Source organism: Gymnogyps californianus, chromosome 7 (assembly GCF_018139145.2).
Source record: "Gymnogyps californianus isolate 813 chromosome 7, ASM1813914v2, whole genome shotgun sequence".
NCBI classification, from domain to species: Eukaryota; Metazoa; Chordata; class Aves; order Accipitriformes; family Cathartidae; genus Gymnogyps; species Gymnogyps californianus.
This window is the reverse complement of record NC_059477.1, coordinates 27,311,448-27,382,301: the sequence shown is the minus strand read 5'-3', so window position 1 is coordinate 27,382,301 and position 70,854 is coordinate 27,311,448. Positions and strand designations below refer to the sequence as shown.

The 70,854-nt window shown below is 49.5% G+C and overlaps 1 protein-coding gene across 1 annotated transcript; it reads right to left on the bottom strand.

Annotated features, from left to right (window-relative positions):
* Positions 1 to 11,219: 11,219 nt before the first annotated feature.
* IGFBP5 (insulin like growth factor binding protein 5) lies at positions 11,220 to 31,800 on the bottom strand. Its single transcript, XM_050899658.1, has 4 exons — positions 30,871 to 31,800; positions 12,417 to 12,643; positions 12,120 to 12,239; positions 11,220 to 11,711 (listed from the first exon to the last, which is right to left on the bottom strand). Exons 1-4 carry the CDS (start codon positions 31,199 to 31,201, stop codon positions 11,580 to 11,582), a joined length of 810 nt encoding a protein of 269 aa, XP_050755615.1. The 5' UTR covers positions 31,202 to 31,800; the 3' UTR covers positions 11,220 to 11,579.
* Between the last annotated feature and the right edge of the window lie 39,054 nt (positions 31,801 to 70,854).

The following is a 70,854-nucleotide window of genomic DNA, read 5'->3' as shown; positions in this document are numbered from 1 at the left end:
AAGGAAGGGGGGGAAAAGAAAAAAACCAAACCAGTGATGCACAATGCAATTGCTCACCACCCGCTGACCAATGTCCAGTTAGTTCCCGAGCCACGATCCACGCCTCCTGGCCAACCCCCCCCTGTTTATATACTGGGCATGACGCTCCATGGTATGGAATAGCCCTTTGGCTAGTTCAGGTCAGCTGCCCCGGCTCTGCTCTCCTCCCAGCTTCTTGCACACCTGCTTGCTGGCAGAGCATGGGAAACTGAAAAGTCCTTGGCTTAAGATAAGCGCTACTTAACAACAACTAAAATATCAGAGTGTTATCAACATTATTCTCACACTAAATCCAAAACCCAGCACTGTACCAGCTACTAAGAAGAGAGTTAACTCTGTCCCAGCTGAAACCAGGACACCAACAAAAGTATTCCCAGTTGCTCCCACCTCCTGTGGGCCAGTGCTTGGGTGGAGGGTGCCTGGAGGCACTCTCCTGCTGGGGAGGCTTTTTCTTCCTCTCTTCGTGCTTTTTATTCCCATGAACAAGGCTGCATTTTGACCTCAGTCCAGCTGCAGAAAATGGCTTGAATTCAGCTTTACAGAGTGCACACAGAGGCTGGCCTGCTAGAGTAACCTCTGCATCTCCCACTACACCCTATTCAGAGATGTGTCTGCTGGGGATGGAGGGATGAGCATCAGGTTGAAAGTGCCTGTAGCCCTTCCAGGGCAAGAGATGGATGATAACCATTAGGGCAAGAAACTTCTCTCTAACGAGACCAGGCCTGGGGGGGCAGAGTCCAGGTCCAGATGCACCATGGTCCCTACCTCTGTTCTGGGACAGAGTGAAACTGTGTTTGGAAACATGTTTGTGTCTGGCTCTGGGGGCCTTGGTCTCATGTTTCAGTTTGTTTAGCCCAATTTGCAGGTGAGAAGAAGCTTACATAGCTTCTCTATCAGTCTGTCTCATCCCTCTTCCCCCAGGGATTTTTGACTCTATGGATGCTTTCATCCACAGTTGACAGTGTGATGCATCTCAGGGGCAGTTGTCCTCGTGATTCGTTAAAATTGGCTTCTTGGTCCCTGGCACGGCCCCGGGGAAAGAGATCCAGCCCTCAGCCTGGACCACTGGAGCAGCAATGCTGATGCAGCATAGACCCTGGGGTGTCTGAGTGCAGCATCCCTGAATCTTGCCTAAATCTAAACTAGCGCCAAATTGCTGAGAAAACCCCAGCTCTGCCCATGTTTGGGCTTTGGGCTGGTGGGGCTGGGAAGGGGGTTTCTCCCTCTGTTTCCTCAGCTGATGCCTGCCCTGTCCCTCTCTGTGCAGTGCAAGATGTCGGTGAATGGGCAGCGTGGCGAGTGCTGGTGTGTGGACCCTATCCACGGGAAGGTGATCCAGGGTGCACCCACCATCCGCGGGGATCCTGAGTGCCACCTCTTCTACACAGCCCACGAGCAGGAGGACCGGGGTGCACATGCCCTGCGGAGCCAGTAGATGGACATGATCCTGCTCGCTGGAGGCAGCTCGCCGTGGCCCCAGTGCTGGATTTTACATGGTTTCAGCATGTCTCTTTAGGCTCTGGAAGAGACTGGGGTTGGGTCCTGTGTGCTGCCCTCCTTCCCCTGCTTCCCGGCTCCTGGGGAGGGGAGGGATAACAGGAGGGGAAGGGCGGTGGGGGGTTGCAAGGAGAAGGGACTGCTTTCCTATAGTCTTTCACCCAACGTAAGCCAGAGAACTGGTCTTTTTTGCTCCTCGCCCCATGGCCCTGCCCTCCCTGCTGCTTCGCGGCATCTTCCCACATCCTCCAGCACAGAGCGCCGTGTGCTCCCTGACACCTCCCGGGGACAAAACCCCTCGCCATGGGCGGGAGTGGGACAAAAAACAAAGGAAAAAACCCACCCTTTCCCCCTCTTTCCCTCCCTTCCCCGAGACCAAAGACTGTAAATACTGTCGCGCCTGCCTCTTGTGTCCTGCCGGTCCCCTGTGCCCCAGCCCGGCCATTGGTCCTGGCATGGGATGCAGTGTGGGAGGGAGGGAAGGAGGAAAGCCCCTGGCTTCCCAGCTGGAACATGCTGGCATGGTTGAGATGCGTCCCCCAAGGAGGCATCAGTGAGGGAAAGGGCTAAGGATGAGACAGCTCCCACCCCCAAAACACCCCTGGGTGTTTCCCTTCGGGGCACAGCCAGCCGCACAGGGACCCGGCTCCAGCTGCTGGTCTGGGAGGATGGGGCCTTTGGGTGACGGCGAAGCTAAACGCTTGGTTTTCCAGGGGGTTTGAAGGGCTATTGCCCAGTATTTCTTAGGATCAGCTTATGCTGAGGGAGCTAAAGTGAACTTGCTGGGGCTGGGTGGAAGGATGCCTGTGTAGATTTAGGATAACAAGCCAGGGAGTGTCTCTCTCTCTTTCTCTCTCATCCATTCTTTCTTTGTTTCTAGATAGGAAAAAAACATCTAAAACCTGCACTCCCAAGCAGCTGCCCTTGTCCCTCCATTTTTGCTTGGGACTGGAGTGAGCATCTGCTATTCAGCACACACTTTTTCTTTTTTTTTTTTTTTGTAAGTGAATTACAGTATATATCTTGCTTTGTAAAGGCCCTGACACACATGCACCCCTCTGCCCACACACACATTTGTATAGATTAAATCCAAGCGATTCCAGGCACTCCCAGAGGTTTTGCGCTGGACATGCCACTCTGAGGAGAGATGTGTCTCTGCTGTTATTTCACCTGTTGATTTCTTTCTGTACAGAACACACTGACGCTGAGAATAAATAACTTCCCAGTCGCCTAAGGAAGGAGATTTTATTATTTTCTTCCCCCCCTTTTTTTTTTTCCTTTTTAATATGGATACTATTTGCAGAGCAATTGCAAAAATCCTCTCCTTACAGTGAAAGTCTTGGGCTTTCCTTAAATGAAATCAAGGCGGGGGGGGGGGAGTGAAGTAAAGCATCTCCCAATTTCTGGCAAATGCTTCTGAGTAGCAAACAGCCTACAGATCCCAGGTCCTCCGCAGGCTTAGGTTGAATAGGGTGTAGGAAGGCGGTTCCTTGGTGAGTGCGGCCTGCATGGTGGGAGCCAGGCAGCAAACCTACCTGACTGTGACTGCAGGTCACCATACCCTGGTGACTGCCAAGCACACCCCACAACCACCAAACTGCTGGAGAAACACCACATCGGGGTCCCCACTGCTGATACCCTCTCATCTGGGTACTTTGATCTGGAGAAGACAAAGCAAAAAGCCCAACAGGTTCTGGAGGAAGGGGAGCGCTGGGGTTTCTTGCTTTTCCCCCGTGCTTCTTGGCCCCATGTTTCAGATCCCAAGTGTGAAGGGCACAGGTGGTCTCTGCAAATTAAGCCCCTCATGACTGCAGGGGTTTGAATGTGGCAGTGAAGGAGATGGGGAAAGGACCTCTGGAAAGTCAGGGGTGGGGGTGCGTGCATGTGGATGTGTATGAGAGGGAGCAAGAGTGCACGAGAGAGAAAGAAAACACACCTGCATGCAAAGCCAAGTAACTGTAAAAATGATGCTACCTGTGTTCTGTTAACATCTGAGGGTGTTCTGCTTTTTCATGTAAACCTTGCACATGCTGGCTCTCATCTGCAGTTTGTACTTTTTGGTTTGTTTAGGAATCAGGAAGTTTTCTTTTGTGTTTTTCTTTTTCTCTTTTGGAAAAGCTGAGCTGCATAAAGTTGGAATAAATTAAATGGGATGCCAGAAAACTGTCATCTTCCCCCTCCCCACTCCCCTCTGTTCATAGGACACGTTTCCTGATGCATCACACACAAATTTGGGCTGGTTCAGCTTTTGTCCTGGGCGTGTTGTAAACACCAGGCCTGACAAGCAGCAATGGGAGTTGGGCCTTTCATTGTTACTGGTCCCAGTTCTATGAGCAGGGAGGAACCGGTGTTGCTTGTCTGCTGGCCTGCTATGTTCCTGCTCCACACGTGGTACCTTGTGAGTCTGCAAAATGCAACCATGCCCTCGAGTCCTCTTGAGTCAGCGTCTGGCCAGCACGTGTGCGGAGACCACCTCCCTGCCTGACAGCAGCCAGATTTGGTGGAAAAGGGCGGTTGTGTCCTGCTTTGCTGGGCAGAGAGGATGGCAGTGTGAACGCCCTGTCTGGCGTGATGCTCATGAAGCTCCCTGAGCTGCTGAGAGGCTGCACGAGAGCAGTGGTTTCCTGCTCCTTGAGCAGGGGACCAGCTTTGGAAGAGAAGGTCCCTCCTACTCAGCAGAGGGACCTCAGGGACCTTGGCAGATGCTTGGGCAAAGGCTGTAAGGAGAAGGGAGCTCTGCTCTTTCCGGCTTCCCAACCTTGGTATTTCAGGGACTTCCTGAGTTGGCAGTTGCATCTAACCATGCTGTTTATTAGCTGGCAGATGGACCTGTTCTCCATGAATCATCCAGTCTCCTTTAAGCATCTTGCTATGGTTTTGGTCTCCTCTGCACCCCATGCAAAGAATTCCTTGGCTGAGTGGGGCGCTGCAGGGAGAAGCCCTCCGTGGGTTTCCATGGAGGACCCTCCAAGGGCTCTCCCCTTTGCTTGCTCAAGGAGAGCAAAATTTGAGCCAGCCAAAAAGCCAGCTTTAGTGTTTCCATGCAAAGCCTTTGCCCAGAATGGGCTGCTGGGAAGGTTCAGGGAGGCCTGGACTGCATGTGGGATCAGGGCTTGGCTGAGCTGCTCCACTCATGGGGCTGTGGAGACAGGTCCTTTGAAGGTCCTGCACCTTCTCCCAGGGTGAGAGGTGCTGCCTAGGCGAGCGTGATGGCACAGCTCGGTGCTTGGGGCACCACGAGGAGGCAAAGAACAATAGTAATAAAAAAACCCCAACCCACACTGCATTCAATTAAAATTGCAGCCTTGAGGGAGAGGCCCCATGTGGCCCCCAACTGCCAGCATCCAGGTAACTGCGGTTTCACTTTGGCCTCCCCAAAGGAAGGCAAAACCACCGGGCTGCTTCCCCATCTGTTTTTTCCTACCCCATGCCAGGATGTTGAGTGGGATCGACGCATGCCGAGGGGCTGGGCAGTGGCAGGGAGCACCAGGAAAATGTATGGGGACAGAAGGCAGTGAGCGCATGGGGCTGCAGGGGAGGGGGGGAGGACAGGCAGGATGGGGGGTGGGATGTAAGCTGGAGAACATGGGAAAAGGAGCAAAATTAACATTTAATACCATCCTGTGTTGTGCCCCTGGGGGGAGCTGAAGGCGGCTCAGGAGATGCTGCGGGGGGGTATGCCAGTAGCACTGTGGGGCACGAGGGTGCTCCAAGCCAGGTGCTGCCCAGGGAGGGCTGGGGGTGGCAGAGGTGCCTGAGCCCAGCCATGCCTGGGGCCACGCTCCAGTGCAAGGGCTCTTTGCACCTAAGTCAAGAGCCTGAGGGGGACAGGAGCCTTCAGCCCAGCAAAGGGGGCTTGCAGCCGGCCAGGCTCCTTGCAGAGAGGCAGAGACACAGCAGTAAGGCAAGGGAGCAAAGAGCTTCTGGTTAGGTTTCCCCAGGGTTGCAACACAGCCTTGAAGGCTGCATGTGTGTGTGCATGTTTGTGATGGGTGTCACTGCTTGGATCCTGGCTCTGGGGTTTCTTCTGGGCTGCCTTTGTGCCTCCTGTACTCTGGGTAATCAGGTGTGCGGTTGGGCATCGGGGCTTGGCCAGCAGCACGCAGGGTACTAGCCGAAACCCTGGCAGCTCTGGTGTACACACACAAAACTACCTATGCTGGCAAACTACAGTTTTAGTATAGCAGAAAAATTATACACTAGTATAATATAAATAATAATATTTAATATAAATAATATAATCAGTATAAGACTGTATGGCTGTATCTATGTACAGCTATAGCTATCTATATATACATGCATATAGCTATAGCTTGTGGATAGGAGTATGACCTAGTAGCCCACTAGGTGGAGGTAAAAAAAAAAAAACAGAGCACTAACCTTTTGGGTGGAAAGCCCATTTTCAGTGCCCCTGTGGCTGAAAGCAGCAGCAATGCCTCCTTGCCCAGCTGCGCAGGCAGCGCAGGCAGCGCAGGCAGGCTCGGCGCGCCGCCTGGTGCCGGCTGCGGCGCCGTGCGGCTCCGGCACCGCGCGGTGCCCGGGGGAGCGGGCCCAGCCTTGCGGGGTGGCATGGCGGGGCAGCGGGGCGCGGACCCCCCACCTCGCTCGCTCGGGGTGGCAGGTTTGGCCCCATCCGTGCTATTGGGGTGAGAAAGCCATCGGGGAGCAGGTGGCTGAGCCAGCCCCGGGTGGTGCAAATAGGATGGGGGATAGGTTTTAGCACACCCCTGGCAACCCACGGTCCCCAGTGGGGCCAAAGAAGATGTTTTTGCGTCCCACTCTGCTCTGGGCACACGGGGTGATGCTGGCAGCCGGGGTGGATGGAGGGGATGGGGTCACAGGAGGCAGGAGATGAGAGGGTGTGTGGGAGGATGAAGGGTGATGGCTGTGTGTGTGGAGGGGGAGCCTGGATCCGGCATCGGGAGGATACAGGGCGGTGGGAAGGGCTGCCGTGGTCTGAGGACCACGGTCTGGCTGGGCTGCCCAGGGATGGCACAGGGATGCTCCTGCACACTGGGGCAAATCTCCCTGCTGCCCAGAGAGTTCTGAGGCTCAAACATCATGTGTGATCCCAAACTGGGGGGCTCAGTTTGGGATAGCAGTTGAGGGCTCAGCATCACCAGCGGCCAGACCCTCTCCCCCATAACCCAGCTGAACGGGGTTGCCATGCCCCACTGCCACATCCATGCAAAGAAATTGCTAAAAAAATAGGGCAGCTCTGCTTTAAGGATGCTCTAAACTCAAGCTTGCAATTTTACCACTGGCTTTAGCATATTGCTCTGGTATCAAAAGCTCTCCTAAACCATTGCCACCATGTTACCCTGTGCCCTGTACCTCCCCCAGCACCCCCACAGATCTGGCTGAGCCCCCCAGGGGCACAGCACAGCCGGAGGCGGGAAGCTCAGGGCCGGAGCAGCTCGCTAGCGGGCCCCAGCACGCAGACGCTCCACGAGGGTCAGGCACAAGCTAACTGAATGCATAACTTTATTAAATAAATGCTTTGTCATGAGAAAAGACAAAGATCAAAGAGTAACATAAATTATAAGTTGAATAAATAGTATACAGCAATCTTCACTTTTTAATAAAATGTGAGATTTTTTTTTTAAGTACAAAATGCTAAACAGAGCATTAAGCTCTTCTTCCATTGTCAGTTTTTCACAAACTGCTTTTTTTTTTCCCACCAGTAAGATTATGAGTATTTCTTGTTTACTGGAAAAAAAAAAAACAACAAAAAACAAAACAAAACAAAACAACAGAGCTACCGTATGTATGTAAAGCTATAAAAAGCTACCGTAAAATGTGTAGTGAGTATTGCTTAAAGATAAAAACCAGGCAGGAAACTCGGAATCTGGTGTGTTTTAACAACTGTGTTACAACGGTGGGTAACGTGCGCGGTGACGTCTGTCCCGGTGGCAGTGGTGGGGGGCTGGCAGGGCTGGGGAAGGGGGCACAGTAGGCAGGGCTCCTAGCCAGCGCCAGGACAGCGGTCTGGAAGCGAGGTGAACTGTCGGTCATTAAATATACAATGCTCCGTTCGGGAAAAAAAAAATCAACAACACCCCCCCTCCCCCCCCCCCCCCAACAACAACAACAACAACAAAAAAGAGAGTTTTCATGGGGAAGGGGGAGAAACAAGAGAAGGGGGGAGAGAGAGCAGAGAAATAGTGCAAAATGCTCTTGTACTAGTGGTTTTTGAAGTCCACTGCAGTACAGACAAGGGGTAGCTCAGCCGCTGAGCGCTGCTCCCTGGGGAGATGTGGTGGAAGGGCTGTCCTGACCCCTGCGCCATCCTTGTCCTCTCCTTCCCAGCCAGCATCCCGGGTACCGGCGCAGGCTTGGTGCAAACGCTGTGGCTGGAGACCCCCGAGCCTCACGCCTCCCCCTGATGCACAAATTGCCAGCACTTCCCCATGTGCTTCAACCCCCCCACTGCTCACCCAGCCCTCCCCAGCTTCCAAATCTGCCCTTTTGGTTTTCTCACCCCAAATGCAAAGGGGTGCCACTGGGCGCTGAAAACAGGAACACCTTGTCAGTGCCACCCCTGGGGGGGGGGGCAAGCCTTCCTGAATCTGCTCTCGCCCCAGCCTGACCCAGGCTCCAACCCCGGTCCTAAATATTAGTGCAGCCTGCAAACAGCCTCGTCCTGCCGGGGATCCTCAAGGGAGTGGAGAGCCGTGGGGTTGCTCGGTGCCCCGTCCCAGGAGCTGAGGTGGCTTGCGGGGGCGAGGGTGGTGCAGCCCTCTCCTTGCATCCTCCTTCCCCCAGGTTGGTGGGACAGGACAGGCAGTGCCTTCCCAGTGCTGGATGTGCAGGGCGGAGGGAGGCTGTGCGGGATGGATTTTGGTGCTCTGGGCTCCCGGGGCCGTGGCTAAGACTCACTTTGTAGGGAGAGGTCGGGGAGGCACCCTGTGTCCCCCTCCCAGTGTCACCTTGGTGGCCATGTCATGAGACAACCGGGCCCTGTGAGCTGACTCTCACGCTGCAAAAGCATCAGCCCTGAAAGGCAAGGTCCGTGGGGAGCTGCCATCCCTCTGCCCGCTCCCATCCCGCCCAGAGGCATGTCTCCTTTCTCTGCAGCCAAAGGCTTTCAAGTTTTGGGAAATCAAACAACAAAACAAACAAACAAATGAACAAAAAAACAAGAAAGAGGGAGACAGAAGGAGGGAAGGGTCCTGGGGAAGGTGGTACTGGCCTGTAACAGTCAGGAGCTTTTGCACGGGGATCGGTGAGCGGAGGAGATGGGAGACAGTGGTGACAATAGCGACCTGTGGCCCTTGGGGTTGGCACAGGCTCCTCCTCTTCCTCCACCTGCCGCCTTTACCCCATTCTTCACCCCACCTTCACCACACCATTAATCCACCACCCTGGTCAAACCGACCCTGCTCCATCAGCCCTGGAGAGCCCGGAGGGGTCCCTCCTCTGGCCCCAGCACCCACCGTGCTCCCCTCCAACAACATGGGGGTCACACTGCTCCGGCACGTTTTTTTGGGGGGCAGATCTGCATTTGGTGGCATTCTCCCTTCTTTTCAGCAAGGGAAGACACCTCGCCAAACATGCCCCACCGGGTCTCTGTGGAAGTCCATTGGCAAAACTCGGCCTCGCCGTAACTCCGAAGGAAATAACCGCGGGGCGTCCAGTCCTGCCCTTGACTGGGGCAAGCGTCCTGGTGGGGGGCACGCAAGGTGCTCGGGGGAGTGGTGCCATGCCATGGGAGGCTATGCGGGTGCCTGACCGGTGATGGAGAGGAGCCTCCACCAGACCCCCTTGGTGTCAAATCCCCCTTGTCCCATCCCCGCTGGTGGGGACCCAGTGGCACTGCAGACCCCCTTTCCTCTCTGCCCAGCTCTGGGATGCTCAAAGGGGCTTTGGGGGTGCAAAAACCTTTCCCCTGAGATCGGCTGTGTCCTTTGACCAGCGCCAGCTGCTGTCTCCAGCCGTGGCAGTGGGATGTGGCCCCCAGTGGGTGCGTGTTTGCCCACTGGGACCACAGCACCCAGACCCCACAGCTCGCTTTCCTTTCCTTCCTTTCCTTCGCTGCAGGATCTCCTCCCAGCACCAACGTCCCAGAGACCCTTGTCATGGGGAAATAAGACAACATTTGGAAAACAGTCCCAAAATCAAATGTAAAAATTAAAAACAACAAAAAAGTCAGGAAGGCAGCCAAGGGCTGTCTCAGCACGCCTGAGGCAGTGGGTCTCCATGGTGCAGTGGCTGCTGTCACTCAACAAGGAGCTGGGTCCCAGATTAAAGGCAAGTGCCCATTGCAGGATCTTACTGTAGGGTGGCAGGAATCAGCCGTGGCAATGTGAGCAGTATCCTCAATACGAAAGGATGGAGACTGGTGTTTTCCTACCCACGGGAAAGGCTATAAACCAGCCTTAACAAAAATAATCCAAGACAAAACAAAGTGTAGGTTTAGGTTTTTTTTTCCCCTGGAGCAAACCACTTTTTTGGCTGTGAAGAAAAAAAAAAAAAAATCTCCATAGTTGGTCTTCCTAGTGGCGGCAAAGGGTGGTGAAGAGTTTTGACCCCGATCCCCCTATCCCCACACAGGGATGCTTCAGTCTGGACAGCAATGGAGTATCTGTGGGGTCGGCTCGGATGCAGCCCTTGGTGTTGGCGGGGCCCTGATCATGCAGGCACCGATGCTCCTCCGTAACTCGGCTCCCGTGCTTAGTCCAGCAGGTTATTATTATTGTCTGGGGGGGCAGCATCTCTCCCCCTGCTTACAGTTAAGCCCTCCAGATTGCAGGTTTCGAGGCGAAGTTTTGCAAGGAGGAAAAGCCACGTCCGTGCATACACACACGCACATGCACGCAGGTGACAAACACTTCCACATCTGGATGGACAACAGTTAAGAGTCCCGCTTGTCCAAAAAGATTTCTGACCTCCCGTTCGAGAGGAACTGGATGGAGAAGGATATCTTTCCTTTTTGGATGATCTCTTTTTGAAGTCCACAAATATTTCTGGGGGGAATATTCGTGCCGTTGCAGGAGCTGTGTTTCCCTCCCCGGCTCATCTCCAGACACGAAGCCAGCAGTCCCACTCCTCCTCCCGACGTGTTGAAATCTGCCTGGATCCAGGGTGGTCGTTTGAGACTGAAGTCAAATCAAATCGACTTGAGTGAGCCCCAGCGATGTGGGGAGGAGACTCCGGAGGACCGCAGTGAGGAGGGGGAATGCTGGTGGCCGCAAGGTTTTCTCTTGAGGCCCTTTAGAAAACAACTAGCTAACTCGGGGTGGAGGGGGGCCGGGGGAAATTAATCTGCCTGAAACCCGTACTGGAAAATCACCAACTCAGAGAGCTTCCTACATCGGGGTGGCCTCTGCTCACAGCAGGGGGCATAGGCAGCATTGGGGAGAGGCGCAGGGAGGCGCGGGACGGCGGAGGGGCCGCGGCTGGTTTGTCTCTGTCTCTGTCCTTTCCTTGCTGAGTCCTTGTTGTCAAGAGGCTGCTGTAGATTCCGAGTCCTCAGTTTCGTCAGGGTTTGTTTTTCTCTCTTTTCTCTTTTCTTTTCTTTTCTTTTTTTCTTTTCTTTTCTTTTCTTTTCTTTTCTTTTCTTTTCTTTTCTTTTCTTTTCTTTCTTTTCTTTTCTTTTCTTTTCTTTTTCTTTTCTTTTCTTTTCTTTCTTTTCTTTTCTTTTCTTTTCTTTTCTTTTTTTCTTTTCTTTTCTTTTCCTTTTTTCTTTTCTTTTTTTCTTTTTTCTTTTCTTTTTTTCTCTTTTCTTTTCCTTTCTTTCCTTTTCCTTTCTTTTCTTTCCTTTTCCTTTTCTTTTCCTTTGTCTTTTCCTTTGTCTTTTTTCTTTTCCTTTCTTTACTTCTTTCTTTCCCTTTCTCTTCTTTTCCTTTTCCTTCCTTTCTCTTTTTTCTTTTCCTTCCTTTCTCTTTTTTCTTTTCCTTCCTTTCTCTTTTTTCTTTTCCCTTCTTTTTTTCTTCTTACATGAGATGAAAGGAATCGGAGTCCCGGGGCACAGGGAGGTGCGGAGGGGAGGGTGGAAGGGAACCTGGGTAGGTAGTGATGGGATGGAGGGAGGGGATGCGACTTCACTCCACGTTGCTGCTGTCGAATGCGTGGCACTGCAGGTCTCCGCTCAGGTAGTCAGTCCCCGGCAGCTTCATGCCGTATTTGTCCACGCACCAACACAACCCACGCTTCCGGCCTCGGGAGGGCTTGCACTGGGGAGACACCCAAGGGCAGAGATCAGGAGCTGGCCACCAGATGCCGTGTGGCTCCCTCACTCTAAGGATCAGCATCCGCCCTGCGCTTTGCCCCTTTCACCCCAGTGATGCAATCCCCTGGGTAGAACCTAGCTCCTGCTCTCTGCTTTCAGCACATCTCCATCCCCACTGCTACCCCAGCCCAGGGCTCTCTGCCTTTGCCTCCTCCCACACCAGCTCCTTCAGGATGCTTGCCTCAGGCCGGATGGCACTTGGAGCCATCATCAAGGCCACCCACCACCAACTGTGCCTGGAGATGCTCACAGCAACCTCCCCACCAGCCCAGTAGAGGAAAAACCTCCATCCTGTCCATCCAGGGCAGCAGACCCTCTCTGGGTGGGAAGCATCCCTCCATGGGGCTCTTACCTGCTTCCTCTTGTAGAATCCTTTTCGGTCACAGTTGGGCAGGTGGACAGCGCGGGGGACCATCCGCTGGCTGCTCTTGAGCTCCTGCAGGGATGCCTCCATGTGCCTGCGGCAGGGGCCCTACGAGCAGGGAGAAGATGGAGTGTGAGAAGGGGAGCACCCTGCAGCAAGCCTCCAGCTGCAAATGCCCCCAGGTCCCCTGTCCCACCCCACCAGCACCTGCTCCCCAGGGGGGCAAAGCCCTCCCACAGCCCCCTGCCCATGGGAGCCCAACAGAGGGAAGGCGAAGGCACCCACCAGCTCAAACTCTTGCCGGAGCTCAGGGATGACAACGCGGGGGTGTGCTGTGTTCTCCGCCATGCCCACAAACTTGGCTAGGGTCAGCTTCTTCCGGCGGTCCTTCTTCAGGGCCTCAGCCTTGAGCTCGGAGAGGCGCCCATGCTTGGGTCGGTAGGCCTTGGGTGGGTAGGTCTCCTCTGTCATCTCTGACGTGGTCGGCTCCTCATGCTCTCGGGACTCCCGTTCTGGAAGGGAAGGAGTACCAAGCTGTCAGGTCTCCATGAGCTGACTGGGGCTTGCTTTTGCACAGAGAGTCTCCTGCCTGACCCCAGAGGACATCTTTGCACCAGGCAGGATGGGAACAAATGACCAAAGAAATCCCTTTCCCAGCTGCTGCCTACAGCCCTGGCTTTATCCTACTGTGTGGGACTTGGTATGGCTTTCATGGGACCCCCGAGCTCAGGACAGGAAGGTATCTGAGGGCATGGAAGAGCTGGGGGTCAGGATGGGCTCCTACATACAAGGCCACCATTGTTTGCAGTGTGTCAGTGGAGAAAGACTGGTGGGAGGGTTATTCCAAACCCAGAAAGGACCAGATGACACAAAAAGTGTGGCAGAGAAGCCCCTCTTTAGCCACAGTGAGAGGATCAAGTGACAAATTCACACCCCACCCCGCCTTGCAGATGCAAGAGCAAAAGCCAGGGATGCTCGAAGATGAGACAACTCCAAAGTCAAGGTCAATCCCACAGCAAAGCTACCACGAGGTTGGGCAGACACTTTGGCAGCGATGCCAAAGACGCTGCCAGGGACAAGTGCTGGGATCTCCAGGGTCCTCAGTCTGCAGCCCCATGCTCACGGGAGCGAACTGGTCCACTGGCACCCACCGAGCAGCCAGCAAAGCCCAAGATAACACACTGCCGAGCAGTGCTGCCTGACTGTAGCTGCCACCGATAGTACCGATGGCAAGGGAGGAGCACATTTAGGCTCTGCCCATGGCAGTTGCCTTTCTATACACCCTCTGGATCGCCCCAGCGTGACCTGTGCCGGCAGGATGCAGTCAGGAGCCCTGTGCGGTTATATATAGGAGAGAGCTGATGACAGTCTAAACTTAGATGACTTGTGACATTTAGTACAGCCACTGGAGTGAAAAAGGGTTATTTCTGGACTAAATTTGAATAGAGTTTAAGGCTCCTGAGGCTCCCGGTCTCCCAGACCCTGGTTCCCAGCAGCCCTGCACTGATGCCAGGTTTGTGCTGGGGCCAGCGGGCAGGCACGGGGGAACCCACCGTGGCAGGAGGAAAAGCATGAGAGCAGCTGAAATCCCTCCCTGCACAGTGTCTCCCGCGACTTCAATGCCAGTGAACCCGGCTTACCCCTCCTGCAACCCTATGGTGAAGATAGCAGGGCACTAATTTTGCCCCTCCTTGCAACATCACTGTTGGGACAAAAGAAAAAGGCTCAGGATGAAAATAAAAGTGGATAAACCGCCCCTCAACAATGCAAACAGGAGTCTCCCTGCAGACCGGCTGCTCCCTGGAGCCCAGATGCACCCCAGGGGGGAGGAGGACGGCTCTGCCCCACCAGGCTGCCCAGGGGTGCCCGGGGGATGCCTGGCGAGGGGGGACAGATGCGCTGCTCAGCGGCAGATGGCAGCACCGGCCTGTCACACCCCCAGCCAGGTGGCCTTGGAGGTGGCCGAGGGGACAGGCTGGTCGCTGGGCCCCCAAGCCTGCCATGGCTATTGGTCTCCTCTTCCTCCTTGCCAAGGCGGACCTGCCCTCTCCCAGCAAAACTGGAACGTTTTCCACAGCCACTCATTTATTAGAGCAGCTTTTTTTTTTTTCCTCTTTCCACAAGAACAGAGCTGGGTCAGCATCCCAGACTCAGCACTTTCCTAACTGCCCATAGCAATGTAAATAACCCCATGCACCATCCCCAGGACTAGCACGTATCCCCAGGATGGGATTCTCTTGCCATTTTGCCCCATGATGCTTATATGTTTGGGTTTTTTTTCTTGCTGCAGGACTCAAAGGCCCCCACAGGTTGGGGCTCCTCTATTATAAGAGGATGACAGAAAAGGGATAGGGAGAAATTGATTAAATTGGGAATGATCTTGTCCCCCAGGAAATGACACTGTACAAGGTGCAGTAGAAAAGCATCCTTTGCCACAAAGGTATTGCGGCAATCCGAGGTCCAAAAGGAGACCGGAGACATCTGCAGAGACTAAGCCCTCCCACGGCAATGAAACACTCTGTGACCTGTCCCAGGAATTCCATCTGGCGCTGACTGCCAGGGCTGGACATGGCAGAGCCAGGGCATCTCCCTGGGCTGCCCTACAGTAATTAAGGGAAGGGGAGGATTCACACCGGCACAGGCAACCCTGCAATAACGCAAGAGGGGCACAGCTCATTACCTCTGCAATAACAAATATGAGAAGCACAGCTACCTGGGCAAGCCTAAAATAACAAACAAATGGGACAAGGCAGTGAGGATTCAGTCAGAAAAACAGCACGGGGTGTCCAGTCCCCGGGTCTCATGGTACAATGGGTGTTTGCAGCGGCTCAGCCTGCTCAGACGGTCAGCAGCTTCAGCCTCTGCAAACACCTTATTTCTCTGCTTCCTGCAAGCTGCCAGCCAGCCAGAGCGGGCTGGGAGCTGGGACAATATGGAGCCCTTTTGGCAAGGGGAGATGGGAGCCACAGGAGCCCAGTGCTCTGCAGAGGGAGCCGAGGGCTGGCGTGCACTGAAAGCTGCCCAGCTCCCAGCCCAAGTCCAGTGCTTCCTGCAGGGCTGAAAAAGCACCTGAAACTCACCCCCTTCGCCCTCCCTGGCACACACGGGACCCTGCTCAAGTAGTGATACGACAAAGGATGGCTGTGGTGGCACTCCTCCGTCTGCTGCTCAGCAGTGGTGTCTAGTTTGGGTCTTTATTTCCCAGTGAGAACCCCATGGATGCCTTGGAGGGATCCCTTTCCTCCACCCTCTGATGTTTTTTATAGCCTCATTTCCTTCAGCAACAGGACTGAAGCAGTCTCTGCTCATGCACTCAACTATCTGTTCCCTAACTTGATACTAACAAGACAATTTTGACAAACTGAAGGGCAGAGGTCTCTCTCTGACACACAAACTCCTGACAAGGTCTAGGCAGCTGGTGAGGGACCTTCCTGGTGCCAACGCAAGAGGGAAAGGCAGAGCTGGGGCAGGCAGCACCCACGCAGTCCCTGCACTTCACCTCCTGGCTGGCTCATCCACATCAACCTGCAGCCACCCGCTGCAGCTGGGACCAGACACCCACGTCAGCATCTCCAGAGCCCCTGCACCCACCTGCCCATCCTCACCCACCAGCTCGTTCGTTAACCTCCATCTGCCACTCCGGGGCTGGCTCATGGCAGGCAGCGCTGGCACCACTGCATCTCTGGTCCCGAGGAGACACTGGTAGGAGCAACACCCAGTTTCCCCGAATGAGCCCTAATTGTGCCTGTCTGAGACTCACGAAGGAGGCTGGAGTTCCTCCTCCCTCGCTGTCAGGATCTGGCCTGCTGCACAGCCCCTTCCCACCTACTCCCATCCGCCTTGCCAACCCGGTGACTGGGTTTCCAGCAGGCGGCTGTTTGCAGAGGCAGAGCATGCTATGTCTCCATATTTCAGCTATGGGCACAAGGCATAGGCAGGAAGGCCCTACTCACCGTGTCCCCAGCCGGGGGACAGTGGGAAGCAGGAGGTGGGTGGCTCTCACATCTCCATCCCTTCTCCCACTCCTCAGGAGGAGCTGACCTCTTGGCAGAGGTCCCAGGCTTGCTGGCCACACAGAAGAATGACATTGCTGGCCAAGCCAAGGACGCCTGGCTAGCCTGGAGGTGAGACCTGGGCTGTAGTCACCTCAAGGGGATGCTGACCCTACAGTCAAGGCAGGAGACTGAACTCAACTCAGAGCCACCCCATGGCTTTGTGTCTGGCCTGATGCTGCGGTGCCCATGGAGAACCCAGGGAAAGAGGGGCAAGCATCTGGAGATGCTCCTGACACAAGTCAGGCCAGAAGGCTGTGTTGCTGATGTCCTAATTCAAGCAGGCTCCCATGAGCCCTGGGAGGCAGAAAATACCCACAGCAGAGCATGGGCTGTCCTCTGCCCCGGTGCTGAGGGCTTAGTGCCCTCTCCCCGCTCCAGGCTGGCCAGAGGGAGCTCCCTGTCAGGAACCATTTCCAGCCCTTTCACCCTGCCCCTACAGAAGGGACATGGAGTAGCAGAATACCAGGCAGAGTTTCTGGGAAGCTGCAAATTGCTCCTGTCCGGCTGCCTGCTGTCCTTGACAAACATCACCCAGAGCAGCCCGCACACCTTCCTACACCTGGGCCAAAACCCAGTCTGGGTGCTTCTGTGCTCCAGACGTTTTGGACGTGTGAGGTCCCCACGGGGGGGGTGTGGGGGGGTGTGGGGGAACACCGCCTCCCTGCTTGCTGACATTACAGAGAGGAGTGGGAAGCTTGTTCCAAATGGCTAGGAGGCTTGAATTTTCGTAACACATTTTCATCAGTTTCTGGCAGGAAGGTAGGAAAAGTATCTATTGACTGGTGCTGCTAATGATCCGTGCTTGTTACATCCACAGCCCACTGCTAGGGGACTTGCTGTCCTGTTCGAAAACCCCCCAAAAAGCCACATGCGCCTAAGAAGGACAAGCACAACCTTGCTCAACAGCCTCTTGATTATTATCATGATTATTATTATTTAAGGCATGAGCACTAGCATAATACACCACTTTTAAGGAGGAAGGTGTTGGAGAAAGACTTAATGGGGATCTCAGTTAAGCCTCCAGCATAGGAACGACAGCAAATGTCACTGGTGGAGACCATGAGAAGTTGCCCAGTCCTTCCTTTGCCCCCAAACTCGGCCATCTCTGTTCAGAGGTGCTCATTGCAAGATGGAAATTAAGGCTTACATTACCCAGGGCTGAAACATCGCTGCTTAGAGAGCAGCAAGTATCTCCCACTGAACAGTGCAGTGCAACAGTGCACAATGTCTCTGCTCTCCACTGGGGAAGGATTTACTCCCATGATGAAGAGCCACCTCCCAATATTCCCATGAAGGGAATATCCTCAGCTGCAGGACTTCACGAGTGACCCCCCCCCCGGCTTTTCCAACGGGCTCCTTGTGATTTTGGGCGCTGGTGGCAGCTGTCTTTGGAGGACCCCAGTTTCTGTCCCATCACCACTTACAACAACATGGCATTTTCCAAACCTAGCTGGGTGATCTCTGACATCTTGGCTTTCTTTTTGGGGAGAGGGACAACATTTTGGGATCAGACACCTAGGCAGCCGACGCTGGTGACAGAGAAGGGAAAAAATTTACGGGAGAGGCTGGGGGAGAGAGGGAGGGATTTTTCTGCAGTTCCCATTGATTGGAACCCCGAAGCACTAATCAGAGCCAGATCCAGACACTCCCTGCAAGCTTCACCCATAACAACAGCTCCCCAGCACAAACAGCTGCAGACTCCTATCTACAGCGGCTCAATTATCTGCCCAGCCCCACGCCGGCTTCTTACGTCTTCCTGCTGGACTTTACACGCACACGCAGGCAGAGGCAATGATTGCTGAAATCAATGTTTGTCTTCTTCCCTGTACCTGCTGGAGGGACAGGATCCTCCCATTTCTCCTTCCTCCCCTATCCTTTATGGTACTGGTTCTTGCTGGGCAATGCAGAGAAGCTTCCCTGGGCTCCTTGTGGCTGGGAGAGAAGGAACATCGGTGCTCCCCCTGAAAACAGCTTTTGCACTTGCAAATCACGTTAGAGATGTATCTATTTTTCTTCAGATTGGGTCTTATACAGGAATTCTGTGCTCAGGTCCCTGTGCATTTCCCCCAGCTGCCCTCCCCACTTGTCCCTGCTCCAGAGGAGGGGACGTGCCTGACCTACACTGAAACCTCCTGGGATGGGCAGGCAAGTTCCTCCCCAGCCTGGACTTGCACCTGTGACTATGACAGGAAAATAAAAATCCCTCCCTCCTTGTCAGCACACAGGGACAGCCGCTGTGTTTGCATTCCCAAAATGCAGGCAAGGAAGGGATAATGAAGGCAGGAAAGAGATGCAGAGCAAGGAGGGTCATCTCATCTCGCGCCCTTTGGCAGCTGGAGAGCACAACTGAGCAACAGCATTCCCGAGCTCCCCAGAGGCCGCCGGGATCACCCCAGACAGAAGGGAGCTTTCACCGCCCTAATGAAGAACAGCTCGTTTATGTTCCCGTCGCAGGCACAACCCCCCCGCATGGTGGTGAACAACCCCCAGCCCCTCGTCACAGCCCCGTGGGGGTGGGCAGCGGAGCCAGCTCAGACGTGATGCCTAGGGCCGGGGTCACTGCTCCGGACCACCGCCCCGGTGAAGTCACGCAGTGATCTCAGGCGGCCGCCCAGCCCGAGGCCATCTGGCACTGACCGGAGGACGAGCAGCCAGGGCCGGGGATGCAGGCTCCAGCTAGTCCCTTTGCTAGCCCAGGGCGTTGGCTGCCAGAGAGCCAGCTGCAGTGTGCCTTGGACTTTCGACGAACTTTTGTGTTTTGGTGGGGACTCGATGGCAGGCCAGCGCGGCCGCTCTGGTGGCGACTGGTGAGGGAGCATGCTGGTGGTGCTCGCAGGTGATGAGAGACTGGGAGGAGACACCACACACTGAGAAGGACAGAAAAACAGCAGCCCTGCTTGGACTGCCACCCCACCTCCCCCCAAGTCCCAGCAATGCGCAACAGGCATTTACGACAGATCTGTGTCAAATAACGCCTGTCTGCTAACACAGAGGTGTTGGGGCTTCGCTGGATGGCTCAACTCCATGTCTAAGTCATTGCAGAGATGCTGCACCCTCCAAATTGTGACCAGCCCCATCATTTGGCTTGGGCGCCGATTTTAGGGTGGAACAACATATCTCTGGAGGCTCCAGTCTCTCCTCCTGTGACTCCAATGGTCTCACTTAGGCCTCCAAAGGTCTGAAGTTAAGAAAGATAAATCCCACTCAACCCTAGGTTAAGACTTATCTCCATTTTATTAAGCCAAGGCCCAGTACGATGCTTGGGAACAGCTCAGGAATACCTGAAGAGCCCCGGAGAGTGGGGATGGATGTCAGAGGGATGTGCTACACTGTGGCCTTTTTTTTTTTTTTTTAAGTTATTGTTTGGGCTTTGCTGAACTAGCCTGGAAGACCAGCTCTTTCTCAGGAGATTTGTGTCTCCTCAGCAGAAACCGGCGGATGCAGATTCTGCTGCATCAGCCAGGGCTCACCTGCAGAGCGTGAATATCAGGTGCTTGGGCTGCCCCCAGGTTCACATAGGATTCATGGGAAAGGGAGATCATTGTTCTGATGACCTCGGTGTCCTCATACAGAGCTGGATGGGGGAGAAATGCAGCTCAGCATGTGGGAAAGGAGCTCTCAAGAGAACCAGCTCATGTTTTGGTCTGCTCGGGAAGTGCAGGGCCTATCTGTAGGAATGGATCTCTGGGTCAGCACCACTTCTCCATGGTGCCAGCAAGCGCTGCGGAGGTGGGAGAGGTACGGCTATGGGAACTTGAACCATAAGGAAGGATCTGCGTTGCTGTGTGCCAAATGATACTTTCCTGAGCTGCCCTTCCTTGCTGCAGCCACAAAATAAAACTCCCTGGCAGCAACTCTCTAGAGCAAGGAGAAAAGCAGGTTTAGAGATGGGGAGCTCCATGATGTAAGCTCCTTCCCTACATGTTGCTAGCTGTTAGTTCAGCAGGCTCCAAGCGTCTATGCTGTGCTGGAAGAGCCAAGCTTGGGCACCTGCTGGAGGGCTGGGCTGGTTCTGACCTGGGATGTACAAGCAAGGACTGGGACTCACTGTTGTCTTTGACCTATCTCTTTCTTTCCAGAAAGCTCCTAAATCTGGCTACGATCAGTTCTCAACAGAGGCTTGGAAGCTAGCAATGCATATACAGGACACACCAAGTTCAGGTGAAGGTCTGGGCCTGTGGTGGACAGGCAGTGTGGCCAGAGACTTGGGGTTCCCAGCAACAATCATTTCAGTGCAAGAGGGAACCCAAAATGTCTAACCAGTGAAAGAGTTGGGAAACTTTCCAGAGTTTCTCCCTCCAGTAAGTTGATGAACAAACATCCACCCATTACAATTAAATGATGCTGACGTGCGCCATCTTGCAAAATTGCAGGCACTCTGTTTCTAGATAGCTGCTTGCATCAGCCTGACATTTCCTGAACAAAGTTATCTTCCAGGGAACTGAACTGGCAAGTGGAGGGGAAGGAAGTATTTCAGGATTAGATTTACATCAAGAAGCTCCCGTTGCTGATGTACTGATGATAGGAAGATAAAACATATTACCTTCATATCATCTGGAGACTACAAATGTTCCCCATTCCATATACTGAAACTGCAGAAGAAGCTGAGAGCTGAATTGAAGAATGACCCAGAGAAATCTAAATACATCATCTTTCAATATCATAGTGACCAAGACATACTTTTCCTTCCTGGAAAGGATGAAATCATTCAGTCTTTCTTAGCCTTGCATCTTTTCCAACAAAGCCACCCTAGCGGCAGATTCCATCGGTTGTAATAAAGGCGGCAAAAAACCCACCAGTCTGCCAAGGACCTAAGAGCAGAAAAGAGCAAAGAAGGAAAACTCAGGGAAGAAGACTGCATAAGTCTCTGCCTAACTGACAGTAAAGGTGAAGAAAATCTAAAGTAGCTCCTGACAAGCATGATTTAATTGTTTATCAGCAGTTTCTCGGTGGGGTTTATCTGTGGCAAAAAGACAGGAAAACCCTTCCTAGAAAACAAACATATTTTCAGGTCTTCTGAATGAAAACAAAAGGACATGAACTGCTCATCTGGCCACCAGGTGGGAAGGCATCACCTGAAAAAAAATCTTGCTATGTCTTTAGGAATGAAGGAGGTGTGATGGGTTGGAAGAGAAGCCTAATAGCATCCATCAACTATCATTATTGTATGGGAAAGAAAGGGACAAGGAGGACTTTTTCAGATGGAGGTTGCTCAACAGCAGTGGTGGAGGAAACGTCACAAGGGAGGAAGAGTAGGTAGCTTTGCCCCCTTGGACTATGTGGGGCTTGTCTCCAAAACTCAGCTGAAGGCGGGTGTCAATGTACACAAGATGTTAAGAAACCTGGACTTCAAAGCAGGTTGCTGCCAGGATGCTGATACTATTTTGATCACTGAAACCCAAACGTGACAAATCATAGTAGAGCCAGGTACTAAGAAGGCCTTAGAAAGAGAACCATAACCAGGAAGACTGTTGCTGGCAGCCATCAAAAGCTGGGATGTCACTGTGGATATTGTGGCATTTTACCCTGAGAACAATGTGCAATTAAGAGGAAACCTCTATATTAAAGGAGATGATCCCGAGAAGAGGATGTCCTACCAGAGATGTAGCCACTACAATTTATGCTAAGCTTTCTGGCCTGCTTATGGATGAACGTGGCTTTTGCCTTTTAGTCAGGGTTTTGAATCTGATTTGGTTTCATACTGAGCAGCAGCTTTTAACAACTGGCCTACTGGAACTGAACCTGGGAGAGGCTGCTCCCACTGGAGGCTGGTGGTCTCCATCACAAGATCCATCCTCACTTACGTTATTGAGGGTCTCTGTCAGCCTCAACAGCAGCCAGTAACTGGAAAAGCCAAGAAAGCCAAATCCTTTGCCTGCCCCAGAGAGAGGTGAAGGCACATCAGGTGGAGTCTGGAGATGCACCTGTGTCAGGTGCTGGATGAGAACTGGTCCAACACCACAAGTATTTCAGGCATGCAGCTGTGATTGCAACCTCCAGCCTAGTCTGGATTAATTTCTAGGCCTTCAGCCTGACTTTCACAGCTCTGCCTTAAGCCAGATGGAAACGATCTGTGAGATCATCCATTGCTCATCTCTGTGTCAGCACCAGATGACACATCGTCACATGTACCGTCCGACCTGACTTTTACGAGCTCTGAGTGATGAGATTTCCACCTCTGCCCTGAGGACTCCTTTCTACTTTCTTAATGGCTCCTTCTCTCAGAAAGCCTTCGCCTGGAGTAGGCCTGGCCATTATTTAATCTCTCAGTCCACCTAAGTAGTACCACAAAAAAGTACCAGAAGTTTGATGTTCACACTCTGACAATATTGATAAGGAGAAACTTGCCCAAGCTTGATCCTAACGGATGACTCTTGCCTCTCCTAGCCATTTCTCTCCCTGCACTGTACCATTGCATACACTAACCAATTTCCTTTGGTCCAACACAATGCAAAGATGCTTTTCAATGTTAAAAAATATCACAGGTCCCTTGATGGAGCAAAGGGTGCAGACCTCCATTTTGGGGTCTGAAACTCCAAGAAACACAACTAATCACTCTTTGCCACAGGTCTGGAGCCTTTCTGGAGTGATAAAATCCCTGTCGCACTTCGTTGTTTTTCCTGCAACCTCAAGCTGCCTCTGCTATTACAAAACCAGATAACGGAACGCTTAAATGGTTATGAAATGATGTGGTAAAATTTCACCCATTTCTGCTATTTCTTCAGGAAAGCAGGAGTCACAATTGAAAGCAAAGTGACTGTCACTTTGTGTTTAGACATTATTAAGATGTATGAAGACATACATGTAGCTGTGGCAGCACCATAATTGACTGCTGGACAGGTATAAGACGTGCAGTCCCTCCCTAATAAAACTTTTTTTCTTTTCCAGCATCTCCTTTAAATTAAAATGTGAAAGCCAGGTTCCAGAGTTGTTCACTGACTTATTTAATTACTAGATTTTCATCAGTAGTCTGATGCATAACATCTGATTTCTTAAGCATGAATAATAAATGGGTCTGTTGTTTTAATTGTCTTCCAAGGATGAATCCTATCTGAATTTGGAAAAAGAAAATATTTCTACCAGTTTTCTACAAAAAGAATTATGACTATTGGCCAACTTTGCCCCCAAAGTTACCTTTAAGATACGTTCCCTCTCTTGTTTAGCTAGGGGATAATTTCCTTAAGTATCTGTCAGGATTACCTTCTTGCCCTTAAATAGCAACCAGACCAGTTATCTCCATCAACATAACAATTATCTCCATCAGTGAGCCAGCTGTGTCCATCCAACAAGCAAACAAACCAAATTGCAATAACAGGCCTCAAGGCAGGCAGCTGCTAAGAGCTTTCCAATCCTACTAAAGCCAACAGTGTCTTTGGCTTTGGCCTCATAGTCCTTCGAGGACTGAGGTGGCTGGCTCCCATGAAGGGGATTACGTGCCTGAAAGCCTATGATGCTCTGGGCCTAGCGAAAAGGTCCTCAACATCTTGCAGGATCAAGCCCTGCCAGGCTAATAGGGAATGATGTGCCAGTTTGCTGTGGGGGGTATTGACACCCCATTTCCACATTCTATGTGAAAGAGGCAGTACCAAAAGGGTGGAGGCACACATTAAAATTATAGGAATATCAGAGGGGTCTGGAGAATGAAGGCAATAGTGAGATCAAGGCTTTATGCAAACACACACAAGAAGTGCCCACTGACTCCACAGGTATAAATTTAAGATGCCTCCTCAAGGTTTAGCCTGTTGACCAGAGTCTCTCTGCAGCCAGGGAGGCTTGGACCTTCCTGCAGGCATAGCTTAAGGCAGCTGTGGTCTCCCAGCCAGAAGCTGATGGTTAAAAGACATGGACTGATGGGCAGTTAGCACACTTGTCTTGGAAACATCATAAACAGACAGGAGATCCACTAAAACATGCTGAGAAATGGCTTCCTTTAGAGCAAATTTGCCCACATCAAACCACTGAGAGTCCCAAATTTCTGCAAACATATTACGCTGGCTTCCGCTGGGATTAACTGTGAGCCGTGGATTGACATAAACACTAAGGGGTCCCCTCAGATCACTAGCATCAAAGAGCCACCTCAAAAACAACATCTTGCTGAGAGTTGCCTTGGCTACACAGCTGAAAGAATAGAGTGTCTCGTGGGGGTTGAGTGGTGAGAGGATGGGGGATTTCACTCCTTCATTACCAGATGCGACGCGGCCCTTCCCAGATGGGCAGAGGCATCAAGCATGACCCATGCCCAGTGATCTCAAATGGGCAGCCCCGGGGTCCGGGAGTGCTGGCACAGCTACCACTCCGCTCTGTGACCCACAGGCAGCCCCTGCACATCGCCCCAGGGAGACCTGGCGTGGAGGCTCTCGCTAAATGGAACTGGGGGGTCCAGGTCTTAGAGGATCGCAGCACATGGGCCAGGCTTCCCTCTCCTCCTTGCCAGCAGAGCCTCCTCGTGCTTTTGGCTATACCTGTCCTGAGGATAAACAGATAATATCTATCTTTTTACCTGTAAAAAATCTCCTTACAAATGACTAGGTGGTTATTATGCTGGCTGCCAGTGAGTTCACCCAGGCCAAACTCTTTGGATCGTCTTTGACCTCTGCATGTACCATGTCTTCAGGTCCTGCTGCTTCCTCCTCAACACTGGAGGTTGTTTCTCCTGCCCTCAGCTTGCCATATTTCAGCAAATTTGCCACCTTTTCCCAATTCAGTTCTTCTTTCCCACTTTCCCAAAGGCCAGTTGTTGCTGCCTGGGCAAAGAGAAATTTGCAGGGTCCCAGTGCACTCAGTGCCCCTGGCACCATCTCCTCTACCAATGCCACCAGGCACCACTGCCCTCCGCAGGTGTCCTCCAGCCCTGGCATGCGGCAGGAGGATCGGCTGCCCTCTGCAAGCCACAACCTATCCACACCTTCACTGGGATGTCTCCTGGGGTATTTAACTAAGGTAGACTTAGTCCATCCAGAAAATACAACCCACCTCCAAACACAGGGGAGTGAGTTCGGATCCACACAGCTGGCTGGGAGGAATATCTTGCCTCTATCTCCTTCCTTGCCTCCCCTTGTTTGATATGCTCACCTGCTGCACCTCATTTCTCAGCCCTCAGTGGGAGGATAGGGTAGGCTGGTCTGTACACCAATATCTGATCTTGATGGCAAAATACCGATGTGCCAGTCATAAGCAGAACCACTGCACCTAAGAGAGGTTTGTCTGTGCTGCCTGGAAACTGTTCTGCCTCCAGAGACAAAAATGCTCCGTGTGTGTGTTTGCACACATTAAATGTTTGTGCAGGCGTGCGTGGGCGTGTGAACACGGGTACATGTGTGCGTATGCTCACATGCATATCTTCCTTGTGCACATTAATCCTGCTGCTCTGCAGCCCACATCGTGGGGCAGGTGTGTTCCAGCCAAATTCTGCTTTTGTTTATGTCCGACCTTGAATTTGCACTACTAAGTGCTTGGTAAAAAAATAGGCAGGATTTGCTGTGCCACGGGCCCTTTTATCTCCCCTGTGACTTAGCACAGGTGAAACAAGCTGCAACTGTTCTTAGCAGCTTGCCCCGCTGAGCAGAGGAAGATGAGCCCCAGTGGGGCTGAGGTTCCTGCCCCCCTTCCCAGACTGCTCCTAGAATTTCCAGTTTGGGTGAAGAATGCTGGGAACAGCCACCGCTATAACAGCTCCTGCAGCTGCTCCTAAATCTGCGACACCTTTTGATCCAGTGTGGATAAAACTTCCAGCGGACGTTAGGAGGAAGCAGAGCACCGCACTCCATGCGAAGCAGCGCCTGCTCACTGCTTCTCCTCCTCTCCTTCCTGCCCGGCTGCCCTGACACACGTGTGCCAAACTACGCGACCAAAAGAAACCAGGGGCTGTCCCAAAGCTGGCACAAAACGTACCCGAGCTCTCCTACCCCTCTCTTCCGAGCCTGACGGGACACCTCACCCCACAGTCATGCAAACACTTCCAGTCGCACACAACTGTGCTCATGCCACCAACATGCCAAAGCCGCGACGGTCATCTGGGCACAGGATGTTGGTGCTTAAATATTGACATGAGGAGGCACACAGCCTTCCTCCAGCATCCCTCAGGTTTGCAGAGGCTCCCATTTAAGGCCAGCCCCTGTTCTCCGCTGCAGCAGCACAGGCTCTGGAGGGGCTCCCTTCGTTCACCTGGAGCGGGTCCAGGCTAACAGCGCTGCGCGGGAGCTCGGGACCAGCTCTATCACTCATGCACGCACGCACGCACGCACAGAGCCATGTCTTTTCTCCGGTGAACTCTTCTGGCACCCAGCAGGAATTTCATTTGTATCAACTACTTAATATTCTCGCTCCTTCCTTAGAAACCAGGCTGCAGAAAAATCTTTCCAGCCAAGGCCCCTCCTTTCCTGTTTGAACCAACCCATCCCTCCCTCCCCCGTACACACACCCCGCAGAAACCCGGCTCTCTTGCTGGCATCTGATGGATTTCACCCTCTTTTTTTTTTTTTTTTAATATATTGTTATTGTTGTTGAAACTTCAGATCAAAAGAAAAATGGAGATTTTCCTGTTTCAGATCCAAGGCTTTGCAGGCCTGTTGCTACTAGCTTTCGCCCTGACAGCTCAGGAGCTGCTTCGCACAAAGGACCTGCCGCTCACACCAGCCGGGTCCCTCCCTGAGCGACACATGTTCGCAAGCTGGCACATCCCATGCACCCTGCTCCCACGACCCCTGCCCTAACCCTCACCCTCGCCCCGGACCTCGGCGCGGGGCTGCCCACCTGCCCTGCCACGTCCGCATTGCTTGCCCTTGAAACCCCGCATCCCCGAACGGGGAGCAGAAGAGCGCGGGAAGGAGAAAGGCGGGGGGGGGGGGGGGGGAATATGTCGGGGAGGGATAAAGGACTGCACCGAACACGAGCCGCAGGAAACTTGGGCTCGGCAGCACTCCTCCTCCGCCTACTTCCAGCTGACGCAGCAAAGACGATTTTCTTAGGGCTAGTTCTGCAACCCCCCCCCCCCCCCCTTCCCCTCCTGGTTATCGTTGGCTCATGGTTTCGTGAGGAAACTTGCCAAGTCTTGCTCGCTTTCTAGAAAGAAGGCAGGAAAGAGAGAGGAGAAGGAAACATTTGACAACCTTTGTTTTTCCATGAGCCTTTTTAGGGCAGCAGGCTCCAATCTGTGCCCTCCGCTCCCCGGTGCTCGGCCTGACCTTGCTGTCTCAGCAGGAGGAAGTCTGGTGGGAGCACGGGGGAGAAAAATGGAAAGACGTGGTGTATTTCAAAGGAAACCTAAACAAAACAGAGAAAACCCAGAATCCTGCAGCCTGTGTCATAAATGAAGCTCATTCATGGTTTTTTACCAGGAACAGTCAATTACAGCCATGATGTTTGGCTTTCAGCAAAGGACAGTGTCTGACTGTTGTGCTGGGAAGGACGGCAGGGACCGTCCCGTCAGTACTTACACATCCGTCTACTTAAAACGAGCCTTACCAAAGCTCTCTAATCCCACACTTGCTTTCATTTCTGACCTCTCAGCAAACCAGGAGCACATCCTGCCCAGCAGCTCCGGCATTTCTTAGTACCGTTGTGCCCAGCTTACAGATGAGGAAACTGAGGCACGGCACCTGGAGCATCGTGTCCCCAGGCAAGACACGGTCTACAGGAGAGCCAGGACCGGCCTCCCAGGCTTGGGCTTTTGCAACACTGCTTGTTGCATCTCCACCTCGACTATAAGGAGGAAAGCATCTGCGATTTTAAACTCGGCCAGCACAAGAGCAGAAATAGATAGAAACGCAGTTTGATCTAGTCCTCGCTGCTGTCACATAGTTTATTTTGCAGAGTGCTGATTCTTTCTCAGCAGTTCACAGCTCAGGGCCAATTTTGGTCATTGACAGATCGGAGGGCCAGGCCAGCTTCCCCAGCGCACGGTCCCTGCACTGCTGGCCAAACTGGCAGAGGCCAGAAAGTTCAAGTCAAACTTCATTTCTTTCCTTGCCCCGTTGCTTAGAAACATGCCTATGAAAATATACTTTGTTCTCACACGCTACCAGTCGAATGCCAAGAGAGATTTTTCCCTCTCCCGTCCTCAGGAATTCCTGATTTATTTTTTATTTCTTTTTTGTAATCGCACAAATCTCAAGAGGACCCTGCCGGTCTCCCGTGGCTTCTTGCAGCAGCCTTTCCGATGCAGGCTCATCTCCTGGCTGCGAACAAAACCAGTCGAAAAGAGCCCCCTGCGGCGCTTGGGGAGTCCAAACTGGAAGTGCAGGTAGTGCCAGGGGGCTGGTTTTGCAACAGACCTGCAACATCTTTCCTATCCCTCTCCTTGTTCATTCAACGGGTGCTCCCCATCCCAAGAAAAACAGAAGCAGCGATATTATGAGGCGACCGGCCAAAGTTTTCATGCAAAGCACCTGCCAAAGGACCAGTTTCCTTGGGAAGAGCGAGGCAGGTGGAACGAAAGCGCCGAAGCTTTTTCGGGTGCCTTCGGTCTGCACGTGGCACCCTCGGCCCCACTCTCCCAGCTGCCGCTGCATTTCGGCTGCATAGCTTTGCCTTCCCGACCACACCGCCTGCCCCTGGCCGCGCACACACACGCGCAGAGTAAATAAACACCGGGGATGACGCGCTCCAGGATACTTCGCATAGCTCTGCTGCCAGCGGGTTATTGCCTGGCTTCCTGGGCTCCACAGCAGGAACGCGGCTCCTGGCTTCACCCTCCGCTCCCTGTGCAGGTCCCCTCCCAGCCCTTGCCCCTTCCAGCTCCCCTGCAGAAAACCAAGCTCAGCTTTGCTGTTTCTGGCTAATTTTAAGGGAGTTTGGACATTTGTTGTCATTTGAGGGAGGGGGGAAGTTATACACACAGAATTTGGTTTTGCTTGGAAGGATGGAGCGTAGCAACACAACCACTACCTGCAAGCAGCAAAAGGGAAAAGTAATAAAAGCATCAAGATCTTTAGGTGCTAGAAAGGAGAAACGGATTCCCATTGCGTGGGTATAAGCAGAAGCTTGCTAACAAGCAAAAATGACTTTTTCATGGACCAAAAAAAAGTGGGGGGGCTTGTTTCTGGGTTTTTTTTGCCAAGTGGTTCCCCAGTCCCCCGGACACACAGACATCCTCCCTGCCTCCCCTTCACGCCATGGCAGAAATACAGATGTATTTGGATGAATATAGGGAAAATGTCCTTGCACAAGCTACAGGATCCAGAAATGGGAGTTAAACGAGTGCCAAGCGAAGGAGCGCTTTCTTTCGTGCTTTTGTCACGTGCAAGGTGCAAACATTTCAGAAGCTTGGCTTTGCACTGCTGCTACCATGCCAGCCTTCATGCTTGCTTTTAACCTGTTCTTTCTGATTATTAGCAACACCATCATCATTTTTTGCAATCGCAGATTCCCTGTCCCTAATGCACCTGCTCTTTTCACCTCCCTGGGCTAAACCCCATTGCCCAACAAAGACATCCAGCAGCGGGCAGCCAGGAGGAGCAGGCTGCAACAATCGCAAGGAGAAAGTGGGAGGCTGAGCAACAAACCCTGGGGGTGGCTGAGGACTTTGGCGATGGGGCAGATGGTTGCAAGGAGGTACCCTGCCCTCCTCTGTATCTCCAGCTGCAGAGGCCAGCTCGAGCCCCAGAGCAAGGTGGAGGATATGGTGAGAGAACGGGGTCAGGGAGAGGGTGAAGACAGGGATGCAGGAAAGATGTAAAGGATGCCACTGGGGAAGGACTGGGATGCCGCTGTGACTAAGAGGGTGCATCTGCAAGGTGAGGGAAGAAACACTTTCCATTGGGGATGGGACAACCCAGAGGTGATGATGGAAGGAGGAGTGGGGGAGGCTATGAGATGATGCAACAGGAGGTTCAACCAGGGCATGGATGGAAAGAAGGATGTGAAAAGCGGCAGGGGGCATGGAAGAACAGTTATGGGATGGAAGAGTACTTGCAAAGACGGAAAAGCAGCTGGGGGGGTGGAAGAGCAGCCAGAAAGATGAAAAGGTAGCTGGAAAGGTGGAAAAACAGTAGAGGAATGGCAGAGCAGCCAGGGGAAGTGGTGGTGGTGGAGAAGCAGCCCAAAAAGATGAAAAAGCAACCGGGGGCTTGGAAAAGCTGCTGGTGGAGGGGGTGGGGAGGGAAAGGAATGGGGAAATAGCTGGAAAGATGGAAAAGCAGCCAGGGTGTGTGTATGTGTGTGTGAGAGAGAAAAATCAGTCAGAAAGATGTAAAAGTAGCCAGAAAGATGGAAAACTAGCCAGAAAGATGGAAAAGCAGCTGGTGGTGGTGGAGGGGAATGGAAGAGCAGCCGGGAAGGTGGAAAAGCACATGGTGGGGGAGGGGGGGTGGAAGAGCAGCTGGGGAGGGTGGGGATGGAAAAGCGGGCGGAAAGATGGAAAAGTAGCCGGGAAGGCGGAAAAGCAAGCGGGGGCATGGAAGAGCACCTGGGAAGATGGAAAAGCAGCCGGAAGGATGGGAAAGCAGCCGGGGGGGCAGGGAAGAGCAGCCAGTGGGAGGGAGTAGAAAAGCAAGCGGAAAGATGGAAAGGGAGCCGGAAAGGCGGAAAAGCAAGCGGAGGGGCATGGAAGAGCACCCGGAAAGAGGGAAAACGCAGCCGGGAGATGGCGGTGGGGTGGAAAAAGCAGGCGGAAAGATGGACAAGGAGCCGGCAAGGCGGAAAAGCATCCGGGAAGGATGAGGATGGGAGCAGCGGGGGTCACTCACCGGCCTTGGCTTGCTCGCGGTAGCTCTTCTCGCTGAGGCAGACGGCGGTGCCGTGGAGCAGGGCGTGCAGCGGCTTCTCCTCGCCCTGGCGCGGGAGGCAGCGGAGCCCGCGGGCGCAGCGCTCGGTGTAGACGCCGCAGGGCTGGCCGGCGGGCAGGGCGCAGGTGAGGCAGCAGCCGCAGCCCGGCTCCTTCACCAGCTCGCAGCCCAGCGGCGGCGGCGGGCAGAGCGACAGCGCCTTGCCGTCGCAGGGCTCGCACTGCACGAAGGAGCCCAGGCACCGCGACAGCCCCGGGCAGGCGCCCAGCAGCACCAGGAGCCGCAGCAGCATCGCGGCGGGGATGCTGCGGGACGGGGCGCGGGGGGCTGCCGCCGGCGGGGGGCGGGCGGCGCTTGCTTTGCGGTTGCCCCTTCGGGGGCAAAAAAATGAAAAATAAAAAATAGTAAAAAAAAAAAATTCAAAAAGGAAAAGGGACGGAAAGCGCAGCTTCTGCTTGCAGGCGCCCCACTCTGGGGTTTATTCTCGGGGTGCGAGAGCCTCCTGCTTTTCTTTTGGCGTTGGGAGAGGGGGGGCGCCTAGGTTTGCTTTTTGTCTTTTTTTTTTTTTCCTTTTTCTCCTTCTTTCAGCTTTTTCTCGCCTCGAAAGGGGGAATTCGCACCGCGATCCGCGGAAGCGCAAAAAGAGAGGGGGAGGGAAGGAGGGGGGAAAGGGAGAAAAGCCTGCAGGGGTTGCACAGCCTACAGGTTGCAAGGGGAGGCGTGGGGGAGCAGGGGGGTTTGGGGAGGTGGGACGGCGATTTCACACACACACGCACACACACACTCTTCCCAAAGGGCTGGGAGGAGGCAGGTTGGGAAGGGAGCAAAGTTCCTTGAAAACCAGTGTCCTGCTATTAATGCATCAAAGCAGTCAAGGGGGGGGGGGGGGGGGGGGGGCGGGGAAACGCAGAAGAAGGAAGAGGGGATGCAAAGCTCCCCTTCCTTCTCTCTTCTTCTGCAGGAGGAGAAAGTCTCTCCCGACGCAGCGAGCTGCTGGGAAGCTTGGTACGAAGCAAAGTTGTGTTTCGATCGGCTCTGTTCAACCCTCCCGCTTTCCTCTTCCAAGATTTGCAAAGGCAAAAAAAGCGGAAAAAAAAAGCCAAAAAAAGGCAAAAAAAGGAAAAAAAAAAAAGAAAAGTTTTCTGCAAAGTTGGAGTGTTTTGTTGCAAAGTCTGCAGAGGAGCGGCAAAAAACAGGGGGAAGGGGGAAAAAAAAAAAGAAAAGAGAGGGAAAAAAAAAATCCACTTTGTAGATCTCCCAACACTTTTCCCCTGGAGAAGTTTCTAAAGAGACTGAATACTGCAGAACAGGCTGTCTTTTAAATAGACTGCCTCTGGCTGCCTGCCAGCCCCTAGCTGCAATTTGAGATCCCAATGACACCTCAGCTTGACTAGGTGCCAGCAGCGAGGGCCCTATCAGTGCACACTCGAGCCGGTGGGGGTGGGGTGCGCAGCTTCTGACTTCTGGGCTTCAAACCCCGGGCAGTGATCAAGGATAATATTATGAGGAGAGACAAGGGGAGGAGGAGGGGGAAGGGGAAGCCGAGGACGGGGAGGGGAGAGAAGGGGGGAGAAAAAAGTTCAGATCTTCACTGTTTAAGGAAAAGGGGAAAAAAAGGGGGGGGGGGGGAGAAGAGTGGTTGCAATTGGGTTGCACGGCAGCCCGGGCTGCAGGGAGTCTGGGAGGGAGAGGTCAGGGCTCTGAGTTTGGGGTGGAAGGGGGGGGATTGAGTTAGCAGGGCCTGATCCTGCACGCTGTACCCTGTGCTGGTGGGGCAGGTATCCCCATCCGCTGCCTGAGTAGCCGGCGGGCTGGGGACCCTCAGAGGGGGCAGCCGGTGCACACACCTACCCACCAGCTCCAAAGGTGAGCGCAGGAGGGAGATGGCTGGATGCGCGCCAAGGAGCCACTCTCACCCACCTTGGTCCGGGAAGGAGCCTTTGTGTGTGCAGGGCGCCCAGCTCTCCTCTGCCCCTGGGTGAGGTGAGAAAATGCAGTGAGGCTTTGCCCAGTGCCAGGGTGTGCCCCTGACACCCCCAAACAGCAAGGGTTAACGCAGCCGGACAGTGAGCAGGAGGGAGGGCTGGGCTGCTTGTAAGAACTGTGTTAGATTCCTCTTTGGAAAAGTTCGCTGTTGCTTAGGGCATGCCAGAAAACAAGGGGAATTTTGCCATGTGAAGTCCAATTTGCACGTTTTAGCTTATTCTTCTTCTGCCTCTTGCCCTGCACAAAGTGGGGAGGGAGAACAAAAAAAAAAAAGCGCTTTGCAATGCTCATCCTCTGTCCTGGACAGCTTGGGGTTTGTTGTCTTTTGTTCCACCGCTGCATTCCTAAGGGCTACAGCTCTCCGGCCGTGGTCCTTCACACTTGCCTCCCTTAGTGCTCATTCATTGCTAGGAGCGGGGAAGCTGGAAGCGTGGGCAGGGAATCTCCAAAATTGCAGTGTGCAGCCCCGTGGCCCTCCCAGGCAGCTGTGCACAGGGATGTTACACCTGGAGCAGAAGGATGAGCTGAACCTGGCCAGGAGGAATGGCTGAGTGAAGGGGTGGGAGTTCACTCAGGAGCACAAGCACAGGGTTATCTACCAGGGGAGTAGGAAATTAAAAGGGATCAGCCAATTCTGGGTGAGGTTTACGTGCGATTCAAGTCAACCCCCCTTCCACATATGCACAGACTCCTACAAAGCCTCATATTCCCCAGGTTTCTTTTTAGATCAGTCATCTATGCAGCTGCATTGCATAGATTTTGCCACTAGAATGCACCCTTATCTATGGTAAGAGGATGGATGGTTGCTTAAAAGCATTAACTCCTTCTTCTCCAAAATTTCCACGCTTAAGGCTTTTTTTGCACCTCTCAGGTGTTCCCTGTTTTACTGCCTTCCTACCCCATGTAGACTCTGTAGTAAAGATCAACTCCCTCCTGTTCTTCCCCTCTGCCCTTCAAAAAAGAAAGCCACATTTCTAAGCTTTTTTTTTTTTTTGGCTTTTCTTTCTACCAAGAAGTTTTCCAGAGGTTTTATTTAATACTACCTGAATCTCTACTTAGATCACAGTTAACTGCAAAAAAATAGGCACCCTTAAGGTAAGAAAAGCAACCCCCTAGGATTTTATCTAGAAGTGTTTTAAAATGGTTTCTCCAGTTGACACAACTTTTACAGCATATTAATTGCATCCTGCCGCTGATTTTTATGAGAATCTGCCTCTGGTCTGAATGGTGCTTTGCAGAAAATAGCACCGGGTAGAGAGTGAGCACTGTTCACCTGGAGATCTGGAAGCACTTTGTGAGAGGGTTTAGGGCAGGAGAGAATTTGCTTTCCTCGTTGTCTCCTCCACCCCTTAAGAAACAGTGTACCCTGTATATTAATACCTGGTATGGAGACAGTGAGAGTATCTAGAGGGGCGGAGGAGAGGTTTCACTCCCACTCCAACCTGCGAGACACAAAATGGTGAGGCGTGTAGAGAACTGCCTCCGTCGAGCCCAGCTGCAAGCCCTGGCATAGGAAGCTTGGGCATGGCTGGATTACCATGGGGCAGAGATCCTGTGAGGGATCCCTGGGGAAGCTGCTCTAATTTAGGCTGTCCAGGAACTTTCTCCTGAGCTTTCAGAGCAGGCCAAAATCCGGGTGGTGTGAAGTTGTCTTGCAGCCACCCTCATTTCACTCCTATGCTGCGCTGCAAGGACGTTCATCCATGAAAGCGCGCCTGGAAACTGAGTCATATCCTCAACTAGAAGATGACAAGATTTTAGCCATGAGATGTGCCCTGATGGCAGGTTTTCTCCCATATTATGAAAGTAGTCTCAGACATGGGGATCTTGGGGCTACCACCCATATTGAACCACTGAGCCTAGCAGTTGGGATGGAGTTGCAGATGACCACCTGGTGCGTGCCGTCCATGCTCCTCACAAGGGCTGTCTTTTTGGCATCTTTTGCTGATGCCAAAAAAACCCCACTACCCCGGGGAAGTAAGACAGCAACGGGGCAGTGTGCAGCGTGCGGCTGGTCGTGAGCTGTAGGAGAGCCTGCAGCTAACAAAGATCACATTTCTCCTGGCTTGTGCTCTTCCAAGGGAGATCACAGTCATGTTTTATGTTTATAAGACATGCTCTCTTATTTTGGGGGAGTGAACAGAGAGCATTCAGAGGAAACCAAGGCTTCTATTAGCGTCTTCTAATATACTTCATTGCTATAGGCTTCATGTGTTACATATGGCTCTGTTGCAAAAAGAGAAATTGTTATTTGGAAAGCAGTTACCATTCTTTACATCTCAGATACGTCACACTTCATTATGATACTCTCTGTAAGCACTGACTTTCCTGGGTACGATAAAGAGGATGGAACATATGCTTTAATCAGTTTGGGCCAATCTGTGTGTTTTGGAGGCACTTAGAACATCAAACAAGTTCAGGCAATCTAGAAAGATTAAGAGCTGAATCACAGATACAAGAGTGAGATTTTTTTTCTTCTCCCTCCAAAACCACTGTCCAGTTTGTGTAGATCTGAAACTCATTAGCAAAATAACACTTACACAGGAGAATGTATAATTTTTTTTTCATGTGCAAGTATTAAAAAACACTAACAGGTTGTGAAAGCAGGTGCCTGAAGCATCGTTATGAAAAAAAGCTAATATTTCATCCCTGGAGGGAAAAATGACAAGTGAGAAAAGTGGAACTGATGGGGCAAGTCTGAGACAGAAGCGCAGAAAGGAAAGATGAGCAACAGCAGGCGGTGCAGATACTGACATGATATTTCACTTCGCATGGAGACCGGGTTGAGTATCAGAAGTAAAATGGGATTCCTTCTCAAGATATTTGTCCTTCCCTTGGACAGTGGCATCTTACTTGCGATGATAACCCCAACAAGTGTTCACTCCTTCATGCTGGGAGCCCCTTTCCAGCAGGCGCGAGCAACCCGTCCTGCAGCGGTGGGTGTAGTAGAGCTAGCGAGGGCTAGGTGGCATACTGGATACATTGGAGAGTCACCTCCAAGGACTTCCTTCCACATCCAGCAAGGGCTAGGCTGAATGAAATTATCTCTTTGCAAGCAGCTTTCTGTGTCATTAAAAAAACAAAGCAACCGATGCTTCCAGTGAAGACAGCATCAATGTTTTGCTTTCTAACATGCCTCATGGGGGTATCAATTTTAAACCGCATGTAGAAATGGAGTCTCCCCTCACCAAATCAGTGCCTGGGTGTTCTGCGGGGCTGTGTTGGCTCTGTTTCACATTGTCAAGGCTCGGCTGCTGAGATTTCCAGTCGTGACTGGTGACTGGGGTGCCTCCATCTCCCTGTGGCCCACCTGAGTCAGCTTGCAAGGTGGGGGGATTCGGTAAGTGAGAGATATCAGATCCTGAGCATCAGGAGGTCCTCGGAGTCTTTCACAAGGACGGAAGCATAAAGGCTGTACTGGATGTTTAAATGATAGAGGCAGAAATGGCTCAGGGGACAAATTCCTCTTGCCTGAGCACAGATGAAATTAGTTTCTTCTGCTAATGGGGAAAAGACAGATGTTTCATCATGAGCAGACAACAGAGGTTCCCATTTGCACCTTCCTGGCTGGAGCGGAGAGCAGAGGTCATTGCATTGCTGATGGCTCTCGAAGGACCTGAGAGCGGTCCCTGAGTGTGGGACAAGCAGCTCAGTGTCCCTCCCAGCATACGTGCATGGCCCAGCAACGAGCGGGTGCTGTGACTTTCCCACCCCCCCGGCCATACGTGCCACGGGCATGGGCCTGTGTATGGGGTCGTGCTTCCCTGGGGCATCGGGAAAGTGCAGTCTGGCTCTGGGGAGGAGGCTGGCCCTCTTCCAGAGGTGCTGGATGACCAGGGATGAGTTGCAAAAGCAGCTTCAGTTTCCCCTATCTACGCAACAGGACTGATGAGGCTTCTGTATCTCAGAGGGGACTGGGTGGGTTTAAAGGGCAGTCTTTGAAAGCAGTTGGAGATCTTGTTGAGGTACTCTGCAAGCTGGAAATATCCCTGTGATTCGTTCCCTTCCCACCTCTACCTTCCCCCTCTCTGTGCTGCCCACATTCTTTTTTTGTTATTAATTGTTTTAGATTCAGACAATGCCTCTCCTTTGGCCTCAGGCAGACACACTGGCTGAATCACTAAAACACTTTAACACACATCTGCTGAGGCAGCAAAACCCAGTATCTCTTTTTTTTTCTCTCTCTCTGCCTCTCCAGTATCACAGTCAAAAGGTGACCGAGACACAAAGTAGATCTGGAATTGGCTGAAAAGGGAAAGTGCTCCCAGCTGAAGTGCAGAAAACACCTGCATCTAATAAAAACAAATGAGAAACATCATCAATAACCAGAAGAAAAAATGGTGTAAATAAAAGGAAGAGTATAAATTCAGATGGTCTCTGGGAAACTTGAACAGATGCCCTAGCCTGCTGTCTTCTGGAGGTATTGTCTAATTATTTACCTTGTAGTGCAATAAAATACAGGGGGTTTCTGTGTCTCTCTGGCATAGACTAAGGAGCTTTAGCAACCTTGCTGTGCAGATGGATGCCATGGTGATGGGTGACCCAGAAATATGATAAATTGTTGCTGTGGTGGGAGAGGGGCATCTCCTGGAAGAAGCAGTTGTCCTCAGAAGGATGCTCCTTTCTGCCCTTGTAAGGTTTTGCAGGTTCTGCTGTGAGCATTAGAATACTGATTTAGGGTAGAAAATATGCTTGGAGTTGACTGAGAATCCAGAGGTCCCTTACAGGGTGTGCTAGGTGTGACGTGGGATGCCCTTTGCCTCTGTGATCACGTACATGCTGCCTGGCCCCGTGAACCAGCAGTAAGCAGTGCTTTACCTGGAGGAGATGACTCCTGACTGTGACCATCACCTCCCTCCAAGCCTGCTGTGCACGTTCATTCCTGAACCTTTGCATAGCGCCCGAGGAGTTGGCGTGAAAATAACCTCTTGGGCCCTGCTGATTTTCTTTTTTCTTTTTTCATCTTTTAACTACTCTGGATTCCCTCCTGCTCTGTGCATGAGCCAAGATGGATTTGGGCTTTTCATCTCCTTTTGCATTGCCACGTGTCTGGAAATGTTCTTGTCTGAATTGATATCACCCCCAGGAACACACCAAAAGCCCCCTCCAAAGGGCAGGGAGGTGTAATTTTCATGGAGAGCCCCATGGGTGGGTGTCTGGCTGCACCATTGGCAGGAGTGGGTATGGATGGTTTGGAGGCTTTCTAGAGATGAGGAGACATGACCTCTACAGCCTGACTCTGAAGAGTGCTCAGAAGCCAGGCTGTCTCTTCTGCTGAGATGCCGCAGAAGTTCCCAGGGACATCCAAACTACTCTGGGATTCGGGGATGAGAACAGCTGGCTGTTCCCATTTATAGCCCTTTTGACTAGGGAAAATTCTGCTTTCTCCTCCCTTTGACTATCACACCTCAATTTCTTGCAGAGCTTTCTGCTGGAGGGATGCCTGTGTACAGCCTCCTTCATTAAATAACCACAGTGACTAGAGCAGTCGTATCATTCAAAGGACAATTAAGATCCTCACCAATCTAATCCAGGCTGCAGCTTAGACCTTCAGCTTCCCCGTTGTGAAAGGAAAATACCCTGTCTCCATCCTGTCCCAGACACATGCATGGAGCCTCATCCCTGATGATCTGCAGAGCACCGTAAGGTCAGGAATGTGTGTAGCGTTTTGGGATCCTGCTGAGACACCGGGGACAATAGGTTCTGTGATGGGGATGCAGGCTCATGCAAGACTGGATGGAGACGGACCCAAACCAGAGAGGCCCTCAAACACTGCTTGGATACATCCTCTTCTTAGCCGCTAGTAACTGGCCTGGATGTGGGCTCATGATTATATCCCTGAAGTAATTCCCTGGACTTCCCTTTACCCCCACTCTATAATTATTCATAGTTATTTTCTAATGGTTGTCCTGCCACTTGTTTTCTTTCTGGCTTTCTTCTTCTTCCGAGTAATGAAAACACATCAATGGCCTTTCTCCAAGAACAGTTATTAAAGCAATCACCCCTGCCTATCCCCCCTCCCCTCGTTTAAAGCCTATCAAGCTCCATTGGATTTGTGGCCAGAGTTTGCATCAAATTACTATTTTGGGGTTGCCAAAAAAAGCACAACCAGAAAGTTTGGAGGGAAGGGGGGAAGAAGAAGAGAGAGAGAAAGTTACAATCTTCCCAGATCACTATTAATTACATTTACAATAATTACACTTTTCCGGATGGTTACACTGCTGACAAGCAGGAGGATCAGCTCTTGCAGGGGAACCTGTGTGCTCATTTTGGCCTTTGCTTTTCCTCTAGAACAAGTCCTTTGGGACTTGCAGCTGCTGCTGGGACACCTCCGTCCCCAGTGGGATGGAGAGGACAATGCGCATGTGAAGGGAGGGCGGATGGCTTCACCCCCTCGACGGCAGAGCTTGCTCCCGCAAATGGGTCCTAGCTTGGCTTGCCAATTTGCCACCTCCTCTGAGGCTGAATTTCAGTGCCATGTTTCGTTAACCCAATCCCCTGACAGTCTGGAGCACAGCAGAGGCGGGGTGCAGGGTGCAGGACTGGGGGTGACTGTCTAAAGCTGTTACTCAAGGCAAAGAAGAATTAAGGGATGCTGTCTCCTGACTATGGGCTGAGCTGTGCCTCATTCAGATCTCCCAGGAACATGCCCTTGCGTGGATGGGTCTAATGGATAAACGCAGATTTATCCAGAGGGGTGTAACAATTAGGGAAGAGAGCAGAGATGTCAAAAGGCACTTTGTCCTCCAACCAGCCCCTTCTGGTGCCTCTTTCTGAGGCCACCGTCCTCCCCGGTCTCCTGCAGTGCTGAGATCCCTGACAAGTCTCTCCCTTGCACCACAGCCCAAGTTGTTATCTCCTCTCATTGCCTGTGCTTGACATTTCCTGCTTGAAACCCCTTCTCCTATCCTAAGCCAGAGGTGTGGGGACCCAAATACTCATCAGAAGCAAAACCTCAAAGGCATTAAAATAACACATTTTGTCATTGACCCAGTTATCTGCATTTTCAGAGCTGTCTCACTTCAGACCCATCAAAAGCTTTGGATCCCACATTTTCTCACCTGTAATGTGATATATTTTATGCCATATACCAAATGCCCTCCCTAAAACTGCATATCACGCAGACCACTCAGTGAAGAGCAGAAACACCCACTTATCTGTGGGGAAACATTTTTATACAACATCCACTTCATCTCCAGCCTGTGAATCCTGATCCTCAAGGGTAAGCTAAAATAATACCGACTCTTGAACTAAAATTCATAACTCTCCTGGCTGTGACAAATCACAGCCTCAACAAGAGATATTCATTTTATGGCATATTACAGCTTCCCTTACAATATACCTGTCCCCCAGGATCCTAAAGGCAATAATTATCTGTCTCTCTGTCCATTCAGGGACCAACAGCCTTCCTGCCTCCCCTTTTCCATCATTCTCCTCTGCTCTCCAGTTGCTGGCTCCCTTAGCATAGAGAGGCATAGTCATCACAGCAGAGAGCCACGAGTGGTGGTTGTAAGCCAGGAACAGATCTCCCTGGCACTCCTGACAAATGGCTTGCAGCGGTGGTCCCCCTTGTTGTCCCTTTTGTGCAGTAGTAGCAAAAGTACCTAGAGCAAGAGCTGTAGAGCCCCGCTACCAGTCTGCTACCCTAACTCCTTTGCCTCGTAGGTGAGGGGAGGCATTTTCGCCCTGTGAACAAGACATCCTTTCCCTTGCACTTTGTTTTCCCTAGGAAGCATCCTGACTCCCGTTTCTGCCCTGCTGGCCCTCCCGGCGGAGCGGAGCCTCTCTCGTGGATGACCCAGCAAGAGTCCTTGCCACCCTCTGATGAACAGCCTTGGGACACACTGGTCCATAGGGTTGAGACTGGTGCATAAAACCTATCATTGTTTCACTCAATATTAAAATAAAAAATAAAAAAGTGGTATTAAAGCATATGCATTAAAAAGGTAGTTGAAATAAGATCAGATGCAATTCAGGAGGCGGTGAGGGAAAAAGGAGTCTGTGCCCGGTATAGAAATAGTGGGGCGTTAAACGTACAACTGTCTCCTGGGCTCCCAGACTCAGAGCACACATCAAAGGCCTGAACTTGGTCCAAACCATCATTTCTTTTTTTCTTCCTTCCTCCTCCTTTTTTTTTTGGGGGGGGGGGGAGGAATCTCTACAGCCTCATATGAACCAAGTTTCACAACCTGGGGCAGGCGTGTAGCTTTCTCTGGGCTCTTCCTATTTTCCTTTCACAGCCATGCCATGGTAGGCTGAGAGAGAGGGAGACAGAAAGGCAGATCTGCTTGTGCCTTGCATTGGTGCTAACTCCTCAGAAGAGTTGCTGGGAGGTCAAGCTGAGCACACGGGTCTCTCGGCAGGAGCCAGCACACTCATGGGTCTGTGCTGGGAACGGTTATGATTCTTGTGCTTTTCCAGCCTGGGGAAATGTAGTGACTCAACACGCTCATGCCAGTGGGTGACATCTTCGTGTTGTGATGCATGTAATGGCATCAGGAATCAATTCAGTATTCCCCTCACACGTCAGGCTGACAGGAACTCACGCAGACCAGAAGCATGCTCCAGCACATGTGATGTCGCATCTTTGAAGGCACTTCGTGCAATGGTCTCGGGAAAACACCAGCCAACTGTGTGCCGCTTGGCAAGAGGAGGGTAACGGGAACAGGGCAAGGAAGCCGAGCCCTCCTACGAAAGGAAATTCCAGGAGAGCTTCTCCATAGCTGCGGGTCTCATGTTCCACTGGGATCCATGGACCTTTGGTCACCATCCCTCTGTCTGGAGCAAGTCTGATGTAAATGATGCCTTAAGACATTGGGCTTCTTCTAGGGCAGTTAATTTTTGCATTTCAGATGGGAGCCTGGGACTGAACCAATGTGTGCAAAATGGGCAAGAGAGGCTTAAGGGATCAAGAAAAATGTGGACCAAGTTGACAGGGTAGACTTAGAGGACATAGGGCCATGAAGAGCAGGCAATTTACAACGGAGTTAGGAAGAGGAGCAGGGATCTCCCCCTTCTGCAGCGCAAGAAAGCTGGAGAACCCTTTCTTGGTGTTGAAATGTCACATTAGGAAGCAGCACAGTAAACAAGCATCCTGGCAATGATGCCAAATCTGCCGACATTCATATACCAGAGTGATGGATTCTTCCTCAAGACAAGAACTTCATCTGTGAACAAAAGCCTGTGCACTAGTTTAGGCCAAAGGAAAAAAAGTCATGCCTCCCACTTGCCTTCATTTTTATGGCCCATTTGCACTCTTTTTCCGGAGTTTTCAGCAGCCTGTTCAGTCTTCCTGCAGAAATCCCTCAGGACAGCCTGATCCAATATAAACTTTACTGTAGCAGCTTTCCCAGGTGACTGGCTCCTGTAGCTATTCTCTTTGCTCTAGCTCTGCCTGAAGCCATTACTTGTTGCCAGATCCTTGATGCTTTTCTGAGGTCTCCAAGTCTATGAATAGCACGTTGTCTGATTTCCCATCTCTTCCTTGAAGACCTTCTTGTCTGCCTCTTGAAATCTCATCTTTTCAAAGAATGAGCAAAGTTTTCAGACCTTGTACTGTATGTCTCACTGTCCACTGAAACCTCCCTAAATCTGAACATATTTCAAGTGCAGTGGTGCAAGATGTTGGAGGGGTCACAGTGAGAGCCCTGTAAGACCTTCATCTCCATCCTTCCACCATCTCATCCTCAACTTTACTCACACTCTTCCAAATAAATATAGTAGCCTGTACACCCTAACTAGCTATGCTTGCAGACTCCATGAACCTCTCTTTACACATCTAAAAGTTGGTTGTCTGGCTGAAGGTAGTTGCTGAGCTCTTTGATGGTTAAAGATAGGTGCGGGGGATCGAGATGTCTCCAGACCTGAGAGTTTTGCTGGATGCTGAGAAATCCTGTCCTTTCCAGGGTCACTTGACTGAGTAGTGACTGCTCCAGTGCTCACAGGGCTAATGCCTTCAAAATGTCCTTCCTCCAAAACAGCCTGGCTTTCGTGTCTTGGACTCTGCTGCTTTTCCAGCAGGCTCGGGAGCCCTTTGGCTGACGGCCGCTCAGCTTCCAGGACCAGGCAGGGGTGGACGGCTGCAGTCACCCTGGTACAGCTGCAGCCTGCACTGGATGTCTTAGGCTCAATCATGCCTGCATCCGTTCCAGCTGGTGGATGAGCCAGAAAGGCTGCTCTTTTAGCTGAAAGGGTAGCTGGAGAGTGGCCTTAGACAAAGTTTGGAGTCAGGACTTCTGTTCCTGGAGCTGCCTGGATACAGTTTTAACCAAGCATGATGTATGCGGCTGCTGAGTTACCATCCCTAATCTTTTTACCCTCTACCATAACCAATTTCCGTAACCATTGTGAGGCCAGCTCTGAAAAAAAAAAAACAAACTCAAACCAAAAAAAACCACCTCTGTTGAGGGAAAAGATTAGTTAAGCAACTACATTTCCTGTACATCAAATGGCTGAAGACATACAGGTTTCCCAGTTTCCAGGGCACCGTAAAATGAAACACAATAGGAAGGGGGAATGAGATTAATGGGAAAAATGTCATGGTCTGCTCTCAGCCAGAGCAGTTGCACCAAAAGTGATGGGACCGCACCAGTGGAGGTATGAGCAGGATTTGGCCTTGAATCTGTTCAATGAGGACATTACCAGAGTACCAGATTACACAGCCTAGTTCTCTGAAACAAATCCTGCTAAAGTAGAAAGGATTTGTTAGGAGGCTGCAAGGTCAGGAAAGCAAGATTATTGGTTTAGCAGCCTTCTGCTGTGCTGGGGACCCCAGGCGATGGCAAGCACAGCTCTGCCCAGCATTTCACATCTTTTGCTTTGTCATTTAAAAACTTGTAAAAAGGAGAATGAGACATTCTCCTTTCTTTCTCTTCAATATTTGCACAGTTGGAGTAATTCTTACTCTGTGCTTTTTTTTTTTCTCCCTCAGAAAACAAGTGCTTCAATGGCCTTATTTTCTAAATAAACTGAACATGCCCACACAAGTGCACCCACGAATATTAGCAGCCCAGAGCGCATGACCACAACAACGAACCATTTTGTAGCGGAGTCTTCATGAATATCCTGTTCAGACCAGCCGAGCCCCCTGTTCATAAACAGCTCTATAGTTTCTGTTAACCAGGAGCCCTTTAGTAATGATCCGTTCTGTTCAGGCCCGTACCCTTCGGTGACCTCCCAATAAAAGACCCCACTATTGCTGCGCAACTTGGCCACAATTAATCAATGTAGCTCAGGGCTTGCAAATTACTTTCACCCTTGCCAGCCATTACGTTCGAGTGACCCTACACTGCTGGCAAAATAGTCAGATATTTTTATTTTTTTTAAAATACCTCAAAACAGCTCTCTAAATAATTTTTTTTTTTTAGCCATTTCAGAAATTAAAACTTATGGCCAGAACTTTGATTAACACGAGCACAAAGAAGTAGTAATTTGGGGAAAAACACAGAGATCAGTTTTAATAGGTTAAATATCCAATCAGGAAAAAGAAGGAACACCCAATGTCAGTCTGGAGGATCCAAGTCCTGTGGCACGGCACAGACCACATCTATGGGACTTCAGTCTGTCTCGTCCCCGCAAAAAGGAGGATGTCACTCATCTCATGCCTGGGCATGTCTCTTGCCTGTGTGGTACCCATCCCAAGGCTTAGAAGATGCTATGACAGCTGTGACGAGGAGTGTGCTAGCAGTTACGTAGCACAGAGAGTCAGATGCTGGTGCTTGAGCCCCTGTCCTCTTTAACTTGCTTGTGCAAGTGCAGCCACAGCCTCTGGTTTGTGCCCCTCTGCCTTTCTCAGGTGGATTTGCTGGTGGCCAATGCTGTGGCTGAGTCACCTTTTCCTATAGCGGGGACTTAACTTCCAGCTCTCTCCTTTATCTGGTTGCCAGCTTTCATGAAAACTGTAGAAATAGTACATCTCGGAGGACCCCGCAGTGCTGTCAGATTGGGTTGAAATGGACCAGTGGGTTGAAAAGCTATTGCAAAGTCCTGGGGACACAGAAATGCCCATACCCCTAAGCACAAGAATGACTGAGCACCGTTCAGTCTGCGGTGTCTGGTGTCACAGCATTGTGGTGGCATTTTTACTGTGTCCTTTGTAAGCCTCTGCCAAAGTCACAGTCTGGAATTTGTCCTGTTTCACCTTGTTTTAGCACCTGGGGTTGAAATGAATTTTAAAACCAGAGGGAAGCACAAAGAGCTGGCACGCAGTGGGGTCCTGGCTCTGATCTCTCCAGAGCCACTGATTCACTCTGTGATCTTCGGCAAGGTTGTTGACCTGCCTGTGCTTTATGCTACACAGCTGGAAAATGGAGTAAAAAAAAAAGCAATGGGAACTTCACTCAAAAGAGCAGATGCAAAGATTTTCTAGATAAACAAATCACCCAAGCCCTGCCACTCCAGCCCCCCCAATCCTCCTCTCTTCTTTGCACCTTATAGTTCAAGCAAGAAGCAGTTTAAAGTGGAAAGTCTGGGGCTGTGTTTTCTTACATGTTCTGGATCCTCCTTTAACTGTGAAAATGTTCAAAGTGAAAACTTGACCTGGCAACAGTTTCTGAATGACCTCGCTTTGGCTGTGAAATCCACTTCAGCTTTGCAGGAGCAGATTTTTATAGTCTTCTCTGGTAAAGGAACAAAAAGATTTTTTATTATTATTATTATTATTTTTCTTCAAGAGGAAACTTTATACAGACAGTGTGTTATGCTTTCTCCCAGCGCTCAAGGTCAAATCAGCAGTTCTCTTCTCACTGTTCCCCACTCACTTTATATCACCCCAAAAAATAAATGCCTTCTCCGCTCTCTCACTGCAGATACTCCACAGCAGCAGAGAGGAAGGACAGAAGCGCAAGCAGACAGCGTGACATTTCTGCCATCGCAGCCAGGCACAGTAAAGCCTCGTGTCTAGGCAATGTGATCTTGTAGCTTAAAGTTGCTAATTATAATTGCTTAAAACGGAGGTGTGACAAATGCTACCTCCCAATTCAAAGGAGTAGTGATTCACGGGAACCCTGAGCTATCCAGGACTCCCGGATCCAAATTCCTTATCCTACAAGCTATGGCACTGGAGATAAACACCTCCAGTGGATTAACTTCAAGCCGTAACTCAAAAATGGCCAAAGACACCACTGGTGAAGGTTTGATAACAACTGCTCTCCAGCTTGGTAGTGAGTGCAGGATCAGAAGCTGTGGCTGAACATCTGGGGCTCAGCTGGAGCTAACTTGATCATCCTCAAGCACCCTATGCCAGAAGCCCTCTGCTGAACACTGCAATAACTTGCTGCAGGCCATTTTTACCAGGGCACTATATGCAGCACCAACCATATACTGGTTGAGAAAGAGCCTTTATGTTTGCTGAAAAGGCTTCACTGTGTGTGGCAGTGGTTGTTTGCATGTGCAGCCAATACGCCTCACACCTCGGCAAGACCCACAAGTGCACACAGCACAGGACATTAGGATTTATGTGCCTGCACACTCTTACAAAGTTGAGCCTTAGGTGACAACTAATTCTGAATGATGTGTTAAAAAAAGCAACAGATACGCAATAAGGGCTAATCCTAACCTGAAAAATGATTCTCTTTGACTCCCGGTCTGACCCTTGGAAAGGAAAGCCTGGTCTCCGACACTGACTTTCCCCATGGCCATAGGCAAGTCTTAGCCTCAACTTCTTAGCCTTATACGCCGGGCATAATAAACATTTCCTTTTAGTTGGCCAGCCCATACCTGTGTTTCCTAGGCTTGGCCTGGGGAATAGTATGTCCCAGGGCCGTTCTCAGTAAGGATTGTGGAGGTGGCTACCACAGCATGGAGGAGGGAAGGGAAGGGAATTTAGTTAGGAGCCAAGCTGAGCTGACTTGTGCCAGGCAGACGCCAGAGTACGGTCCCTGATCTCTTAGTTACAAGGATATATATGGCTTGCATTTCCAGAATTGTAAATGAGACATCACATCATCAGGGTTGAGAGAGTAACACACTGAGGAAAGGGAGACAGGCCAAGGATGTATTACAGTATTATCTTATTATTCCTTTACACTCTTTCAATCAAACTGTGTTCCCCATCCAGCATTTTACACATGATTATGGGCTCTCTGGGGGCAGAGACCATCTTTTAGCTGCATTTGTGCAGCCGCTGAAACAATGAGGTCATGTCCTTGATGAGGATTTCCGCACGCTAGGGATGGTAATGATGCCTGGATGCTCAAGGGAAGGGCAAAGGAGTGCTCCCCTGCTGAGATACTACTTGACAGCAGAGTCGAAGGTCTATTTACTTGTCTCGCTCGTTCCAAGTTGGCGGGGGTTTGGTCATGGCCATCTAAGGAATACCTGCATGATATTTTGCAACCAGACAGTTCATTCCTCTGCCAAAGGTGTTCCCACATTGGGAAATGCTCACCAATAGCCTCACCTGCATAAAAATTGCCCCTGCCACCAGAAGGTTTTGTGCCTACATGTAACTGAAATGTGAGGTCTAGGGAATATTGTCAGAAGTCTCGTTAAGGCAATTTTTATTAGGTGTTGGATGTCCTAGTTGAGGGTTATTTTCCCTCTTACAGGCTAATGTAGGAAAGAATCACACCATCAGCTCAGCCCTCCCATGAACCGCCAGCAGACTGTGTCCACAAGGGGAATGGAGGCGGTGGGATGAGCCATGCTAGATTATGGAGTGTGTCCAGATGTGCTGAGGAGTTTGTGAAGCCTGTTCCTTGCTGTGAGTTTGACACACATGAGGGGACTGCTGTAGCTGATCCTCCTGCAGAACTGGAGCTTGCTGTTGGTTCGAAATCTTCTCTTCCTCCTCTCTGCTCCCTTGCTGTGGGAGGCACTGCTCCATCACTGTGACTGATGGCTCTTGGGGCACTCTCTTTGCTCTCCCCACGCTGCCAGGCAAGCTTTTCTTCTGCAACATCTCCAGTGTCCACACTTGTCTTTCTGTCCATCTGGATGATGTACTATAGCTTTTTCTGCCCACCGTTCACCCTGTCACTGTGCTCCAGGCTGCCTCAACCAGAGAGGCTAAGGTGGGTTAGGGAGGGAGGGAAGCAGAGCAGGGAGGCAGGAGTTGTAGTGGCCTGAAAAGGCCGTTCAAAGGCACCCAGAAGGAGTCACTTCTCTGCATGCACCATCCTGGCCCATGCGTTATAGGCACGGGCAGGCAGTGATGGAGAAGTGCCTGTACGGAGGCATAAGCTGCTCTGAGCTGAAGCTTTCCCTTGCATTACCCCCAGCGGAGCGGAGCAGAGCAGAACGGTGCATGGATGTTACGTAGCTCTGAGAAGTGGGTGATAATAACGGCTCATTACGCACTGGCCTGTGGCACATTCTGAGCTTATTCACCCCTGGTACTCAGGGACTTGACAGAGGGGGTGAGCTGGTAGGAGAAACATAGCCATCCCTATTCTAAATCCACTTTCATGCTTGTCCTGGGGATTGGAGACTTGTTGGGTCACATTTCTGTACATCCTGCGTAACCCTGCTGCCTGGTGCAGATAGGGTAAGATCCTTGAAAAGCCACCGGTGTGTTTGACTGCACAGCTACAGACCGCCCAGCAGGCCACGCAGATTGAGGCATTCATGAAAGCCTCGTCCACGAGCCCTTCGGTTCTGCCTGGTAACTTCTTACAAAACCCTCTGAAATCAAAGAGAAAGAAACCAGGCAGCCCCTGCTCAGGACAAGCCCCAGTGACTAGATAAAAAGGAACAATCCCCAATTAGCAGGCGGTGCAGAGCCATCTGTGCTTATACATAATCCGCTGGGTGCGGACCACATGAGGAGAGGAGAGCCTGGTGTCAGCTTCTTGTGAAACCTACTGCGTTGGCAGGACAGCAGGAAAAATTTTTGGGATGCTTATGGCAGGATGACAGTGGCCAGTCCCATGTGGGCAACATCATGTCAGGCAAAGCAGGAAGGGTGGTAGGGAAGGAGACAGTAGGGAAATTTAGGAGATGTATTGGTGTGGTCATGATTGTGGCTGGGATATCTGCTCAGCTGAGAACTGGAGAAGCTGTCACATTTGTTACATCACAGGTGACCAGGATGGGAGAGTGGGGAATGGGAAGTCCACTGAAACTATAGAAGACAGTAACTCTCAGGGTTATACCCAGGAGGGAGCAGCTGGGGGGGTAATCTCCACCATGAACAGTCCTGCAGTTCAGTGCTTCTCTTTTTCTTCCCCTGGGGAAAGGAAAACCTGGTTGAAGGGGGCTTTGGCTTCTGTTTTGGACAGAGTTGGATATTTCACCTGCTTTATCTAAACCAGTCGACATTTTTCAGGGTGTCCTCCTGTAGCAGCATTTCCACATCACTAATCACAGTTTTGGTTTGGTTTTTGTTGTTGTTGCACAGATCTGAACTGGTTTTGCTTTTCCCAGAGGGAGAAATAAATGCATACTATTATATTGACAAAGAGGTGAGGTTTACACTGCATCCAGATGTGCCTGGTAGCCAGTTGTACAGTGTGTTAGGTTTCTGTCTTGCATTATCTCTCAGGTTTTGACCCCAGTGGTGCAAAGCAGAGCTCCTCAGCAAACAGCACACTTAGATAGAGGGACAGAGAGAGAGCAGCAGCTTTGGAAAATGATGCTTTCCTCCATCAAGTGCTGGGTGATTGCATGAGACAACCCCAGATTTTGATACTTTTTGTTTCCAGTAGTGCCTGGAGGTTTGGCCTGTTGCAACCAACTCACACTGATTTTGGTGCTGGCTCTCAAGTCTTCCTTCCAGCAATCAGATCTCCTCCTGCCTGAGGTACTCAGGCCTGAGTGATAATACCACACTCACATGTTTTTCAAGGGCTGGATCGAACTGTAAAGGTGGCTGAACCTAGAAACAAATGTCCTCTTATGCACAGAAACACTGTTGTGCTGATTTTTGATACACCCACTTTCTGCAGCCGTGGTGCTGGCAGGCAGTCCGTGTTTAGTTGCCTGTGGTGCAACAGGGTGTGTTATGGGACTACAGCAGAGTATGCAAAGCTGTGGGAGGTTGAGTTCTCTTGCTGAGAGCACCGTTTGCGATTAAAGCCCATAAAGTGACCAAAGGTTGTCACCTCTCTTTAGTATGAGATACACAACCAGCCAGGAAAAGGTAGTAACTGCCAACTTTGCCATTTTACTAGGCTGTTTGCAGTCTTCCAGCTGGCTGTTAGCTCTCACAGTCATGTTGTTCTCCAAGCTGAGCTGTATTAATTGTCTCGAGAGACCCAGCATCAGCTGCTTTATTGTAACCCAAACTTGCGACAAGTAATTAATTTTCTCTTGCTGTAATTGCTGGTAATAAAACAATATTTCCACCCATCAGAAGGTCTCAGTGGAAGAGGCAGGCGCTCTTGGGCACAGTTGTGGCAGCCCATCGGAGGAGGACCTAGTGCTTGAGACTTGAAGTGCACCTGGATTTTGGTGGTGCCAAAACCAGCACATGATAACATAGAAAGATGGGAGCTGACATCTCTCTAGCAAAGACTTTTAAGGAAACGGTTCATGGCTCCTACCTGAGGCAATTTCAAACGGATTTCTAGCTGTACAGGGGCCAACTCACCCCAGACTCAGTCCTCTTCTCATACCCCATCTGATGTCCATTTTTCTGTTGGATTTCTGTGCTGTGGCTTGGTGGGTTCCCCCAACCATGCGGAGCTGAGTGATTTAGCAGCATGTGCGTGTGGTTTGTAGTTTTTAAGTTGCAAGATTTGTAAGCTATTATAAACAGAAAGGCCCAGCCAAATCTTGCTGCCTGAGCTATCAGCATCTCTAGATGTGTAGGAGAGACCATCCTTCCCGCGTGTTTATTTGTAACACAACGGAAAAGAAGGAAGCATAGTAAAGCTTAGTACCACATAATTTACTGAAGTGACAGCTAATTTGCATTTTAGCTAAGACATCCAACAGCAAAACGCAATCGCTTTCACACATGCTTCAGGATTCCTACTACATGATCTTGGACACATGGATTTGATGGACAACGAGTTTTGCTGAAGCTCATTACAAATAAGGAAGAAATGTGATGAGGCTCCAAGGAAGGTCTGAGTGTTTGTGTGAGAAGGTTTGTATTACAAAAGACTCCTGTGAAAGGTATCCCCATGTGAGCTCAGATTTCTCCACTGAAAGGTTTGTCTGTGCCCCTCCTGTGAGGTGGCCAGTTGAACAGGTCCATAGTGGATGCTGAGAGAGATGGACAGGAGGGAGTGGGCTGAGAAGATGACTCCTGAAGAAAGGACTGACTCTGGGATGAAGGATCAGGCAATTGGGACATGGACTGCGCTCATTTTACTCTGGTGTCCCCACTCAGAAATCCTCCACTTGCTGGTCATTTTAAGTCTCGCTAGTCAAAACCAAGGTTTTTTAAATTTGTCTTTCTATAATATCTAGAGAAGCTGGCATAGTACTGTCTGCTTTTTTTTCTGAGGACAGAAAAACTATCCTAACACAGAGACCTATTTCTGGTGTGTTATCAGCCAAGCATGACAGTGGAAATCTCTATGCTTCTTTGTCTTCTTTACTCCCCCTCTACAAGGAGCAGCAGATCCAGTGCCTCTGGTCACCGGTAGCCAGTGTGACACCCGACCATTACTCGTGACAGCTTCTTGGGCTGAGGTTCAGGCTCAAGATCCTTCTGCTGGAAAAGAGCCCTGCATCTCACTCCAAAGAGCATCACTTGATGTTCCTCACCACCAGTTAACTCAAAAAAATCCTCATGTTTCCTCCCTCTGGGCTCTTGTGAGTGCTGGGGTGTGCAGCTCTGTGCCACCTCTCTGAAACGGCTGCAGCAGAGACAAAGCCTGCCTTCATTTCCTAGGTCCAAAAGCCAAGCCCTGCTGGAGGAGGAAAGCGAGGTGGACAGATAACAAGACCAGCATCTCAGCACTGCTGTCCACACGAGCACTGCAGGTGAGCTGAAAAATGCCGCTACAGGCCTAACCTCAGGCTGAGAATTCAGATCCAGGCTGCTCTTTCATTTCTCCCTCCCCTTCCTTCTCTTTTGCCAGATAATATAGAGCAAAATCAGGACTCACACACTGTGTGCAGGGCCGTAGTGTCTCCTTTCAGCTGCCATTCCCAGGGTGGGTTTGTGTTCAGGGTGTCTGTCCTGGCTGGAGGTGGAGGCACACCCTGCTGAAGACACGATATGACCAACGGGCTGCACCTGGGACTGTAACTAGTCACAGTTGGATGGGTTTCTGCTTTCAGACCAGCCTGCTCCAGCCAGCTACACGCATCCTCCAGGCAATTTTAATGTTCCTGGAAAGTCCTCCCAAAAACAATCACATCATCCAGATCAGCCGAACATGTGGCCCACTGAACAGCTGCCAAAATCAAATCCATGTGCCTTTGAGAGGTGCTAAGGGAATTGCAGAGACCAAAAGGCATCACGTTAAACTCAGAGAGCAAGACACACTGTCTTTGGACAAGCTTCTCGATGAGTCTGCCCTTGGCAGAAGCCACTGAGCCCGTTTGGAGAGGAGCACTGCTCCATGGTGCAGGCAAGCTCCTCTGCCTGCTTGCTTTTCCTTTTGCCTTCGCATTTAGTCCTCAGCTGCTCGGAGAAATGCTGGCCACTCAAGCCCAGTCTCCCCAGAAGAGCGCAAGCTCTGCTGAGACCACCCAGCAGAGGGGCTGGGTGCAAGGGAGCACCTCTCCTGCTGGGTTTGGTTACCAGAGCTCATCTTGTCTTGTCCTTATTCTGTTAATACAGTGCCAAGAACAATGGGACCTCAATCCCTGCTTTGGGTCTTAAAATAATGAATAACAGCATCATCAGCTGAGGCAATCAGGCCACATTTGGGGAGGATACACTCTTTCCTTCCAGTAAACGAGCCTGTGGAGCAGCTCAGCCCCCGTCGGCAGCCTGAATGTGAAACCTGTGCGACAATAATGTGTTGAAGACCTTCATCCCCCCTCCGCCTTCCCTCTGCACTACACCTGCTGCATTGCCCTTGACACTCATGAGAGGTTTTTTAATAACCAAGAATATCAGCAGCCCTCAAGGATGTTTTGGAGGATGCGTCATTCCTACCTTCTTACAAACAACAAAACTAAACCCAGAGTTTCCCCTAGTTGCTTTACCAAACAGGCTTTTCCTTGCTGGCTCCTGGGAAATGTGCTTGTATGTTGCCATTGAAGTCTTAAAAGAAATGGATGAAAAACATGTGACCCCTTGTCCTTGCAAAGAACTTATCTGATAACAATCTTCTCCCGTTGCTGGTTTGTCAGACTTACAAGCCAAAGGAATGTTAGCAAAGGGGAGACGGGACGAGGTGTCAGATCTCTGGTCTCCCCCCACCAACCTCCCTTTCCACCTAACATCTGCCAACACAGGGCTGGATGCAGAAAAAATAGAGGCTACGCCTGCCAGATGGCTGATGGATAATGGCACCATTGTAAAAATTGGCCAGATCAGCTCAGACAGCAGCCCTGCCACCCATCACAGCGTGGGACAAGGGCTCAGATGGCTGTCATTCATCTCCAGCCATAAAGCGGGATCTTCCCTCGAAGACACAAAAGACCTCATCCTGCCAGGTGCAAAGCTCTCTGCAATCTCCTGATTTAAGTAGGAGTGGAGGGTTGCTTGGCACCTCTCAGGAACAAGCATTAATCCTTTTGGGTTAGTTGTTGTGGGTGTCAGGAAAGGGGTGGCTCTTTTTGCCACAGCAGGCTGTTGCAGAGAGAAAGTGCTGAGATAGATACCTCATGTAGGACCTTCTCCGGGGCTGTCAGCCCTGATACATTCCTAGCTTTTTTTCCCCCTCTATCTCTTCTGCTCATTTGTGCTTTTTTGGATTGCTGTCAAGGAGGAAGGTTTTTATATTGGTTGAATTTATACCTCAGTGACTCAGCACTGGGCTTAACCAGAAACTCAGTTGCCCCGAGGAGATATGGATGGAAGAAATGATTGTGTGTGTGTGTGTGTGTGTGTGTGTGCTGGCAGGGGGCAACTTCTTCCCCCTCCCCCTTCCACCCCCTCAGCTATTCACACACTTTGATTTAGGAAAGCCTGAAGAAAGCTTTCTTGCTTCCTCCTTACTCGTGCCGAGCAGAAGCAGGACTAGGCGTTGTGCTCTGACATGCTGAGCCGTCTCCTTCCTTTGTGCTCAGTGGCTGCAGCTTTTCTCCTGGTGCACGGAGGAGGTCTCGGAGAACAGCACTCCCAGCAGGTTTGTAACCCTGAAATGTGTCAGCTGATCGCTATCTTGTCTCGCATACCTGTCTAGTACACACCATGTGTGGAGTATTAACTCTGCAAAAGAGGGGCTGGAGCACTGGAGCAGAATGGCTGAGGAGCTGAGCTTTAACTCTTTCACCAAAAAGGTCCCTGCTCACTAGTCACCGCCACCATACGTTGGCAGTACTGGTACAGGGCAATGCGGAGCCACCCATGAGGATGCACAGGGACTAAGGTGGGCACCCATGGAGTGGGCACCAAATGGAGCAGGGGGGGCTGGGTCAGAGCCAGCCAAATGAGGCAGTTCCTCCTGCAGCGTATAGTCGATCTGTCAGATGCATGGCCAGAGGATGTCATGGATGGAGAAAAGCTTCCAGGGGAGACCAGGTGAGTTCATGAAGAAGAAATTCACTGGAGATTAATAAATATGCAGAGACTAAACATATTTAGGTAGACCTGGGGGAAACAGCATATATATTTGTCCTGTTCTTACTTTCCCCAGGCTGCAGGGCTAGATGTACATGTGGTCAGACCCAGCTCAGCTGCCCTCAAGTCCTTATACAATCTTCTAGCTCCTTGGCAGCTGCCTTAATCTGAACATTGCCTGGGATGGGCCACTGACCCTAAGTACGCCCTTCCTGGAACTGCCATGAGTGTTCATAGAGAATACCAAATACTTCCCTCTTGTCGTTAACAGAATGAGGGGAGAAATCTTGCTTGATGATAAGCCAAGATGTTTACGCACAGCTGCTGGTCCACAAAACAACATTGCTTAAACACACTGGGGGAAGTTTCCATACTAACCATGAGATCTAAATGCTCTCCCTTGGTTCCTCACATGCAAGGTCTGTGCAGTAAAGCCTGCTTTCCTGCTGTAAGCTGTATGGTGCTGGGTGACCATACAGCCTCACTACCTTCTTGGCATTTTGCTCCCACCAGAGTAGATGTGTCCAGTGTCCAGCCACCTGCATCTAATCCAGAGCCTCCTGCTCCGCGGTAGGTGTGGAGCAAGACACAAATTAATAAGCTTATTAATGGCTCATTTACTGGACCTGGCACTGCCATGCAGAGGCACCACAGGGATTGTCAGAGGTACAGGGAGAACAGCCAGGGGACACAGCAGGGGTTTTAGGTGTTGGATGGTGGGAAGCGTGACCTGCCCCAACCACGGGTCAGGAGCCACTCATCTGTGAGGTTATTGGAGTGGCAGCTAGAAGATACTGCTGGCAGTACCTCCAGGCATATCCTGGCTGTTAGCTGGGGAGTTAGTACTGAAATGATCTCCTTTTGGCACTTTCAGTACTTTCAGGCATTTCTGAGCATCTTCCTCCTGTTCTGTAATCCCACTTAAGGTTAAACTCTGTAATCACTTGGAAATGAAGAGGCCAAAGCCCCCTTCTAGTGCACCCTGAGAAAGCAGGCTGGTGTTTCTGCTCCCACAGAGGATGTTTGTTGTCTCCTTGCTCTGGGGGAAACCCACAAGGCTGAACCTTACGCAACACATTTGGCAAACGAGATTGTGGTGGGATTGTGGCTTTGTGACCAGATGAAGTGACACAGGGTGGGAAAGTCCCCAGAACTCGCACCAAAAGCAAAAAGCGACAGATGTAGAAAGGAGAGAAGACTGCTGTTGTGGTGGCATGAAACAAGAAGATCTACCAACCCAGTGATAGGCTGTGAGGGGGAAAATATCACATCAGGGAACAGCAAAAATCACTCTACTGTCCCATAGGGGTCTGGCACAGCTTTACCAGAGAGGGAGCGACCCAGCAGGTTAGAGAAACAGGATAAAATGAAGGAATTCTTCCAGTGAGTGGTATGGTTAATGTTACATAGGAGGCCAGTCTCAAGATGGAATCGAACTCATCTAATTTTAAGCTGTCTAGTATTTAGGTACTTGCCACAGCAAGCTATATAGATCCCAGTTTAGGCAATGAAGTAAGATGTGTATCTCTACGGCATATTTATCCCAGCCTGTCCCAGAGGTGGGGGGTATTTCTGGTTGGAAATGCCTACTTTTCTTCATTAACTAAATAATCTAGACAGCTACTTAATTTAGGCACCTAATTTACAAATGCTAAAGTTGGAGGGATGAACATCAGTGTAGATAAGAATGAGTCCTTCCAGCCTTCTTCATCTGATTCATTACATAAATATTCTCCTGCACCACATTTAAGATGATACAAAAGTTGTTTTCACCATGTGAGGAACAATAAGAAGCACTTGACAGGACTGCAGAGGACCCCAAGGCCTTTGTGCTGTATTGTAGACAAAAGAATTACCAATGATGTGGACTGTTTTCTTCTTTCCTTTGCAACTAACAGAAGAAACAGATTTCCAAGAATTCTGGTTTTAATGTAAATGTGTCGGTATTTTTTTTGGAGATGACAGAGCATTTTATGAAACTGAGATTTTAAAGGCAGCTTGCATATACAAAGATCTCACCACAAATGACTTTTGTATAACTTCTACAGCATGTATCAGGCTCTTCTGAATACAAATCCCCATTTTCTCTGTGGAAATGTTCCTCATATCAGTGATGGGGATCACTGTGGGGTCTGGAGCAACTGAGGGCTATTAGTTTGCTTAATGTAGCACAGCTAGATAGAACTTTATTCATTGGTCCAAAATGCTCTTCAGGGGAGGGCAGAGAGAGTCACCCCCAGGGTACACAGGATGGAGCCAATGTCATAGAGATTGACTTCATCTGAAGGAAGAACAGCCTCTGGTATGAAGAAACTAAGGCTCCAAGAATGAATGTAGGATGAGTCAGTTGCTGGTCTGGGACTGGAAATCACAACTGCTGCTTCGCTGTCCATGGAGCCCCACTGCAGTGAATGGGGCAGTCCTGTCCACTGGCTATTCTTCAGACTGGGGCATTGACTCAGCGATGTCCTGAGGCAGGTATCAAAATTTAAAACTTATGAGTAATCCAAGGGGTTCCCATGAAGCTGTTACAAGAACAGCTCGCGTATTTCAAACTAGGCATGCACTTCAGAAAGAGGTGAAAGTCCCTCATTCCAGGAACATGATGAGGGCATTAGGGACTGCCATGTTTCAGTCATAGTTTTATATTCCTCTCTTATATTTTATTTGTTAATGATCTACATCAGAGGGCTCCTTTCTAAGTGTTTTCTATGTGGAAGTCTTTCCGTGTTTCTGCTCTAGATCTTTTTTGTTTATGTTATACATTTTCTGAGGGCTGGTGATTCAAACTATGTTTGAGGTCAGGGAGTGACGCTGTGTACACAATGGCATTTTAACACTTTCAGTCATGTTTTCTAGCCTCTTCCTAAGAGTGAAGTAGTCTCTGTTGACCACCAAGACCTTGAGGCTACAAAGGAATTTGGCACAAGACTTGGGGAACAACTGTCTGAATTTCCCTTTAGAGGTGTTCTTTTCTCAGCACACCTCATTTCTGTCTCACTGAGAAGCCAGTTTGCTTTCACTGAGGTCTGCAGAACTTTTTACAGTTTTCTTAGGGATTTACGTATATAATATACAAAAAATATGACTATAGCTAGGACAGAAGGTGGCATGGAACAACACTGCTCAAGTATTTCTGGTGCAGAAGGAAGGATGCTCTGTCAATCTCAAACCACAAAAGGAATTCAGGAAGGAGAATGCAATTTCTCTGCAGTAACTCAGCCAGAAAACCAAGGCTAAAGAGCTTTTTCCTACAAAATGCAGGGTGGAATCTTCACTGTCGCAGGCTGATGTGGTCTTCACTTAAGTCCTCTGTCCTCACGGTGCCATCAGACAGAGGCAGGGTGTTCACTTCCTAGCACTTCATGAAAAAATAGAGAAGATAAAGGAGTATTTTATCATGTTCGCTGCTCTTTACAGCACCTGATCATTGTTTGACCATCTCCATTTCAGGTTAGCCAAAGGAATTCAAGAAGACTGATTCTTCCAGTAGGATACTTGAACACTTTTAGGCCTCACACATGGACAAATCTCCTGGGACTTTCTCTTCTGGCAGATGTGGATGACCTAAGCTCACACGTGGAATCTCAACGGGAAAAAGGATGCTCCTAATTATCTTCTACTCCAGGACAGTCTGGCTTCAAAGAAGTCCATTGCTCTGTGCAGGGTGGAGTAGAGCTCTGGAGGTGTGGAGCAGCCTCTTTTCCCCACTTAGTTTTTACAGGGATATATGCAGCTCTCTCAGAAACACTGTGCTCTGACTCAGGCAGATTAAGTGGTGGTGTCTCTGAGGAGCTGTGATGAGGTATCATCAGGGACAGAAGATACTAATGCAAAATGTCTTAAATGCAATCAATCTGTATGACTTAAGACAAAAAGCATCATTCACACTCGCACACATCCAATTGGCAAAGCCTGCCAATACCCACAGAACGGCCCATATAGTTGGATCCTTTCTCAACCACTAGAAACATACCAAGAAGAAAAGAATTTCACTTCTGTTAGCCTGAAAACATATGAGTTCTTAGAGGGCCTGTTAGTATCCCGAACATATGGCAACTCCTTGCATTGCCTGGGGAAGCTCTTGGCTTTCCAGTAGAAAAGCTATTAAACCAGTACTGGGGGACTGGATGTATCAAGTGTTTATGAGTCTCCCATCTGTAGGCCAGACAGAAACATCTCATACTGAGTGTTTTGCAGTATCATCAACCCATCTGCAGAACTGTCTGGTTGACCCCAGGTACATGATGGACTTGGCAAGAAGCAAGAAAGAAACAAGGATGGCAGGGGGGAGGGGGAGAGGTGAAGAAAGGAAGATGGGTGCAAAAGGAAAAGATATAAGGTGAGGAACGTAAATAAGCCTGTTCAAATATCACAGAACTGACATCATTACATTTGTTCACCCAAGTCCTTCACTCTCAAACTGATAAACTAAACAGAGAGATGCATTTTATGACTCCCTCAGCCTACTGCATTAAAATCCAATTTTTCAGCTGGTCTGACCAAATTCTGAGGAGGACTCCAACCACATGTTTGCAAGGAAAAGTGTTAATGTATGGTATAGTCAACTATGTGACTGGAGGGACCCAATTTTTACTGATGAAGGAAATAAACAGCAAAGTAATTTTTGTTTTTTTCTTTTTTATTTCTCTTCTTTTTGGCTTTGGGTAGTGCTGAACTTCCCACCCTCTGCAATGCTGTCAGCCTGAACCATACAGACATTTGGCGTGCAAACAAATTGCAGCCCAGGCAAATTCTATCTTGTAGTTAAGTTTGTCAATCTCAGTCTTGCTTGCTTGCTTTCTCTCTTTCTCTCTCTCTTTCTTTCTTTATATCTTGCTTTCTTCTTTTCTGCTGTCTCCAGCACCTGTCTTTGTAATAAATTAGTGGTCCAGCCACCTTCGATTCATCCCAGAGGGAAAGAATTGGAAGGTTACAGTGTGACGACACTCCCATGGCTTCAGCTAGACTCATAAAGCATGTTCTCATTAAAGCATTTCAGTTTTTATGATGGAAACCAATCCATCACAGTCAGCCATGGGGTCTTAAATACATTTTCATTTCTACTAAAAAGGCACTGACCGTGACAGTGTACGGTCAATATATTCTCAACACGCTTCATGATCTTTAAGTGGCAGGGATGTTTACAACAGCTCATGAAATCACTGACAGCTGTAAATACCACACAACAGTCCTCAATCTTTTCTGATTACTGAAACAATGATTCTGGGTGGGAGAGATATGTAGATCTGATGGGTTTTAATTAGTCTGGACAGAACTGACCTGAAGTTATACGGTAGGAGGACAGTTCAGAGTCCCCCTTCAGATTTCATTTTCTTTCACACTTTATCTGTGTAACACAGCTCTACTAAAAAGAGAGGTGATGTGGGCAATCAAAGGCCTCCTTTTATTGAACTGTAGCTCCAGTGCCAACACTAGTGCCTTTTAAAAGCCATTTCCAGGAAAGAAGGGATCACTTGTAACTGTTTCCCAGCCTTCTCTTCCCCATCTTAGTCTTTAAAGAACATTTTCCCAACCTCAGCTTTTCCACAGAACAGATTTTGTGTCTTTGAAAGTGAGGAAGAGGATAAATACATCACATTTAAAATGCATGTTATGAATGGGGTTTATTTATACTCATTGGTGTTCATGAAGTTCATTCATAAGCCAACACTAGATTATTCGATAAACTATACAAGCAAAAAGATAGCCCTCTGTAAGAGAGAGGACAAAAAAATGGATACACAGATACTGAATAATGAGAACAATGAAACATAATGATCAGGTGTCTCAGAATATCAGAGATCTAGCAAGTGCCGAGACTGCCTTCCATGTTATAAAGAAGGGAAATTTTAAAGATGGATTTCAAAGAAGATAACATTGTAACTTTGTAGATATTCATAGCGGGCTCCTTTAAAGGATGTGGGAACAAAACATGAAAGGAGTTGTCTGAAAATGTAAAAAAGTTTTATATAGAAGTTGATTCTCTTTCATAATTTATTTTTTAACTTTTTTTTTTATTTTATGAATTTGAAGCCATGATTGATGTCGGGCTCACTGCTGGCCCTCCCACATGCCCAATGCATCATAGCAGTCTTGGCTTGGCCATGCATTCCAGCTGAGCTGGGGAATGGCAAGAGCTGGGTGGTGTGTGCAGGGCAACCAAGAGAAATATGGATTCTTATCGGCCTTCCAGATCTTCAAAGTACTGCATGAACCGAGGTTGATACTGGTGATTGGTTTGGGAGCAAGTCTGAATCATTGCTAGCAGGATTCCTGGCTGGAACCAAGGAAAGTTGGTGAAATGTGAATGTTTGGAACTGATTGTTAATGGAAAAGGAAGAACAGATGGTATCTAATCCGAAGAGGGTAAGCCAGACTTGCCCTGATCTGCTTTTTCTGCAAAACTGCCACTTTTATTGATTGCAACAGCAGAAGAGCTAACTTTTGGTCATGGAGAATGAACTTTATTTGCTCTTCTTTTTGCTGAGATTCCAAGTTGAGATCTTTTTGCCAATGGGTGGAGTGGTGAAACCTATATTGCATCTACTATGGGTAAGCAGAAGACCTCCATTTCCAGGGCTGTCAACTGAACCTTCTTCACACTACAGACAGCACTTTATAAATGCAAAAAAAAAGTAAAATGTGATCTTGCTGCAGTGGGGATGTATCCAAAAGAACAGTGCTTTGCATTGTACAGCCTTCACAAGGAGTCAGAACAAATATCCAGACTTCAATGCGAGACCAATCAGAGTTGCTCAGTCCCTGTGGAGATGGGATGTAGAACTGGAGAATGTAAACAGATGTGGAGACATTTTGATGCATTTCTGAAAAGAAAAATGACTTTTATGCTGCTATATTTGAGAGTTCACTCCATCTCCTTATCAAAAATACGATGCAAAAAGCAATAGTCACTTCATTTCTCAATCTGTCTGGAGAGCAAAAGGCACAGTCATCTAGTAGATGAGGTAACAACAGTGCCTAACAACTGTTGGGAAAGACTTGGAGAGATTAAGACACTGAGGAAAAAGGAAAGAATAATCAAGAAAGTAAGAGTCTGAAGGAAATCAGTATGATAGACTGAGATCTTGAAATAATAGCATGTATTTATTTATTATTGCAGGCAGGTTGATTAGTACATGAGAGATTCCAGCACAGCCTTATCCAGCTGGAATACAGAATGCAAATGACGAGTATCCAACTAACCCCGTATGGATAAAAAGATTCCATAGAAGCAAGAAACCATAGGATACAACATCGGTGGAACTTCCTAGTCTCGTCCCCCTTTTTCTGCAGGGGAGAACGACTCTGTGAAAAAGGTAAGGCTGGAGCAGTAAAAGGCTGGAATATTCTTGGCATCTGTGGAGCTGACTTCTGCGGGTGGACAGAGGACGTGCCAACAGCCAAGAGCATCTCTATAGCTAACAGTATTGAAATGGCAAGGCCCGTTGTTCAAGGATATCTCAACCAATTTCAACTAACCAGTGTGGCCTGCTCAGGCCAATATTATGGACAGCAATAAACAAGAGGACACTGTGTCTCATCAGTCTCATGGATATAACTTTCTGCTTACAGCTGTATTTGGCAAAGGCCTGTAGGTGGTTATGGACTTTGAGTCAGTGGCTGGGCTTGGATGGGAGCCTTTTGGCTTACAGTCATGTGCTCTAACCATCTAATCTCTCAGCCCAAAGGAAATTGCGGTGTCCCTGTGGGCCCTTGGTAAGACACCACAGCTTTGTTTGTTGAGTGCTTAGCTTTTGATGGGGATATTTGAAGGTTTCACAGATGGCAGTCACTGACTCTTCCCTTTTTCTACCTGGAGGCTACCAAAGGATGGCAGCAAAGAGGCAGATGTTAGAGGGACATCAGGATGTGAACAGAGGGGGTATGTACAATAGAAGAAGTGCTGGAATTGCTTGTTCTGTGAAAGTAAAGCATACTATCCTGGAAAACAAGCTATCTGGAATACAATATTTTCTGCAGTTTGGTGCTGCTAAAAAATGCTGCACTGGCATCTCTGCAACATGATACTCCAAAGCAAGAATACGGTTTGTTATTACATCTGTGGCCAGTAGGACTTCGTGGTGGTGGAGGAGACGTCCTCAGCTATGGCTGAGTGTTTAGTTTCCATGTCCCTTCTGTCCTAGGATGGCAGTCAGCAATAATTACTTCAGTGGTTTCTACCCTGCAATTCGTAACCTACCTCTAGGGACTATACACAGCTCCATAAATTTGTTCCATGCGAGTCCCTTCTAGCAGGACGATGACTTCTAGTCTCTGCTGGACTTGATGTAGATTCACGTGGGAAAGCTAGAGAAGAAATGCCAGTTCACTGGAGTGGCCAGTGCCAGGCCAACTTTCTGTAATGAGCCTTCTACATTTGGAAACAATCCTGAACTGACAGAGAAACAAACATAATGATCAATCTGAGACATATGATTTAATGAACTACCAGCCACCAGATCTAGACAGGAGGGGAAAACTGATCACTGATAACAACTGTTATGCACAGGAGTGTTAAGAATATCTCCTGATGACACAAGAAGATTGGCCTGTGTCCTTTAAATCTGTTGCAAATTCATGTTATCTAAGCATGCTTTTCTGCAGAACAAGAGAAGAGGCACTTTCTTTTTGTTTTCTTGTTTAACAGAGCTCCTGTGCCTGACATAATCTTTACAATTGCCTCCCCAGTTAAGTCTCTTTTTTCTTTTCCTTCACTGGTGTTTGCATGAACTTGGTGAACCCTCATCACGTGTGGCAGTGTTTATATTTGCACAGGCTGTTCTGCGTGTCTCTGTTTGTGTTGCCACCACATCTATATGGCTTGGCAGCAGCCCCACGGCTGTGTTTCAGCTGCATATAAATCAGCTTCCCTCCATCCCCCTGTGTTTCCATCTATCTGTCTTCCCTGATTGCTCTGAAATGTTACAGGGCATGGAGGTTAGCCCATGGCTGAACCCTTCAAACAGAGATGGTACAAAATAAAACCTGAGCTTCTCCTCCACAAACTCGACTCATCAAGGTACCGAGGTGTGGGGTGTTTATGTTTTTGAAGGGAGAGGAGAGGCCTCAAAACAGAGACTAACCCCCGCTAATGTAGTTTTCAAGTTCGTTGTTTCCCCCAAAAATTTGGTGCAGAAGCTCTGAGGTCTCCTCTGGACTGTGGAGCTATCATCATCCCTTAGACCTTCATTACACGAAGATCTCCCCTTCCTCACACAAATTTCATTTCTGCTCTTTCATTAGTTATCATGTCTAGTTTCATTAGCTATAATATCATTAGTTCAGTTCTTTCATTGGAGAAGGAGGTGTGAAATGGGTCCAAAGATTGGTGGCACAGGGAACTGGAGGTACCCAGTCATCCAGGGAAAAGCGTGTCAGGCAGAAACTGTAGACCTTGATACTCTCCATGTACAAAGACATTTCTCCAGCGATCTCCTCCTAGACAGAGTTCATGAGGTTAATCACATATGCAGCTGATGATTGAATTGCTGTGAACCCTGGAAATAAACTTCTAGCCAACATAGAGTGTCCACATGCTTATCTCTTGGCCATGTCTCTTCTCTCAGGGAATGGATACCCCAGGGGAACAGAAAATGGAGCATGTTGCCCTTTGGCCATTGGCACTAACTGGCCAACCCAGTAGAGACGGCAAGGACTAAATGGGGAGTCTATACCTCCCCCAAATATTAAAATTGCCTATTCCAAGAAAACTGAGAAACACCCATAGGACAAAATAGATGGGAGAGGAACAAGACCCCCCTGTGTCATGGTGTACTTCAGTCAGGTGTCAGATCTAAAGGGCAACGTTTTCTCACCATATTTGTATTGGTTTGGTATTCTGGCTTCCTTCTGAGCATGAAACTGGAAACAGGCTCTTCCCTTTTACATGTAAGTGCTAGGAGGGCTTTGCATGGACACTCTAGCTGTAGAAGGAAGAAAGTACCAACAATCTAATCTCAGAAACATTGTAGACTAAGTGAGAAAAATAGTGGATAATCTTGAATTGGACTCGCAAACCACCCAGATTCTACTTCACAAAGGAGACAATGTATCCTTACCTAGCACAACTTGATTAAAACTCATCTGTGACTGCGGGTTCATATCTCTTTCCAGCCTTCTCTCAAACTGGGAGATGTTTGGGCTTGGTGCTCTAGTTTTGCTTAGCTCTCTGGCTCCAAATTTGAAATCTTCAAAAGTTATGTAAATTTGGATCTAATGCTTAATTTTAATAGATTCCAGAGAATGACGGGTAATGCCTGTTTTGCTACACAGATAAATCCTTAGTAATAGGATTTATCCTATTACTACATCTATCTAGTAATGCTTTGTTACTTAACCTTTATTGGAGTGTGGGGGTGGCTGTGATTTCATTTTTGATGCGAGTAACTGATTTAGAAATTCAGAAAAGTCAGATATCCCTGTGACGTTAACGTCCCCTCCTGTTGCACTTCTAGCTGAAAAAGAGAATCTCTACGTTGTTTTTCAGTATTGCTGATGTCCCAGCCACATGTCTGAGTAGATGTCATTAAAAATCAGACTTGCAAGAAACCTTGGACAGTATCTATCTATGGAAATCTTGTAGAACCAGAATGGTTTTAATGTTCACCAGAATATTTCCATGAAAGTTCCTAGGATGCCAGGAAAAGCATTGACTGACCACAGAAAACATATATGAGACAAGTGCATGACAGCATTCATATATTTTTTTTAGGGAAAAAGTATTAAGGATCCAACTGAGAACTATACTGACATATCTATATTTACTTTTTTTTTTTTTTTTTTAAAGCTAGATGGTAAATTTTAAGTCTGTGTTGTCCAGTCTGTAAAACAGTGCAGAACAGGACATGACTGGCAGTACAGGGCTAGGTCCATTTGGATTCAGCTTTTAGAGAGTGGAAGAGAAGTAATCAATCAGGTGTCAAAAGACAACAGTAGGTTAGATCACAATGAGGAGACATCCTTCTCACCCTCTGGGGACTTCTTTGCTCCTTAGAATGAGATGCAGCTGTTCAGGCCTTAGGACAGAAAAAAAAATGCAAGAAAAAATTGATCTGGACACAAATCCCTGGCAGGGACTGGTGAAGATAGATGTCTGGAGAGTAACAGAGCTGCACTGTAGCCAAGTTGGGGGCTGGGGAAAACATCCCCTACGGAAGGGATTCAGAGATCGCTACTGAGGTGCTGAGAGTGAAGATTTTGCCAGAGGTGGAAATAAAAGTGGTTTGTGCCCCTCAGACTAACTCCAGGAGCCTCACTTATGCCTGAGAGCATTAGTCTGTGCTGAGCTTTTTCGGCTGGAGACGTGTTTATGGCTTTGACTTTTTCATGTTCATGCACTTTATAAAGCCACGATCGTATTTTATTGGGCTTTTATAAAAAGGCCTCTTAGGTCTAGTAAAATTCCAGCTTAACAGAAGAGGCTGAGATAGAAAGACATGCAAGAAGGGAGAGACAAGAGAAGATGCTTGAGAGACAAGTAAATACAGAAGGGCAGGCTGAGAGTAAAGCAGAAATAAGCCGCCATAGAGAACTTCTTGGGCAAAGCTGAAGATGAGGCAGAACTGTGTCAAAGCAAGTATCTGATTTAGGTACTTTAAATTTATCCATCAGACTAAAGGCAAATGTACAGCTTGATTAACCCCCCCCCCCCCCAGATACTACTCAGCTAGCTTCTGCTTGGACCTGGAGCAGGATGTAATACCAATCCACCATGCCAGCCATCCCACCAGAGACGTCTTGTTAGCATTGCTGTGGCCAAGAAACGAGGGGGAGATGCAATGCAATTAAATGTAACAGGGAAGGAAATGCATTTCCCTTTCTATCCAATCTAGGGAATTCAGTACTGCAGATAACTACAGAAACACCTTCCAAAACAGGAGAGGCTATAACAGGAGAGGCTATTCCTCTGCATTCAACTATCACCAATGGTATAGGTAGTGTCCTTAGTGGGATACGTTGTTGTAGGGGAGGGAGTACACATTAATATCCACTATGCTTAGAGTGGAGTTTCCCCTCTCCTGCAGAGTTTGGCAGCAGATATTAGATTCCTTCTCCTTCATTTTGAGATCCTGTAGTCCAAGTTTAGAGGAGCTGGGCAGTTCTCTAAAACACTCCTTCTAGTCTGCAGTGACTCTGAAAGTATCCTTCAGCTCATATTGAGACCGCTGGTGGGGTATGGGTGCATCCCGCATCAGCGGGAGGTGACTTCATACCCAGGGACAGGAACAACAGGGCAGCCGGGTCACTGAAGCCAAACCCTGCAAAATTAAATTTGCTCTCGTAATGGTCCATGCAGCATTCACACCATTGCATACATCCACCCTGAACTCTTCCCAAGCCCCTGGAACAAATGTGACTCTTGCAAAAGAACAAGCAAACAAAAAAAAGCAAACAAACCTAAAAGCTACAACTTGCAATGTGTCAAAAACCGGGAGAGATATGACATGTAATTTTTGTCCCATGTCCTTCCTATAGCAGGAAATGTTAGATGAAATGTTCTGGTCCTCCAAAGAAGTGGACCATGCTCTGTGCAGCATGGAAAGGCAGCCCCTAGAGCCCTCTCATGATCCCCAAGCCTTCGGTGCTGGGATCAGCACAAGGAAGGACGCCAGAGAAAAAGTATGAGATATTACCTCTCAGCAAAACCCTTTGGCCTGAATCACTGACATCTTTGATTTAAACAGTAATTTAAAACACGCATGATGAGAAGTCAGGGAAGGGATCCAGGAAGGCCTGGGGTCCAGCCAACCTGGCGTGTCTGCCAATTTGCTATTCAGAAGGTAGGTTTGCTAGGAAGGGGCAGGATCATGGCTGAAACCTGTCATTGCCTCAGCTAAGCCACAAGACCCGTATTCAGAAATGACCAGTGATTGACTGGCTGCGCCAGCACTGCTTTGCCAAATGCCTACAGCTCTGGTCTTTTGCTCAGCTGCTCTAAAGCAGTGTATAGAAGGATCTGGGGAAAATCCTACCATACTCTCTCCGGCTGATCAGAAAGCCCTACTGATGTGTGCCCTGTGGGTTCCTCTCTGGGCCGCTAAGCCAGTGGTAGGTTCAGTGATATAGCTTGAGGGTGAGGAAGGCATGCCGCGGCAGAAGGACACAGAAGAAATCTGGATGAAGGAAAGGACAAAAGGAGCGCACATACAAAGGATGTGTATCTCAGGCAGGTTCTTTCCACTCTTCTGTCTCTCCCAGACTGCTGGCTTTCCTGAGTGACACTGCTGGCACCTGTCTTTTGCCATGAGGAGGCAAAAGAGAGCAGGGTAAATCCATTTTAACTGACATTTCCTAATTGCTTGATCTCAAAAGAAGAAGTATATGACTTTAGATAAAGGTTTCCCAGGTTGAATGCTACTACAAAATTGACTCAGGCCCATTGCCAGGAGCTCAGATTTAGAAATATCAGTGATTTCACTTTGGTGAAGGGGGAGGTGAGTTCTGATCCAACTCTGAGTCCAGACTCGGTGGCTCTGATCCACTGTGAGTCTCTAGTGACTAATTGCCTGTTGGGGTTAGATGCCAATAGGTTATTCTCACACAAATTATCTTCTTCCCTGCTAGGCAATTTTAGATTCTGTCCTGATACTGATTGTGTCACTTTTCCTCTCTCTCCTGGGTCAGGTTCAGGTTGGAAACTCATTTCTTGGAGAGGGCAGATAGAAGAAGAGGTCTCTCTGACTTTGAATCAGATTCTGTATGATCATGACTCAATGATCATAAATCCTCCAGGGCCTGAAACCTAACAAGGGAATAAAGGAGGAAGCTCTGTCTCTCTTAGATCAAAAGAAGAAAAAAAAAGTTGAGATGTAAAGGAGACAAAACGTGCTGCAGGGTATGTGAAAATCAGAGCTCCCATACAGCTTGCTGAAGGCTGCCAAAATAGGGTTCTCCACAGCCATCCCATACCTACGCAATACAGCGATGGAAGTGTTTTTAGATAAGATCAGGCCCAGAGAGAGCATGCCCGGCTCTGTTTCTTCCAGCAGAGCAATATGGAAACCCAGTGCTGGGAAACCATTTTTCTGTGCCGGGAAGGAAGCAGGGAGTTGTTGTGTGCAAGCATTCAGGAGCTTCTGTTCTCATGTGTCCTTCTGCTCACTGAAACCCTGCCAGGATGGCAAAGGAGGAATTGATTTATATGCAGTAAGTCAAATAAATAGATAAATAAATAAATAAAATAAATAAATTATGCCCTTCCTACCTTGCCTAGATAAAGAAAGAGAGAGGGACTGGAATCAAATTCAGGAGGAAGTTGTATGCAGGTGCGCAGAGCTGGGCATTGGGTGCTGACAGCACTGGTAAACATGATATTTATTCCCTAGGAGAGAATTTCGGACTGCTCTTCGTGAGATCTGTCACTCACTGTCTCCTGTTCTCGCTAGTGAAATCTCTCTGCTGTGTGAGCTCACCAGGGTCAGACAGCACTGGATGGGTCCAGCTTGAGTTTCCCCAGTGTTTTAGTTCTCATTTTGATGAGTTTGTTTCTGAAAGGGTTCAGATTTACTGCAGAAAGGTATGCCCTTGGCTGAATGCAACCCACTGGCAGTCATTTTTCTTCCTTGTTTGCCTGTGCCGGTGGCACTCCAGTTCCCAAGTGTTTTGTCAAATGTCCTCTGCAAATGTCAGACTGAACATCCACCCAGCTAAGCAGGGTCTTCTACCGTGGTCAATGGCAAATTGCCTAGGAAAAAAGCATAAGAAAGAAAGTTACAGCGCTATCCATTCTCTAGCTGGGACCTCCTAATTCCTATTAATCAGCTCCTTAAACAACTTGCCGAGAAGGCTTCCCTGTAGACCGTTGTGTTTAATAGGCACTATCCTCAGTGAATCCTCCTCTTTCCTGCTGCTGGCATCCTCAGCATCCAGTGGCAAATGAACTTCTTATGGAAAGTGCATGTAATGTGAAAAAATACCACCATGCTTTCAAGCAGCTCCTTTGAGCTTTCCCAGACTGACCCTCCTGTTTGGGAGCTGGTCTCCCACAACCGTGCACCATTCCTTCCTCCTTTGTCATGTCCTCAGCTGCCCACACACCTGCAAAACTGCAGAGAACACGTCTGTAATCCATGATTTGTTCGCGTGAATTCTGTCCCAATAAAATAAGCAGAGATCTAGTGATTGCATTAGCCCATCTACTCCTGGGAATTCAGGAGGGAGCTCAGTGTCCAGAATTGCCTGGGGACCCAAACGTGTGACAGCAAAGAGGGTCTTTCTTTGCCTGCTCTCCCCAGGCATTCAGCTCCCTGTCTGTTCAAATACAAATGCACTTTTCCTCTGTGCACCACCAGTAGCAGAACTAAGTCATCCAAGTGAACAGTTGTTTTTCACTTTATCACATAAATTGCTCAAATGATATTTTGATGGAGCTAAATTCATCCTTGTCCTGCTACCAGGCTCCCATAGAAGGTAAGACAAGGGCTGGGGATGGAGAAGAGTCAGGGTCAGGAGATTTCCACGTACCATCTAGTTCAGTTTAACGCAATGACCGATAGCAAACCACATCTGGAATAAAACCCAGGGTAGCTCTAGTTGCTTTAACACCTCTTGTGGGGGCCACACAGGCTTCCCTAGCCTTCAGAGAAAGGAGAAAAAAATATTCTCTACTGTGTGTTCTTATGCCAGCATTTTCCTGCCTTCTCCCAGAGCAGCAGACTTGTTGCTCTTTTATCCCCGTGTAGGATAGGAGGTAAATCCCAGGATTCCTGCACCCGGGAATGTTCCAGAATTGCCACAAGAGCAAAAGAATAATTAAAAAAATGCAACATAAATTGGATACTAAAACTGAATATAAAAAGTATGGATTCAACAGAGACACACAGCTTCAGCTACCTGTACCTCTCTTTGTCTCACACCATTACCTTGACCTCTTTCTCTTTGCTAATATCTCTTCCCCTTGTCACTCAGAGGCTGATTGCTCTTTCCTCAAATTGTCTAAACAGCTGACATGGAGACGTTAAACCAAGAGCAAGTGTTTCCCACCTGTGTGCAGCTGAAAACGGTGCACTCCAGTTTCAGACCTGAAGAAGGGCCGGTGAGGCTGAAAGTGCATCTGTTTTTCTAACTCTCCTAGTTAGTCTAAGGAGAGATACTCCCTCTCTTTGAAAAACCCACTTCTAATAAAAATAATTCATTCCACCTCTGAGTAAAACCTCAAAATGTCCAAATTCGCTGGAAGTGGGTTTCTGACCTTTCGACATGAAAGATGAGCTGGCACATTTCCCTGGGAAACCTTGCTTTCAGGCAAACGGTTTGACAAAGTCAACCTGTTCCCGCAGAACCTCTCCAATCTGGCCTGTGGTGTTTCCAGCCAAAACCCCCCTCCTGCCCCACTCCAGCCCTCTCTGTTACAGCCGGAGAAGAAAGCATTAGTGAAACAGAAGGAT

What these genes read in the sequence shown, in the direction of transcription:
- IGFBP5 (XM_050899658.1), bottom strand. Translation starts at nt 31,201, where the DNA reads ATGCTGCTGCGGCTCCTGGTGCTGCTGGGCGCCTGCCCGGGGCTGTCG. An exon ending in CCGCGAGCAAGCCAAGGCCG is followed by an intron (nt 12,644 to 30,870) that starts GTGAGTGACCCC and finishes CTTCCCTTCCAG; the next exon opens with AACGGGAGTCCCGAGAGCAT. An exon ending in GATTCTACAAGAGGAAGCAG is followed by an intron (nt 11,712 to 12,119) that starts GTAAGAGCCCCA and finishes GTGTCTCCCCAG; the next exon opens with TGCAAGCCCTCCCGAGGCCG.